This window comes from Triticum dicoccoides, chromosome 2B (genome assembly GCF_002162155.2).
Source record: "Triticum dicoccoides isolate Atlit2015 ecotype Zavitan chromosome 2B, WEW_v2.0, whole genome shotgun sequence".
Classification (NCBI taxonomy): domain Eukaryota; kingdom Viridiplantae; phylum Streptophyta; class Magnoliopsida; order Poales; family Poaceae; genus Triticum; species Triticum dicoccoides.
This window is the reverse complement of record NC_041383.1, coordinates 63,484,655-63,556,743: the sequence shown is the minus strand read 5'-3', so window position 1 is coordinate 63,556,743 and position 72,089 is coordinate 63,484,655. Positions and strand designations below refer to the sequence as shown.

General features: G+C 45.6%; 2 protein-coding genes and 1 long non-coding RNA gene across 10 annotated transcripts; 1 reads left to right on the top strand and 2 right to left on the bottom strand.

The window, feature by feature from the left end:
• Window positions 1–16,559: 16,559 nt before the first annotated feature.
• Window positions 16,560–31,960, bottom strand: LOC119362163. Of its 8 annotated transcripts, none has more exons than XR_005173146.1 (6): window positions 31,646–31,959; window positions 27,665–27,778; window positions 24,896–24,999; window positions 24,679–24,779; window positions 17,048–17,250; window positions 16,560–16,942 (listed from the first exon to the last, which is right to left on the bottom strand). It is a non-coding gene; the product is annotated as an uncharacterized LOC119362163 (long non-coding RNA). The 8 variants fall into 8 exon arrangements; XR_005173144.1 differs by lacking the exon at window positions 16,560–16,942 and adding an exon at window positions 19,027–19,227 and having other exon boundaries at window positions 16,998–17,250; window positions 31,646–31,960; XR_005173148.1 differs by lacking the exons at window positions 16,560–16,942; window positions 17,048–17,250 and adding exons at window positions 18,857–19,227; window positions 27,902–28,093 and having other exon boundaries at window positions 31,646–31,960.
• A 20,023-nt stretch (window positions 31,961–51,983) lies between these two features.
• LOC119362162 (ER membrane protein complex subunit 8/9 homolog) lies at window positions 51,984–55,652 on the top strand. Its single transcript, XM_037627361.1, has 4 exons — window positions 51,984–52,521; window positions 52,632–52,691; window positions 54,996–55,162; window positions 55,297–55,652. The coding sequence occupies exons 1-4, from the start codon at window positions 52,153–52,155 to the stop codon at window positions 55,325–55,327; spliced, it is 627 nt and encodes a 208-aa protein (XP_037483258.1). The 5' UTR covers window positions 51,984–52,152; the 3' UTR covers window positions 55,328–55,652.
• A 483-nt stretch (window positions 55,653–56,135) lies between these two features.
• On the bottom strand, window positions 56,136–59,884 carry LOC119367128. The gene is made up of 3 exons (XM_037632736.1): window positions 59,600–59,884; window positions 59,384–59,503; window positions 56,136–57,213 (listed from the first exon to the last, which is right to left on the bottom strand). Exons 1-3 carry the CDS (start codon window positions 59,714–59,716, stop codon window positions 57,013–57,015), a joined length of 438 nt encoding a protein of 145 aa, XP_037488633.1. The 5' UTR covers window positions 59,717–59,884; the 3' UTR covers window positions 56,136–57,012.
• Between the last annotated feature and the right edge of the window lie 12,205 nt (window positions 59,885–72,089).

The following is a 72,089-nucleotide window of genomic DNA, read 5'->3' as shown; positions in this document are numbered from 1 at the left end:
TTATATCTTAGGCGAGTACTTGGACTGCAGCTAAGCCTCCGAGTGGAAGTCCGGCTTACCACTCGGTAGGATTTTTACAAACTTAGGCGAGCACAGGGCTGTAGCTAAGCCCCCGAGTGGAAGTCTGGCTTACCACTCGGTAGGATTTTTACAAACTTAGGCGAGCACAGGGCTGCAGCTAAGCCCCCGAGTGGAAGTCTGGCTTACCACTCGGTAGGATTTCGATAACTTAGGCGAAACGGATTCGCAGCTAAGCCTCCGAGTGGGAGTCTGGCTCATCACTCGGTAAAAATTTTACAAACTTAGGCGAAACGGATTCGCGGCTAAGTCACCCACTGAGGGGGAATTTTATTGGACAAAAATAAAAAGTGACAAAAATTATGGAGGAACTATGACACTATTATTTTGAGGTCCATGAACTACAGAAGTACTTTATTGCAACTCATCCGAGTGATAAAACTTAAGTGTAAAATGGGCGGAGTAGTTCCGCGTTCCAAGCTCGGGGCTCGTCGATATTATGCTCGACGTTGTAAAGACGGTATGCCCCGTTGTGGAGAACCTTGGTGACGATGAAGGGACCTTCCCAAGAAGGAGCAAGCTTGTGTGGTTTGTGCTGATCCACTCGGAGAACTAAATCTCCTTCCTGGAAGGCTCGACGTCTCACATTTCTGGCGTGGAAATGACGCAAATCTTGTTGGTAGATGGTCGACCGGATCAGAGCCATCTCCCTTTCTTCCTCTAAAAGATCGACTGCGTCCTGCCGCGCTTGTTCAGCTTCTGCTTCGTTGTAGATTTCAACTCGAGGAGCATTGTGGAGAAGATCACTCGGCAAGACTGCTTCAGCTCCGTAGACCAAGAAGAATGGAGTTCTTCCGGTCGACCGATTAGGTGTGGTCCGCAGCCCCCAAAGCACTGAGGGAAGTTCGTCGACCCAAGCTCCAGCTGCATGCTTGAGATCACGCATTAGTCGGGGTTTCAATCCCTTGAGAATCAGGCCATTAGCTCGCTCTGCTTGTCCATTCGACTGCGGATGGGCGACTGAAGCGTAGTCGACCCGTGTGCCTTGGGAGTTACAGAAATCTCTGAATTCCTCCGAGTCAAAGTTCGACCCATTATCCGTAATGATGCTGTGCGGGACTCCATATCTGAATATTAGTTCCCTGATGAAGCTAACAGCAGTACCGGTGTCAAGGTTCTTGATTGGTTTAGCCTCGATCCACTTGGTGAACTTGTCGACTGCCACCAGTACATGCGTGAAGCCGCTTCGTCCTGTTCTCAAAGGACCGACCATGTCCAACCCCCATACTACGAAGGGCCAGACGAGTGGGATGGTCTTCAGAGCCGATGCAGGCTTGTGCGACATATTCGAGTAGAACTGACATCCCTCGCACTTATCCACTATCTCCTTTGCCATCTCATTCGCCTTTGGCCAGTAAAATCCAGCTCGGTATGCTTTGGCCACGATGGTCCGAGAGGACGCATGATGACCACAGGTCCCCGAGTGGATATCATTGAGGATGAGTCGACCTTCTTCTGGTGTTATGCACTTCTGACCAACTCCAGTCGCGCTTTCTCTGAATAATTGTCCTTTGATTACGGTAAAGGCCTTAGATCGACGGACGATCTGTCGAGCCTCTTCCTCATCCTCCGGAAGCTCTTTTCTCAGGATATACGCGATATATGGAACTGTCCAGGCGGGAATGACCACCAAGACCTCCATGATCAAGTCGACCACCGCTGGGACTTCAACCTCAGTCGGATCTGTGGCACTCTTGGGCTGTGGAGCTTCTTCGGTGAAAGGATCTTCTTTGACTGACGGAGTGTGTATATGCTCCAAGAACACACCACTCGGAATGGCTTCTCTCTTGGAACATATCTTTGCTAGATCATCAGCTGCTTGATTTTTCAGTCGGGGTATATGATGGAGCTCCAACCCCTCGAACTTCTTTTCCAGCTTCCTCACTGCACTGCAGTATCCAGTCATGGCTGGGCTTCTCACGTCCCACTCCTTCATCACTTGGTTGACCACTAAATCCGAGTCGCCATAGACCATCAGGCGACGGACGCCGAGTGAAATGGCCATGCGCAATCCATATAAGAGGGCCTCATATTCTGCCTCATTGTTGGAGGAATCAAAGTGGATCTGGAGCACATATCTGAGCTTATCTCCTCTGGGGGAAACCAGGACAACCCCAGCACCGGAACCATTCAACATCTTAGAGCCATCAAAGAACATGGTCCAATGCTCCGAGTGAATTTCAGTCGGCTGCTGCTGTTCAATCCACTCGGCGAGGAAATCTGCTATTGCCTGGGACTTGATGGCTTTCTTTGCCTCAAACTTGATATCAAGGGGAAGAAGTTCAATCGCCCATTTGGCCACTCGACCAGCTGCATCTCTGTTGTGCAAAATCTCTGATAGTGGAGCGTCGCTGACGACTGTGATGGAATGATCAGAGAAGTAATGAGCAACCTTCTTTGCGGTCATGTATATTCCATACACAAGCTTCTGATAATGAGGATATCTCTGCTTGGATGGAGTCAAGACTTCAGACAAATAATACACTGGGCGCTGAACTTTGAGAGCTTTTCCTTCTTCTTCCCGCTCGACCGTAAGCACAGTACTGACGACTTGTCCTGTGGCTGCGATATAGAGCAACAGAGGCTCTTTGCTGATTGGAGCAGCAAGCACCGGCTGGGTGGAGAGCAGAGCTTTTAGCTCGGAAAACGCTGCATCAGCTTCTGGAGTCCACTCGAACTTGTCTGCCTTCTTCATCAGTCGGTAAAGAGGCAATGCCTTTTCACTGAGTCGTGAGATGAATCGACTTAATGCGGCCAAGCATCCAGTAAGTTTCTGGACATCGTGCACTCACACAGGGCGTTTCATTCGGAGAATAGTGCCGATCTTCTCTGGATTAGCGTCGATTCCCCGTTCGGAAACGAGAAAACCGAGTAACTTGCCACCAGGAACTCCAAATGTGCACTTTGATGGATTGAGCTTGATATCATACCTTCTGAGGTTGGCAAATGTTTCGGCGAGATCAGCGAGCAGGTCGGAACCTTTTCGTGACTTGACAACGATATCATCCATATATGCTTCCACATTCCGACTGATTTGAGTGAGTAGACACTTCTGAATCATTCGCATAAATGTGGCTCCGGCATTCTTGAGGCCGAACGGCATGGTGATATAGCAGAAGCACCCGAATGGAGTGATGAAAGCTGTTTTTACCTCGTCGGGTCCGTACAGACGGATCTGGTGGTACCCGGAATATGCATCTAGAAAAGATAATCTCTCGCATCCCGCGGTCGAGTCAACAATTTGATCTATGCGAGGGAGAGGAAAATGATCTTTCGGGCAGGCCCGGTTGATGTGCTTGAAATCAATGCACATTCGGAGCGACTTGTCCTTCTTAGGAACCATGACGACATTAGCGAGCCACTCGGAGTGGTATATCTCTCGGATAAATCCTGCCGCCAACAGTCGAGCCACTTCCTCACCAATGGCTTTTCTCTTCTGGACGGCGGACCGCCGAAGATGCTCTTTGACTGGTTTTGCAGATGAGTCGACTCTTAGGCGATGCTCAGCCAGTCCCCTGGGAACACCTGGCATGTCAGCGGGCTTCCATGCAAAAATGTCCCAGTTCTCACGGAGGAACTGGATGAGCGCTTCTTCCTATTTTGGGTCGAGTGTTGTGGAGATGCGGGTCGGAGCTCCATCGGGGTCGGTCGGGTGAATGTGAACAGGCTTCGTCTCACCGGACGACTGAAATGCAGACTCTGTGGCGGGTTTCTTGGATCGTAGCAAGTCACTCGGATCTGCATTTTGCTTGTATTCCTCGAACTCGACCGCTGTCACCTGGGAATCGGCAATCTTTGAGCCCTTCTGAAAGCACTCTTCTGCCTTTTTCCGATCACCGGTGACAGTGATCACTCCTTTGGGGCCGGGCATCTTCAATTTGAGGTACACGTAACATGGTCGAGCCATGAACCGTGCGTACGCTGGTCTCCCCAAAATGGCATGATATGCACTCTGAAAATCCACGACCTCAAACGTCAACTTTTCTTTGCGAAAATGTTTCGAATCACCAAACACCACGTCCAAAGCTATTTGGCCGAGTGACTCGGCTTTCTTCCCTGGTATAACTCCATGAAAGCTCATGTTACTAGTGCTCAGTCGGGACATCGGAATGCCCATTCCTTTCAGTGTGTCTGCATACAACAAATTCAGCCCGCTTCCACCGTCCATCAGCACTTTTGTCAGTCGAGTGCCTTCGACAACTGGATCGACCACCAAGGCTTGCCTCCCAGGGGTGGCAATATGAGTCGGGTGATCAGATTGGTCGAATGTGATGGGTATTTGGGACCATTTCAGATAATTTGCTTTTGCTGGGGCAACCATGTTCACCTCTCGGTTAATGACTTTCAATCGACTCTTGCTTTCCACATCTGCAAAGATCATCAGAGTGGAGTTGATATGCGGATATCCTTCCTCACTGTCCTCCTTGTCTTCGGCCTTATCCGACTCCTTCTCCTTGTCCTTAGACTGTTTTCCCTGAAACTGTTGGATCAGGAGTCGACATTGGCGAGTGGTGTGCTTCGGGTAGATGATATTCCCCTCTTCGTCTTTCTTCGTGTGGATGTGACATGGCATATCCATTACGTCGTTCCCTTCTTTATCCTTTACCTTCTTAGGGTTCCAGGATCCTTTTGGTTTCCCCTTAAACTTTCCCTGAGTCACGGCCAGAGCCTCTCCAGGAGCTGCTGGTTCAGCCTTCCGCTTTTGTTTCCGACTGGTGTTTCCCTTTTCCGACTGGGTCGGCTTGTGCTTGCCGCTTCGGAGTCGGTCTTCTTCTTCGCCGTTGGCATACTTGGTAGCAATCTCCATCATCTGACTCAAGGTCATGTCACCGGTTCGACCAAATTTCAAACTTAATTCTCTGTTCTTGACGCCATCTTTGAAGGCGCAGACTGCCTGGTGAGCAGACACATTCTCCACAGTATGGTGCAAAGTGATCCATCTCTGAATATACTCTCTGAGAGTCTCATTGGTCTTCTGCACGCAGACTTGCAACTCTGTCAGTCCAGCTGGTCGCTTGCAAGTTCCTTCAAATGTTCTGATGAACACTCGGGACAGATCTTCCCAAGTGTAAATGCTGCTAGGAGGTAATTGAGTCAACCATGCCCTGGCAGAACCTTCCAGCATGAGGGGCAAATGCTTCATGGCCACCTTGTCGTTTCCACTACCAATCTGAACCGCCACTCGGTAGTCCTCGAGCCAAGTTTCAGGCTTAGACTCACCAGTGAACTTGCTGACTCCTATTGCCAACCTGAAATTGGGAGGGATAACTGCGGCTCTGATAGCTCTGCTGAAACATTCAGGACCAGAAACATGCACTCGACTGCTTGTGGGCGCATCTCTGTCGAATCCACCTCGATGGGCTCTGTTCCGGTCGACCAAACCTTGCACGATAATGGACCGCGCATCGAAGCCTGGTTTTCTGGGGTCGACTGGAACTCTTCGCCCCGCACTGAGCTGACGCCTGTCATCTTGCCGCCGAGGAGTGTAAGACCCACCCCTCGGAGGGGAATTGGGCACTCGACGCCTATCATCTCGGTCGAGTCGGTCACCATATTGGTCTCGCCGATTCTCGCGCCCTTCACGCCGCGGAGGCGATCTGGGGCTGTGAGCCGACTGAACCGTATTCGCAGCGACGGATCGACTGTGAATTCTGTTGCGCGACTGCGACACGGCCGAATTCTGATCTCCTGCTGCCCGGAGCAGATCCCTGATCTGCATCAAGCCTCTGCCAGCTTCCGACTGAGAAGGCTGGATAGACTCTGCTATACGGGTCGCAGCTGCTAAATTCTGGATTGGGGTTCGATATACCTGAGTCGGCGGGAAGAGTTGACGTCGACTGTTGTCGGGAACTCGTTGCCGCGCGCGCTCGTCGAGTGCTCGCTGAAGATTCTCCAGTCGAGTGCGTTTAGCCAAGTTGGCCAAACGTGCCTCCTCCAAGGCGCGAGCCTCGGGGGTTTCTCCTGCGATGGGCGTACGCAGGGCATCCACGTTCCTGCGGCGAAGTTCCTCTCTTTGCAGAGAGTCGAGTGGCTCGGGCTGGTACTCTTCGTGGTCTCGTGCGGGGTCGCCTCCGTCGCCTGCTCCACCATCACGGGCGAAGCCAGGGGGACTGCGGGGCCCGTCGACCATCAGGATTTCCGCCGCTGGATCACTGCTATCGCACTCGGATGCAGTCTCTACGGAGCCAGTCGACAGATCGAATAGGCCGTAGAGAGATTCGTCGGGCTCGATTGCCGCAACATGAGAGGTGCCCGTCTAGCGAGCCACCGCGTGCCTCACCCACCGCTGAAGCCTCGACCGGCCCGAGCGCTTGCGCTGGCGGGAGACCGGGAGGGTGGACGATGGAGGAGTCGACCGATACGGGGTCGACGGTTGCCGCAGCAGAATGCCGCGGACACATGCGCGAAAATGCGTCGCACCGCGGACGGGGAGCGCATCAACGTCGAGTGGAGCCTCCTGGAGCCAGGCGGAGTCGTCGGCGATGAAGGTGAGAGCACCGAGACGGATCTCTCGACCCTCGACCAAAACTCCAGCAGCCACCATCATGAAAGTACTCGGAAGAATCGCAACTTCTCCACAAAATTGCTAAAACACCTGCCCCACGGTGGGCGCCAACTGTCGTGGTTCTAAGCCCGACAGTAGAGTGGGGGTAGGTATGGAGAGGCAAGGTCCTAGCTATGGAGAGGTTGTAAACACAAGGGATGTACGAGTTCAAGCCCTTCTCGGAAGAAGTAATAGCCCTACGTCTCGGAGCCCGGAGGCGGTCGAGTGGATTATGAGTATATGAGTTACAAGGTGCCGAACCCCTTGACCTGTGGAGGGGGTGGCTTATATAGAGTGCATCAGGACCCCAGCCAGCCCACGTAGGAGAGGGTTTAAGGTGAGTTAAGTCCGGGGCGTTACTGGTAACGCCCCACATAAAGTGTCTTTACTATCATAAAGTCTACTTAATTACAGGCCGTTGCAATGCAGAGTGCCTCTTGACCTTCTGGTGGTCGAGTGAGTCTTTGTGGTCGAGTCCTTCAAGTCAGTCGAGTGACCTTCCTCGTTGGTCGACTGGAAGGTGACCTCTTCCAAGGGTGTCCTTGAGCAAGGTGCTTAGATCAGGTCTGTGACCCTACCCTAGGTACATGACCCCATCACCCACGCCGTCGTAGATGCGGGCATCGAAATTAGAAGCGCACGCCACTTGCTGCAAGAGGCCTTTTTCAGGGGCAGCGTAAGTAGTCTTGATTGTTTTGTAGTCCTTTTCCATAATGTTCGGATGCTTAGCATTAATCGTGGCATACATTGAACCTTTTTTATCCATCGCTTTCCTCACCCTATCTTTCCAGGAGCTCAAGTCATTGCTGAACTTGTTAAGGGCTTTTTGGTTTATCTTATCCATATTCTCATCTTCCCACGGATTGACTTCGTCATCCTGGTCGGGGAACTGGTATCTCATGTGTAACTTGGTTAGGAGGAGGCGCTCCAATTGTGTTTTCTCACTTATGTTTGTCTCGTTGATGTTGACAGTCTCTCGTAGGATGCATCCTACATTGTTGTCATAGCCAGAGGAGGTGCTCCAATTATGGTTACTCACTTATGTTTGTCTCGTTGATGTTGAGAGTCTCTTGTAGGATGCATCCTACATTGTTGTCATAGCCCGCTGACACGTCTCGAGGCAATACGGGGTGCACCTCGTGGACCACCAGTCTTCCGGTGTCGAGTTTATTTGGGCGTCATGTCCTCTTCTTTTCAGTGGCTTGGGTACCACCATATGTGGCCCGGTTGCCACCATCTGTGCCGGTCTTGGTGCTGGTGTCGGTGCTGGTCGCGGTGCTAGTTCCGGTATCAGTGCCACCACCATCCTCCGTGATGAGAAGGGGGCTCTGCGACCATTATTCTTCCAAACTCGCCAAAAAGTTGAGGAAATGCATTCCATGTTCGGCGGCTTGAGAATCCCAGGCTTTATCGTTGTGCGCCATGTTTCCTAGGGTTCAATCTACTCGTTTAATTCTAGAACTAATAAAATAAATAATGATATTTTTTGGATGGGTCCCACCTGTAAGTGGCATGCACGAAGAGGGCAAAATTGTCCAGAAAATGTACCGTAGACAGCCAAAGGCCTTTGACTGGATGGAAACAAAGCAGAAGGGTATTTTTATAACACCACCTAATGGTAGAGGGGTAAATTTGAGCATCCACGGAAATTAGGGCCAAATGCTAGGTGGTGGGTAAAGTTAGGGGGGAATGGAATTGTCCCTTAATGTAAAAGATATGGAGATAGCCTACAGGTTACAGTTGATGGTGGCAATTGTACATGGAGGACCCCGTCGTGGAGAAGGTGTATTAGGCGCAGGAGGAGGTGCTGAAATTTTCGTGCCACGTAAGCGTTTTCTGAAATTGGTGTCAAGTAAGCGTTTTTTGAAATTGGTGCCATGGCAACGTTTTTGAAATGGTCGTCACGGCAACGTTTTCTGAAATTGCCGACATGGCAACGTTTTTGCAACGGTTGCCACGATAATGATTTTTCTACCGCCACAATGACGTTTCAACTAAAGATTCAAGCAGACCGTGAAGACTTCCCAGCGCCTAGGGCTATACCATATCATACTATTATGAATTGCATGAGATGTTTATCCCTTTATTGCTTGCACCCTTCGATTGTGCAATAGTCAATTATTAGGGTGATCTCTCACTGTAAATATCAAGTTAAAAGGTGCTCTTCCTAGTGTTGCAACCGTCTATAAAGCTTTTCAGAGTGCGTCATGTCCAAATGAGTACAAATGGGATGTGAGGTGTAAGACAGGGATGGTGAGACCATATATGCAGATAGCACTCGGTTGTCTTTAAGTTATAGCAAAATAATTCTGAGGTCAGAGCACGAAGCATCGAAAGCTAAATAAGCATCATATGGAGATACGATCAACAAACGTTTGCCCACTAGTCGAAATTCACGTCATCAGTGATGTCCACATGAATGGTTGTGAATCAGGTCAGGGTCTTCAATCACTTAAAATCAATTATGAGAGATATTGATTTGAGTGGGAGCACAATTATGTATTTTATTAAGTTTAATCACTAGTGCAAATTAATTATGAACAATGTCTATGTACAATTTGCGTTATAGTTGTAGAATTATGGCTCACGGTTCCACCTTTGTAGTTGAAATTGATTAGCTCTTATTTAGCTGGATGAATCTTTATGATTTAGAGGATTGTCCTCTAAAAGTGCCAAGAAGGATCTTGCTGATGCTATGGATGACGAGACTCGCATCCTTATATCCAAAAGGATAGGATCACATTATGGTATGCCTGCTTTTGAGAAACCCGAACTTCAAAATGTTTGGGATAGTTATGTGATATTCTTGGAACTAAAATTTGTTTTCAGAAACTAACAAAGGTTAAAAGATATGTGATATCTAAATAAGTGTTTGTTTGCAAGTTCTAGTGAAGTGTTCAACTATGCTTAAGACTAAAAACTATAAGATCTGAAAGAATGCCAGTCATGAGTTGATGATAAGAAACTTAAAGAGAAAAGAACAAAACCAAAGGATGTAATTAGACTTAGATGCCAAGGGAAGTTCGGGGCTCACGCCACTCTTAGAGTTGTATACTTCTTCCGTGAGTAGGAGAAATATTGGAAGTAAAACTACAAGAAGTAAAAGGTAGAAAAGAAAAGAAGACTAGAATGTAGAGCTCATGTATGAACGTCATACAAGTTATAAGATGTAGAGAAAATTGGTCAAGTCAAGTGTAGTCTTGGGAATTATGATCAAATTTGTTTATCATTAATTCTTCGATCTTGTGATTAAAAGTTCATCACAAGGATATCGACTGAATTGTATGTTGATGTGAATCGTTGGAAGAAACTACAATAGCCTAAATAACCAACTGCGGGTGCAACTAATCTCTGGGTGGTTTTGGTAATTAATAACAACATATATGTCATTGAACTAATGCCTATTCAAAGACAGATTTCAGGAAAGTTCACATGAATGGTTGTGAATCAGGTCAGGGTCTTGAATCACTTAAAGTCAATTATGAGAGATATTAATTTGAGTGGGAGCACAATTATGTATTTATTAAGTTTAATCACTAGTGCAAATTAATTATGAACAATGTCTATGTACAATTTGTGTTATAGTTGTAGAATTATGGCTCACGGTTCCACCTTTGTAGTTGAAATTGATTAGCTCTTATTTAGCTGGATGAATCTTTATGATTGAGAGGATTATCCTCTAAAAGTGCCAAGAAGGATCTTGCTGATGCTATGGATGACGAGACTCGCATCCTTATATCCAAAAGGATAGGATCACATTATGGTATGCTTGCTTTTGAGAAACCCGAACTTCAAAATGTTTGGGATAGTTATGTGATATTCTGGGAACTAAAATTTGTTTTCAGAAACTAACAAAGGTTAAAAGATATGTGATATCTAAATAAGTGTTTGTTTGCAAGTTCTAGTGAAGTGTTCAACTATGCTTAAGACTAAAAACTATAAGATCTGAAAGAATGCCAGTCATGAGTTGATGATAAGAAACTTAAAGAGAAAAGAACAAAACCAAAGGATGTAATTAGACTTAGATGCCAAGGGAAGTTTGGGGCTCACGCCACTCTTAGAGTTGTATACTTCTTCCGTGAGTAGGAGAAATATTGGAAGTAAAACTACAAGAAGTAAAAGGTAGAAAAGAAAAGAAGACTAGAATGTAGAGCTCATGTATGAATGTCATACAAGTTATAAGATGTAGAGAAAATTAGTCAAGTCAAGTGTAGTCTTGGGAATTATGATCAATTTTTTTTATCATTAATTCTTCGATCTTGTGATTAAAAGTTCATCACAAGGATATCGACTGAATTGTATGTTGATGTGAATCGTTGGAAGAAACTACAATAGCCTAAATAACCAACTGCAGGTGCAACTAATCCCCGGGTGGTTTTGGTAATTAATAACAACATATATGTCATTGAACTAATGCATATTCAAAGACAGATTTCAGGAAAGTTCAATGTTAGTAGGGCAAGGACATGTGGATGTGGACCCTTCAAAATGTTATGGAAACATATTGGCAAAATGCTCCAAGACTATTCATTTTTAGATCTAAGATCACATTGAGTCCATAGGAAAGCCAATACTATTAAAAGGGGATGAGCACTACAAAAAAAAGACACATCTGTGACATTTTGGGCTGAATGAATTTTTTTCTGTCATGCTTATGACACTTCTATGACGATAATTGTGACAAAACCCGGTATCATCATAGATGTGGTGGGCTCCTACTTCTAAAAAATCATGACAGAAAATGGGCTTTTCATCCTGGGCGAGCCGGAGACGCAGTTGCATGACATTCTTTGGGTCGTCCATGATGGGAAAAATCGTGGTAGAAGCGAGGGTGAGGAAAATATCAGGGAGTTCCCGGTTACGGTGGGTGGTCGGGGCCGAGCGATGCACGGAGATTTGCGTGTTTCTCTCATAAAGTACGCGCGTGTGTGCGAGGCGTTGCGCTCTAACTGAACCCGAGCGAGGCGCTGGGCTCTAACTGAACCCGAGCGATTGCACTAGCTACGTTACTGAACCCCGATCCATCCCTTGCTGTTAATTGAACCCGAGTGATTCCTTCACTACTGCTGCTAACTGAAGCAAATCAAACCTGCTGCCTCCTTCCCTTGATGAACAGTGAGCGTTGTTGGGTGTGGATGAACAGTTCCCGGTGGGGGGTTGGATGAACAGGACCCCGTGGTAGTAGAGGCTGTTGCCGCTGGATGAACAGGACCCCGTGGAGGGCTGGATGAACAGGACCCCGTGAAGGGCTGGTTGAACAGTAGTCGGTGGAGGGTTGGATGAACAGTAGCCCGTGGAAGGGAGGTTGAACCGGACCCCGTGGAGAGGGCTGGTTGAATAGTAGCCGGTGGAGAAGCGGTGGAGGCTGGATGAACAAGACCCGTGGATGAACAGTGGCTGGTGGAGGCAGGAGGGGAGACGTCGTGGATGAACAGTCGCAGGTGGAGGCTGGAGGAGGTCGACGATGGATGAACAGTAGCCCGTGGAGGTAGTTGACGGTGGAGATGAATAGTATCACGTGGAGTCCCGTTTTGCGGTACGCCACACCCCTCCCGATGAATAGGACCTCCGTTTCGACCTTAGCACTCTAACACAAGTTTGTTTCCTCCGTTTTGCGGTATGCCACACCCCTCTCGATCAATAGGTCCCCGTTTTGATTGTAGGAGGTCCAAGAGAAGTCCGTTTCCTCTATTTTGCGGTACGCCAGACCACTCCCGATGAACAGGATCCCGTTTCGACCGTGGCTGGTCGAACACAAGGCCGTTTCCTCCGTTCTGCGGTAAGCTAGGCCTCGTTTCGATCGGCTGTTCCGTCCAAGCCGGTTGGCTCCCGATGAACACGATGGCGCAGTTTCTTTGTTTCGACCATGTACACGAGCCCTGGCCGTACGTATGCGCGAGTAGGCGTTCGAGACCCCGCCCGTATGTACGTACATGGCCGTATTTACTTTCTTGCACCCTGGCTGTACGTACGTGTACACGATATTAATGGGACTGCGTGACATGCTACGTATGCGCCTCTACTACGACACGTGCGGCGCCTATACTACGACATGTGCCCTTCCTTACACGGCCATGGTTCATCGCTGTAGCCTGCAGACAGACCGATCGTATGTACGTACACGTTCACGACTAGAATGACAAAGCTATGTACGCTTCGACCAGGTGGGTCCCGACTGTCAGGCACTTCCTTGCGTGCGAAGATGTAGTCAGGGGGGAACATTTTTTTGTGAAATACGGTGGCCCGTCTGATGGAAGTCGTTCCTTGACCACGCCGCGCCGAGAGCACCAGGGCGGTGGACGACGACGAGGCCTAGAAGGGGACGATGCGGAGCCGGGGAAGACGCGCCAGTGAATGCCGACGCAGAGAGGAGTACGAGGGTTCACTAGTCCGGCTGCGGTGTGAGGCTGTCTTCGCTGCAGAATAACAGGGGGTGTGAGTGAGTAGAGGGATGGTCTGGCCAGCGGTGGTAGTAGTAGGGGCGGTGAGGCCTCCGTGGCAGCACAGCCGGCCACGGGAGGCAGGATCAGGCGGCACGACCGGCTCTGGTTTGGGCGGCTGGAGCAAGAAGACCAGAGGTTCAAGAAGCACTACGACCGTTGGATGGACATCGTACGTTCATATTGACTAAGTTGACAAAGCCATCTTTCCGCGTCAACTTAGTAGGCCCTCCCACTATGGTGGGTCCCAGCTGCAGGGGGAGTATTCATTTTTTTTGTGTAATAAGGAGGCACTTTCTTGCGTGCGAAGATATAGTTGGTGGGTCCGAGCATTCAGCGGGAGGAATGTTTTTTTTCAGGAAATACAGAGGCCCTTCTGGTGGGTCCCAGCTGTCAGGTGGAGGAATCATTATTTTGCGCGTAATAAGGAGGCATTTCCTTGTGTGCGGCCATGGACCCAGTTGTCAGCCTCTCCACGTATAGTCCACTTCCGATGGATGTCGTTCGTTGACCATGTTGATCACCCCGCGCCTAGAGCACCAGGGTGGTGGACGACGACGAGGCCTAGGAAGGGGACGACACGGAGCCGGGGAAGACTCGGCAGTGGTTGCCCACACGATGGGGAGTACGATTGTTTACTGGTTCGGCTGCCATCGCCGAAAAATAACAGGAGGTACAGGTGAGTAGAGGAATGGTCTGGCCAGCAATGGAGTATGGAGTAGGGTGGGGCAGTGCAGCCTTTGCAGCAGCACAGCCGGCCACTGAAGGCGGTAGCAGGCAGTCCCACCGGCGCTGGTTTGGGCAGCTGGAGCAAGAAGATTAGATATTGAAGAAGCAGCACGGCCGTTGGATTAACATCCAACGGCCACTGCTACTAGAATCGTTTGTGGACTAGTTGACAAAGCCTTTCGTATACGTCAACCTAGTAGACCCACATGTCAGCCTCCAAATCTATCCCAAATAGCATACAACCCAAAATTTCTAGCCAGATTCAAATTAATTTAAAAACTAAACACACCTTAATTTAAATCCAGTGAAATTTTACCCGCACAAAAACAATGAAAGTTAAAAATATCAAAATCTGAAATAAAAAGGTATTTTAGAACTAATTGCCTGTTTGTTGTATTTTTTTCATTTTACAACTCATTTATTATTACTTATAGCCCATTTCTTATTACTTATAGCTCATTTTTTGGGCAAGCCAGAATGCATCCCTCCTTGTCTTGAAAGATTTCTGGCCCAACAGGGCGTAGAAAAGCAAGTAGGCCTACATTGGTTATTCTGCAAAAAACAAAATAGCTGGGCTAGCCATTTTCAGAAAGAAAAAAAAACAAACTGGGCTGTTCATGTGGTAAACATATGAAATAAAAGTGTAGGCTAGACGGGCCATAGCTCCTGCACAACCCAGTTGATACCCTTCTCCGTCCCGAAAAAACAAAATTAATGTGCGCGCTGCTGGGTCCCTACTGTCATCGTCATCATGTACAGTCATCTCCTTATTCCTCTTGGTTGTTGATCATGTTGACAACACCGGAGGGCGGCGCCGCGGCGAGCGAACCAAGGCAGAGGACGAGGGTGAGGCCTCGGACGGGAACGAACAAGAGCTGGGAAAGATGCGTAGAGTTTTAGGGTGCGATGTGGCCATGATGCGTGTGTGGCAGCACAACCAGCCATTGGAGGCGAAGCAGGCGGTCCCGCCGGCGCTGGTTTGGCTTTGGTGGCTGGAGAAAGTATAGACTGAAAGAAACACGACAAACGTTGAATGACAATCCAACGGTCAAGGTTGGCACAATCGTTCGTTGACTAAGCCGACACCAAGTAGCATATTTTTTTATATATAGGAAGAAAAGAAAAACTAGGCTCATTCGCCTGATAACATTCCTGAAACTGCGACCATTCGATCTTGCATCGCAACTAAAACTGCAAGGAAAATGTGTTTGTCTGCCGTCCTCCTTTCAGGGAACGTTCGCCACATAAGTGACTAGCACCCTTGGTTTTCAACCGAGAGGTCTTGGGTTCGAGTCCCAGGAACTCTCAATTTTGTCCTCCTTCCTTCCTCACAAAAAAAGAAAGAAAATCAAAGACTTGAGAAGGTGTACAGAACAAGCTAGCTTACTAGTAAAGAGACGTTGCTGGGTTTTAGAAAAAAGAGAGATGTGCTCCTGTAGCTGGTTCGAATCCAAACCTAGACTATGATTATATATGGTGCTATGCTACTCTGCAAATAATGAAACTGGCATATCCAACACTCGCTTCTCCTCTTCTCTACTTACTCTGCCTAACATCAGAAGCTCTGGCTGCAGCAACCATGTCCGCTGGCTGCTCATCCACCTACTCTTCAGCAGGCAACAACCAGATATGCGCCAAGTCGCCACCCGTACCATCACCTGTGGGTCTCATCACACCCCTGCCGGCACACGCACTGTAGTCGGTTGCTCATCGCAACCTGCTACCGTTGGTGTGGTGCCACTGCTGCAAATCATGCAGAGTCATCCATCGCGTCTCAACCACAATCCTCAACCCTGGCCGAGTCTTCTACAAATGCACAAATCATGGGTAATAATATGTTTAAGTGTTGTTTCATTGTTTTCAGTTGCTGATTTTTTTAATAGTTTGATTGATGATCTTCCAAATTGATTCGTGCAGAAAAGGGAAGATTCATGTGATTTGTACATCTGGAAAGTTGCTGATGTGGGGGAATGCAACTACGCTTATTAGTTGGTTAGCCGAGGAATCCCAATACCAGCAGGTTGGGTGTTGGACAAGTAACTGAAGGAATGACAGAAGAGGAAGATACAAAGCAGAAGGTTAAAGATGCAGTTCCTCTGATCATGGCCAAGCAACAACTGCTGAACGGTCTTGACAGCAATGAGGAGATGAAAGAGCTTGTGAAGATAATGGGCAATCGATGTGCTCTGTAGGATGATTATCTCTTTATTTGCAGTGAACGTAGCACTCGTGATGTATTCAGTGGCTATGTCATGAGCACTTTGCTGAAACTAGTAATGTATGAAACATGTGTAGCAAGCTGGGCGTAGTGTTGTGAACATCTAATGATTTCTATTAACGAAAATCAGGGGTATTCCCTTTTGCTCATAAATAAATAGCAGAGGCCCTTTTGATAATAAATAAATAAATTAGCAGAGGCCCTGTCGGGTCAGCTTTGTTCCCATTCGAAGACGCCGAGCAAATTGCAGTCCAACAGGAAACTATGTCATCAAATTCAAGTTTCACAACCAAATATGAGTACAACTAAACGACAATGTCATCATGTTTTAGTCATCATACAATCACCAAACACAAATCAACATACATAAGAAGTGATGTTCTCACAGCAAAATACTAAACAACACGTTCATCAGGTTTCAGTTGTCATAAAAAACACAATTTACATAGCAGATAAAAAACGTCTTCTGACAGGCAAATACGACAAAAGCAATCTAATCATCATCCACAGCAGCAGCGTCAACATCTTTGCCATGTGTATCAGTCTGAATCGTAATTCCCATAGTGTCATCTTCTTCTTCATCCTCAATGTCCTCGAACGTTGGCTTCTTTTTGATCAACTCTTGTATGTCCACAGCACAACAGACAATCTTTTTGCCAGCGTCATTAACATGATAATTCTCAAAGATATTAGGAACATCTGTGGAATATTGTAGGTCAGCAGTAGTATAAGCATCATCTTGTTGTGCAACTTCATTAAATGAATTCCTTTGCTCAAACCATTGCAATACTCTCCGGTCATCGCTACGTGCAAATGTGTCTTCCAAGAAAAATATCTGTGTTGCTTGATTTGCCAAAATAAAAGGCTCGTTGGTCTGATACGCTGCCTTGACATTGATGGATTTGAAATAATCACCAGCTCTGGTTTGCGATCCTGGAAAACAGGTTATACCAACGACGGCACAACAGAACCACACACTGATGATCCTCGAAACTGGAGATATACTGCAACTAAACAATGTCTGTTATGCTAGCATACATTTCAGTTGTCTCTTTGCCGTACGTATCAGTGCTCATGATGGCACTGTTTTGTGTCTTCCTGCCTTCATCGTGTGCAAGGGTGTTGTGGCGCACATCTCCGACAACGCAAGGTTCATAATGTCTTACCCGAGTATCAGGACCCGTCGCTAGTGCGTAAAGGGCATCATCAACTGCATGCCCATTCTCCCGCATCTTCTTAACCTATGGTTAAAAAATAGACAAGCTGATCATCTTATGTACTCAATATATTAAAAAAACTGACAGTGCAATTCAAAAGCATGCATGGCTCTTGAACCATTTCGCAAATCCTGTCATAACCAGTTTGTCAATGTTTCTTGGATTTTGCGGTAGTAACTCCTTTTTGTAGATGCTGCACAACATAGTGGCCGCGTCAAACATCTAAATATATAATAATGTGCTGCAAGTTTAGTAGATTACGATGTATAAGCTACAGTAAGCACTTACTTGATATAAGGTAGTATCTTAGAATAGTTATTCAACAGATACCAAACCATTTTGTCCAAATCTTTAGGTTTTGTCCTCTTGTCGACTCTTCCCTGTGACTCAAACAGAATAATCGAAAACATTGAGCCCGGGATTGTCTTCACCCACCTCTTTGCTAAGCTGATCGGCTGTTTCAATGTATTTTGAGCAAAATGACAAAGCTTCTGTAGCAATGTAGGCATCTGCAATGAAACCCTCGGGTCTAGCTCTGTTCCTAACATAGCCCTTGAAAGTGCATAGCCACCTTTTAATAGGGTACATCCAGCCGTACTGTACTAGACCTCTAAGTAGTGCCTCATCAGGTAGATGAATAGTCAAATGCAGCATCACATCAAATAAGGCTGGACGATATATCTTCTCAAGGTCACATAGGATAGTTCGTATCTTGTCTCGGTGTCGTCTGAACGCGGAGCAGTCGCCTGCACCGGGAAGTAGCGTGGGCAACGGTCTCTCGACATATATGCCGCTTCAATGCCGGCGACAATGAGAAATTACGTACACTCTAGCCGAGCATGAATGCGGCACTGGCGCTCTGAAGCGGCGCTAACCGTTACAGGTGGGAAGCGATCGCGGACGAGGGGACGATTTGGGTGGGCCAAAGCGGTCAGACGTGGACTTGGGAGTGGTCCGGAGGCTTGCAAATCCCCACGTTTGTCTTTGGTTTCGTTTGTGAAAGAAAACACGTCTGAGTCACTCGATGGATCGATACAGGCCCATATTGAATGGCACAACAGGCCTTTTGAGGGCCGGCCTTGGAGATATCCTAAAACATCCTCTCTTGAGAAGCATTAGTCGGGCAGGCAGTAGAAAGGTGTCGACTTTACAGTCACCGCAAGTGCTCCTCCGCTTCTACTCTCTCCACAGATTCGTCGCTTGCACTAAGAGGAAGGGGCGGTGGGAGGCGCGGCGCGGCGCTACACATGGCCGGGGGGAAGGGGGGAAGAAAGGAGGAGCGTCGGTCAACGAATCCAGCAGCCGCGGAGGGACGAGGGCAACTATCAGTAGCAGCAGTCGGCCATCTGATAGCAGCCAGAGTAGTGGGGCGGGGGATGCGGTGCAGAAGAAAAAGGATTTGGCTTTTCAGGAGGCCTCGAGGCGGTCGATTGCTTGCAAGCAGACCAGCATTTCGGTATGCATCTACCAATCCATCCCCCCTGCCATCTTCGGCTTCCAAATATTCTTTCGTATCTCTAGATCTGGTGAAATGATAGGATATTTTCTACATCCGGCTAGGATATTTACTTGAAAAGTAGATCTGGGCGAATATCTACTTGCTTGTGCTGCGTCTAGCTTAAAAAGCAGGTTTTGATGAATTTGACCGGTCTGGTATTTAGGGACAGTCAATAAAGTAACTGAATTTATGAACTTGCAAGGGATTGCCAGTTGTTGCAACGCCAATATAATTGACTTTGAAAGTAAATTTTATCTTTGGTAAGACTTCAGGTGTCTGGTTACTACCAATACTAGCCATACCAATTTTGTGACTTGTCTGTGAGATTTGCCTTCCGCTTGCATATAGATGCCAAAATTTTGGTTCGCCAAAGCAAGTCCTCATGCTCCCATGTAATTTTCGCCAACGCCTGGGCATGCCGTTTGCGCTAAAGCACTCGCCAAATATTTGGCAGACCAGCTTGCCCGCTTCACATATGTGGGGCCTCATTCTGTACTGCAACACTGAAGCAATTAGTGAGGTAGATTAACTACATGAGTTCACGTTGACGGTTGACGGAAGCAATAAGCGGTGACATCTCATCCAGCAATAGTTTGAATAGATCATTAAGCGCGTGTCCAGTTTCCATGTATGAAGCCATGTAAGTGTAACTAGTCCTGTTTAGCCATGTCAATATAGTTGTTTCAGTCTCCGTATAATCAGCTGTGACTTTTCCTATAATCAACTATGTCTTCAGAGATAGGTAGAATTAGGTGCATGGTGACATCTGTGTTAAAGATCCACACTTTTTACAGGTCCATTCAGTTTCTTTTGCCACACTGTAGTTAATTAAGTTCTGTTTAACATTCTTTTTACAGGTCCATTCAGTTTCTTTTGCCACACTGTAGTTAATTAAGTTCTGTTTAACATTTGTTTCTGCTTTTGTTAACGCAACATGATAGCTGAATAGGAATCAAACTAAGCAAAAATTAATACATGTTGCCAAAAAAAATAGTAGGTGCAATTGCTATAATCCAAACAACAAGTAGTTGCCGAATTTTCAGCCATGCCCTTGTCTTAGTCATGCCAAAATTTTGGTGGGCTAGTTGGGGCTCAAACTAAACACATCCCTAGATCATTCACTTGTTGCTATTGAAATTGTATGGTGTTTTGCAATTTCATTGCTTAATTATTCAGACTATGCCAGCAGTGAATAGAATCTTTCAGCATACAGGTACTGCACACGGGACTTGTTTGAAAGGGTGAAATTTGGGTTCGAACGCTCAGTTATGTTTGTTTGAATTTGAACTAATTCCTAAAGAAATCTGTCTTGCCAAATATCACTTAATCAGTGTGTTGGACGACCACAAGCATTCTTCTCTCTCACTTGTTTTTTTTTCAATTTGACATGCTGCTAACTAATTGTGGTTGTGGATTTCAAAAGAGAAAGTTAATTTACAGCTGCTCGTTAGATGACCACTGCCTCTCACAGCTTTCTGACATCATTAGAATTATATATGTAAACTAATATACACAGCCTCTCACAGGTCTGTAAGTTAACTAAGAATTAACAGGAATACTACATATTCCTTGAACTTAACCACTATGAGCAACACATTCGTATATTTTAATATTTGCATAACTTAATGTGAGAACAAACATGCAAAATATCATTTGCCCCTTTTCATTGTCATGAAATGCAAGCTCCAATATTCTTCATGAAAGAGTTCTTTGTGCAATCTGTTACCTTTCGGTGCATAAGTAGAGTAGAAGCAGTATGCTTTGGTTTATGAATCATATGTGCAATCTGTTCACCTAATCTGTTCACCTTAAGTGCAAAAGCAGGAGTAGAAGCGGTGTGTTTGGGCATATGTGTTATACCTACCAGCAGATAACAGTGCAACACTTTAATTCATTATCTTGTGACTTGACAAGCAGTTTCGGAGTTGTCATATTAACTGTAGGTTCAGAATTTTGGATATATATAGAGGCAAATGCTAGATTGCAATATATTTATGACCTTGAGTTCTGTCCGCAAGTTGATAAAGCATAGCAAATGATTTTTAGAAACTAATGCTCGTTGCTTCCTCTTTGCTGCAGGATGTAAAGAGCGTAATATGGAGACTGAAGACTGACCAGGATGGCAATATTCAAAGCATTGACGAGCGTGGCGCCATTCAGAGTAACTATGATGGTTTGAAGGAAGTTCTGGATGCTAGACGCAAGCTCTTTAAGAAAGTGAGATCAATGAGCATTCAAGGAGTTCCAGTCACGCAGCCTTCCGAAAATGTAATATTCGCTGATTCTTTTTCTTCTTTTTCTTATCCTTTTCCTACATATGGCTAGGAGTTGAAATGATGTGCAAATGTGAATTGCAGGAAACATACAACATGGTCGAGATTGAGCTGGACGGCAAGGTTGTGCTGTGGCTTCTATTTCGCCAAAGTAACGGTTATCTGATCGCATTCTATGTTGTTCCAACCAAGGAAAATCCGGGTGGATGGTTTCACTTTAAGGATGTAAACCTTCCCTTTGATCTGAAAGGGAATAAGCTAAGTTGGGACAGTGGATACACGAAGCAAGTGGGGATAACTCTTGGTCAAGGGATAACTCTGAACTTACTGGAATGCCTCCTTGCTTTCACCCCCACCAATTGTCACTTGAAAATATTCACTCCAGAGAACAGCATTAGTATTGGAGATTGGATATATGATAGAGTTAGATTGCTGCAGACATTTATGATATTATTTGGGGAGTGTCAACGTTCAGGGGTGTTCTTGCAGTTTGCGGAGCAGAACTTTGAGAATGGGGATGCAGTCCCGCTTCATGAAGAGTTGAACGATCACTTACATGATTGGTCTAGCATGGGCAGATCATTCCTTGCTTTATATGTTGCCCTGCTGCACAAGTACTATGAGGTGCACGGATGGAATGACAAATTGATTAAAGCAGTGCAACAGATGAATGGTTCAGTCAATGCCTTGTCAGCAAAGGAAGGACATAATCGCATCAAAAACTACATTGTTTATGAGCAAAATGAGGATGGCAACCTAGTTCCCAACTACCCAGCCTCCATGACAAGGCTCGCGGGAACTGGTACTGATCAATTGCTTCACTTGATCAACTATGACTCAGACCATGTCATTGATGCACTCATGACAATGATGAAACATGGTGGTTCTCGCTCGTATCCCGAGGTCGATGTCAGGGAAGTTTGAGTGGGTTCTGCAGCAAGACTGGAGTGGTAGTACTATCTGTTCGCGTGGACAAGAGCAATGCGAATAGTGCTTTCTTGGAGATTGCGACTGGTGCCTTCAACATTTGTGGTGTCCCACTTGTACTCATTAATGAGCCACTGTGTTTGTGAGACTCACTGTGTGTGTGTGTGTGTGGTAGTAGACGAAGTGTGCTACTGCTAGCTGATCAAATTTATTTTACTACTTACATGTGTTAACAGACATTGAATGATGAGTGCCGACATCTTAAGAGCTTATCACTTGCATGGTTTTTTACTTTCTGCAACTTCTGTCACAGCAAATAAAAGTCCATTACTACAGCTACTTCCTACTCGGACTTTCGAGCACCAAAGCTAGATTTCTACCTATGCCGCTACGCTAGATTTCAGGGTGCACATTAAATATCCAAGTACTTAAACTAACTACGACCTAATTACCAAGTACTTAAACTAACTACAACCTAATTAACATAGATTTAGAGCTAAAAACAAGATAAACTTGCTTGTCCTTATCGGACGAGAGGTAGATCAAATACGCCTTCCCTGAGCCGGACTCATCGGCATCATGGATGCTCCACGATGGTACCTTCGAGTCATCGGCGCTAAAAGAGCAGCTCTTGTTCTTGCTGTCATGGGAGTGAATAGCAAATAACTACCACATTACGGGTCATCGTTCTAAAAAAACTACCGCTGTTTTAATCTTTTCAAAAAGCTACCACAAAATTGTTCTGCTGTTCCAAAAAACCCAAATGACCACCCGACTTAGAATTAATCCCGTTTATGACAGGTCAGGCCCGCTACTAAACAGACCGTTTGTTGACTGTTTGTTTACCGTTAACTTACAACTGGGTCCCACATGTAAGTGCTCTCTCTCCCTTATCTCTCTTCTCCCCTCTCTCCCTCCCTTATCACTCGAAATCCCGAGCGCCATGGCCGACGGAGCCACGGCCGCCGCCGCCGCCTGGTCCGGCCACCACCACGCCATGGGGAGCGTCTCCGGGCCGGCCACCACCACGGCCGCCGCCGCGAGGGCCGACCACCACCACGTCATGGACGCGCCGCTGCCTGCTTAGGTCTGCCCCGCCGCTGGCCACGAGCAGCCGCCCCGCCGCTGGCCGCGAGCTCGAGCACGGGCGGGGAGCAGCCAGGGAACTCGGGCGGTTCCAGCCCGCCGCGGCTGCTGCTTCCCGCCGGCCACGGCCAGAGCTGGACGGCCCTGACGAGCTCGCCGGTGTGGTACTGGCCGGCTCCGGCGACGAGCTCCCCGGGAGGACGGGATTGCTTTTTAAAAAAAAAATCAAGGACCTGATTGCTTTTATATTTTGTTTCAGGGACCTATTTGCTAAAAAAATACTTAGACCCCACCTGTCATAACCTGTCAATGGTCAAACTAACGGTCAAATCAAACAATCAACCTGACAAGTGGACCCGACCTGTCATAATAACGTTTAAAGTTAACCAAAGTAGTCATCAGTGCGACATGGTAGTTTTTTGTAACAGCAGAACAATTTTGTGGTAGCTTTTTGAAAAGATTAAAAAAGCGGTAGTTTTTTTGAACGATGACCCGTAATGTGGTAGTTTTTTGCTATTGACTCCTGTCATGGTGATTCTCGACTATCTCACGCTCGTCGCTGATGGACCTTTCCAACACGACGTGCGCGATGAGCCCGACATCCCACCCGGTGCTCCTCCTTGGGTAGAGCCCACTCATACTCCCTCTCCGCCTCCTCCCACGAGGGGATGCATACCTCGTCGGTACCATCGGCCTCCTCCTGATCTTCCTTCCCCGACACATCCTCTTCCTCTGAATCTCCCATTGCCGCCATGATCCTCGCGCTATTTGTCGTCGTCGGAGCTCCACAAGTCGACCGACACAACATCCGCCCCGGGCACACCACTCGCCACCACCAGCGGCCTCCTCTGCATCTTCCTTCGCTGGCGCATCCTCTTCCTCCGAATCTTCCATTGCCGCCGCGATCCTTGCGCTTTTTGTCGTCGTCGGAGCTTAACAAGTAGACCGACACGTCCGCCGCGGGCACACCACTTGCCACCACCGTGCATCTAGTCCACCAACGCCACCCCTATGACTGGCCAATCGCCACCACCCACCACCATCGTGCCCTGGTGCGCCCCACCGTCCACCCTATGCATCTCACCGCCACCGCCATGTGCTGATATCACCATCGCATGCCACCCAGGTGACTCTAGCACCGCCTACCGCCACTGTGCCCCTGGCACCCCACCGCCCAACCATGCGCACTTTGGCACCTACACCATTGTCATCACCACCACATAGCGCCAACCGCCACCCACGTGTCTCCGGCATCGCCTGTCTCCACTGTTCCCATGGTGCGCCTCGCCGTCGTCACCATTGTCGCACGCCACCATCACCACATGTGACATGCCTCGCCCTGTTCACCTCTAGCCAATGGAGACAAAACAAGACTCAAGCGCAAGAGGGGGAGGGGGGTGAACTAGGATTTCAGTCCTGGAGCCGCCATAGGATGGGTTGCGCGGGAGAATGGGAAAAAGGACTTGGCAAGTTTTCTTCGGCTTCTCTCGGTCTCACTACGACATCAATGTTGATGCAGATGGGATGATTTTCTTTTCATGGAAATGCATGTCCTGATGAAATGAATTTTAGATAATCGAAAATACCCATGTTTATAGCCGATGCACTTCAGACTAACCGGTGTCAATGAGCCCCAAGTAAATGCACGAGACTTGAAAAGAAGCGTACCAGTTATATGTGACGCTATAAAGAGATCGCTTCCAGACTTGTTGGATGTCAAACGAAACAAAATATGCAGAACAGAGGAAACTTGGTGGCTGACCCAGAACCTGCACAGGTGACCAAAGAAGGAAATGCTGAGAACATAATCCTAGGCAACTCTGCAACTGTAGAATAGATAAGATGTGCTGTGCAACACGTACAGCTCGCTGTAAAAGGAACGTACCATCTATACGTGACGGTATATAGGAGAGTAATTCAACAGAGTTACGGGATGTCAGAGTAAGCAAAATATCCCGAGCAGATGATGCTTGGTAGCTGGCCTAGAACCTGCAAGAGTGACCAAACAACGAAATGATGAGAAGCCTAGAATGAGTTAAAATGTGAGGCATGTGTGCCCGGGCTAAGTTCTAAAATATCCCGAAGATTGGGTGCACTGTAAGACATACGCAACTCGTTAATCACAAGAGATTGTGGACCATGTGTAACTTTCGCTGGCTGAATCTCCTATATACAGATACAAATGAATTCACCCACAGAGCTCCATGGTGTTAACATGATTCTTCCTTTTCAGAATAAATTCTACTATTTCTCCTAATTTGTGCCGAAGTGTCCAAGATACTCCGACTTGCTTTTTCTTCCTCTTTGCCCTCTACTTTGACATATTTCATGTGTTTACCATATTCAAGTATTGGAACAATAAATGTATGTATTCTTATCATTAATCTCAAAAGACATCACACTTCAACTCCAAGCATAATGATACTGCCTAATACCCCCTCCCGTCCAGCTTGTTAGACCCATCTCAAAATATCTGAATTTTTAGTTTGTAAGCCCCCATGCCTTGGGTTTACGCAATCATTGATTAGAGCCGCATTGGTATTTGTCAAATTTTGGTTCTTAATTTAGAACCAACAAATGCAGGAAAAGAGCCATGACGAAGCATACTGCATTAATACGTGGTCCAGCACTTGATTAGGTCTTTCTTGGTTACAGTGATTTTTTAGATGGACCTAGTAAACTAAAACGGCGAGAGTACAGTATATAGTAGAATTACAATCTAAATTGTAATTTACCCTTATAAATTCCTTATAATTATTTGTAACAAAATTTAATTGAAGGTGGCTTACAATATTTTAGTAAATAAAAATTTAATAGCAATTTCAAAAATCAAGTCGAGGTATAGCAGGAGCTGGGGTGATTGCTCGAGAACATGATGGGTCTTATCCAGGCGATGTATGTTAAATATAATGCAATCTCTGAACCGCTCATCATTGGGACACTGGCATGCCATGAAGGAGTGATTATGGCTATGGAGAAAGACTTTCAGTACATTGTGCTCTAGACGGATTGTCAAGTCTTGTACTCTATGTGGATGAAAGGTGAGGATCGCTCTGCATGCGGTCAGGTTTTCAAAAAGATGAGGGGATATCTCTCAAACTTCCAGGGTTTTACTTTTTGTTTTGCTAGAAGGAGTGCCAATTGTATGCACGTGTGTGCACCAAGACAACACTTATGCTGGATATTGATTCAAGTATTGATGATGTAATCCCATGCAATGAGATGTTAACCTGCCTATGAATTAATGAAGTGCCTTGATGGCGGTTTTAAAAAGATAGTGTCGTCAAGGGCAGGAGGAGGCAGTGGCGTATTCCCAGAGAGTTGAAGCCCGACTTGTGGAGGGATGCCAAATGTGTCGCTAGATTATTGCTTAAAGAGAGTGAAGTCTTGTTATTATTTAGATTTTGTGATGTGGCTTCAATTAGTTGACGTATGGGTTTGACAAGTGGCAAAGTCATAGGGACAGGGAGATTTTGATAAATGGGAAGAAAGACATAATATTTTAGAGCTAGTGGGCAAAAAAAGGAAGCAATTTTTAGATATGGTAGTATTTTTAACAGGTTGTTTTCTAAAAATAACAAGTTTGTCAGAACCACACGACCTCAGCCATCCATCAATATATAATCCAATCCCTTAGGAATTAAGTTGATTGCCGAGAGTCGCTCAGTTGGCAACCAAGGGCTAGTCCTCGCTCTTTTTTCTTAAAAAATGGGCCTCTGCAAATCTATACTGATAGCGTAATTATTCCTCTAATCACTTTAATTTATCTCCCTCTCTCTCCCCTTCCTCCGCCGTATGGTCAGTTCCCATCCTCCCCTTTGAGGGCTGGCGCAACCAGCTCCATCTTCATTCCTTTCATCCCTTCCTGTCTCGTTCGTTCTGTCGACCTATCGCCGTGAAGTAACTGGTGGCGGTGCTTCTGTTTGCGTCCAATTAAACATGGCAATGCCTCGTGTCAGATAATTTTTGCGTAGTCATGTGGAGGAGGGAAGGGCGTCAATATTATGAATTTGATAATCTTCACACAATGAACAGCTCACTGTAACAACTTTTTTTTCCTTTTCCTTTTCATTTCCTATGCCAATTGAAATGTAATTCGTGTGATATGGGCTCCCAAATGAATGTGTTTTCTTTCAAGTTCTTGCTATGTTATTGTTGCCTAAATAAGTCAGGGGATTAGAATGGTTTGTTTCTTTGTTTCTTCAAGGCTTTCACAGATCAATTTGCAGAAGATCCATCACTCCAGAAACGATGATCGACATGTAAATCCTGAATCGGTCTACAAATACGGAAAGAACGGGCAGTCAGACATCAGGAATTCTCACTAGAGAGCCTGAGATGTTAGGAGGAAGGTGGTTTCATACTTCCCGTTCCATTCCCAAATGAATTGTAGTCGCATACGTTCGATGGACCGCTAACGAAACGTCCTTTCAGTATGGAAAAACATTCAGAACCAATCCAACGTCAGAAGAACAGGAATAAAAAGACAGTAGAGACTGAACTGAAAAATAATTCCCGACTCTCGCCTGACAAAACCATGAGGAAATCACCTTCATAATGCATACGCAATTCGTTCTAATTAGGTGAAAAAAGGAGCAGAAAATTTGCAACTTGGTGGTAAGGTTGAAACTTCATCAGGAGTGCAAGACTTTACCTGGCATAGGAAGAAGTTGACCATCTGCTCAGATCGAACCGTGTTTGGTTTAACATCTGGACAAAGAGGAAGGATCAGACACGGTGTATACGGCCGGCCGGCTGCGAGGAGATCCTGCAGGGCATGCATGAGCAAATCAAATTTGAGAATAGGGACCAAACTTGGAGGCGACTCTACCCTTGTTGAATAAATTTGATTTGAAGGAACGAGGGGATTGAGATCTGATTAATCCCATACCACAGAAACAAGGATCGAAATCAGGAGTTAAAAGCTGAATTCGTATCGGGCGGCCGGCCGGCAGTTGATCCAAACCATGGAACAGGAAATCCAATTACGAAGAAAGGTTTGGTCGCCGCCTTCATCATCGACATAGAGCGCGCGCGCGGCTGCCCGAGCTTCGATGGGCCTTGAAACCACGCCAGCAAAGATCTGGTTTGGGAGAAAGGAAGAGCTAGGGAAGATGTGATGGATCGGAGGGGGAAGAAGATAATAGCCGCACGGGATGCACGAGGAAAGATAACTCTTTTTTTTTAGGAAAGAAAACTTATCAACCTCGTACTACCGTACTAGTAGATGGGAATTGGCCCGTGCGCTCCAACGGAAGAAAAATAAATCATAATCTAATTGCCATGATCATATTTTGCCGCGTCACCGAGATACACTATCATTCTCAATTTCGTGAAATCTTGAACATTTTTTAAAACTCATGAACATATTTGAAATTGCGAACTACAAATTCATGAACACTTTTACAAAGTTTTGAACATTTTTTGAATTCATGAACATTTTATACTATTTGCAAGCATTTTCTAAAAATTGTGAACATCCTCTTAACAATTTTCTTGAATCGGTGCATTTTTAGAATGGACGAACATTGTTTTAGAAACTGGTGGAACAATTTTTGAAATTCAAGAACATTTTATTGATTTAATGAACACTTTTTTTGTTTGAATGAACATTTTTTGCAATGCATGATCATTTTATGAATGAATAAACTATTTTGTAAGTCACTCATAGTTTTTGAATTTTTAGGATCTTTTTCTATTCATGAATATTTTTTAATTGGAAAATTTTTGTTTAATTTCATTATATTTTTTTAATACACAAACTTTTTGAAAAATCATGTACATTTTTATTTCGCGAACATTTTTTAAATTTCGAACTTTTTTAATAAGAGACAAAATTATAAAATTGGGAACATTTTTGAATCCACAAACATTTTATGATTTATTAAACATTTTATTTCAAAGTTCTTATTTTTTTATTTTTGGAACTTTTTTAGCTCCCAAATTTTCTAAAGTAGAAATAATTAAACAGGAAAATAAAATAAAATAAAAAACTAAATTAAAAAAAAAGCCACCCGGACGCCGACCCAAACGGGCGTCTTCTCCCAGCATGCAATACATGAAGTCCCTACTGCCTGAGCCGGCCCAGACGGAAAATTCTCGTGTGTGAAACATTTTTTATCACTTACTTACAAGTGGCATGCTGGGTAATATTTTGCAACTTTGGGTGCAATTTCCATGACATGCTGCAAGAAGCAATAGACCTTTATTATTATGTATATAAATTATTATTATTATTATTATTATTATTATTATTATTATTATTATTATTATTATTGTTTTACTATTATTATTATTGCCGCGTATAAACTCCCTTGGTACATGCGGAACCGTTTCCCTCTATATTCGGCGAACCAAAAATAATGAAAGGTACTTGAGTTTTTGTTTTCAACTTTAATTGCCAGCGGTGCTCGTTCTTTTCTTCAAAATCAAAAGAGATACAAGAATACTTATACTGCTCACAACTTCCTCTTGTCTCATCTTTTTAAGAAAACTTTTGATATATTTATCATTGCCACGACAGTAAATAAACACATAAACAATGAAAATTACACCCATATCCATAGACCATTTAGCGAAGACTATAAGCACTGGAGTGAGTCGAAGGTGCACCTTCGTCATCACCTCTTCCTCACCGAATCTAGGTCAAACTTATTGTAGTAGATATTCTGGAAATCGTCGTGCTAAGACTCCACAGGATCAGCACACCAGAACAGCAGCCGTCGTCGATGAAAAGAAGTATAAAAAAAAGATCCAACATGTAGACAAACAAACGAAGACGAATAAAGATTGGATCCAAACGGATCCACTGAAGACCACCAATGACCGAATCTCGCGAGATCCACCGGACATACACCTCCACGCCCTCCGACAACGCTAGACGCATCACTGGAACGGGAGGCGGGCGGGGAGAATTTTATTCCATCTTCAGGGAGCCGTCACTATCTCGTCTTCCTAAGTAGCACGCAAACCCTAAACAAACTCATAAAGCACCAAAAACAAAGGAAGATCCCACTTGCCGGTGAGGGGCTAGGGTCCAATACGCCTCCATGGCCCTAGGGCCACCCGAGACGAGGCGTGTCGGCGGCGGCGCCCATGTGAGGTAGAGGAACCCTAAGTTCTTTCTTGGGAGAGGAGGTGGAGGTGGCAGCTGTGTAGAGGATTTTGGTCTTCTCTCCTTTCCTTCCCTAACCCTCGGCTAGGGCAAACTTTTTTCTGCAGACTTCACCGGCGAGCCCGTGGATTTCCCTCCCCTCTACCTGCTACTTTGGCGCCCGGTGGCAGGGAGGGGAATCTCGGTGCATCTGCTTTGGTTGGTAGTTTAGGTTAAGTTTGTTTCCCTCCTCGCACATGTCGCGCTCGGCGGATGCCGGTGTTTCTTCTTCGAGTCTGCCTTTCGGGCTTCAACCCTCCCTTGAGTTCGCCTGTTTGGACGTAGTCGACGGAGCTCCAGTGTAGATTCCTACCATCTCTTTGGGATGGTGAGGTTAGTTTTCTTGTCGTGTGGCGAGATTAGGTGCTTCAGATCTATGTAAGAGTTCAACAAAGACGGCAACGATTGCGGCTACAGGGAACTATTCTTTAGGGGCACGTTCACAAAGACTTCCATGCTTTCATCAACAAGGTCAAACCGGGCTGAAAGAGGAGCGGCGACTCGGTAGTGGTTGTTCCGTGCTCTCGGAATCTCAGACGTAATTTTTTTTTTATTATGTTTAAGATGCTTTCTATTTCTGATGAGCTCTGTATAATAGGTTTGATTCTTCTGGTAGTATACTTTTAAAAGTGAAGAATTAGGCTAGACTAGAGTGGCAAGGTCCGGGACAAATGATCGACCCAATCGGAAATAAATAAAATAAAATAAAATAATACTCCAACGTGCACCTAGTACACGGTTGTATCGCAGGGTCGTTGGTGGTACTAAAATGGAAAGAGGTAACTAGTACAACTCCAGTAGTGTGCCCCTGAAATAGGCCTGCCTTGAGCATGGACAGCTAGCTTAGGCCTAGGCCTAGGCGGCGGGGGTGCACGCCGCCCGTTCTTTCCAAATTGGAAAAGGGGAAAATGCAAGAACGCGGTGACTCATGCGTGGGGCCCACCCACTTGGTCGGCGTCTAGATCTGGGAGGCCACAGCGCGGCCGGTGCCATCTCCCTTTCTCCCACACCGGGTGCTCTGCTCTGTCGTCACAGAAACAGTCTAAACCCAACTCAGAGTGGCATCTACTATATATTAGTGGTTTCTAATCACTACTGGTAGTTGAAAAAAGTTTCTTGGGAGTTCTTGGCTGGGCGGTCGCTTACTAATCACTCGGTTCTACTAGCCAAATACTCCTCCTGTGCTCAGTTCATCAGTTGGCCTGGCCGGTCCCGGCGCCACCATCCTAACTAGTAGCAGGATTCTTCAAGCCCCTCGCAAGCTATTCATCACGCTAGCTAGCTAGCTAGCCGATGATGGGTAGGCTTCCGATAGCGGCAAGCAAGCTAGCACTCAACAAAGTTACAGAGAATTACTGGCAGCCGCGGTGACTGACTCCAACTTACGCACTTATATTAGCAGATCTATATATCCATCCATGGACGTCTGAAATGAAAAATGAAATTTCATACTGGAGCGACTGGAGTTTTCCATGGACTCACCGGCCGGCCATCAACGAGCGGGGGATCTGGAGCCGAGAGGAAGCAGCAGCAGCAGCAAGGCCAAGCCCTCCCGTCCTGCGCCGCGCGCCCGGCCGGAAGTAGATCGATCCGCGCAAGGGGAACAGGACAGAGAAGCTGAAATACTGGGGCGTGGAGTAGCTCGAAGCAGGAAGGCTTCGGTGGAGTGCGAGGCATGGTTGGCTAGCTAGGTCACCAGATCCAGAGCCACGGCGGGGCGGAGCAGGAAGAAGATAAAATACTGTAGGTATGAGGGGCGAAGAGTGAGAGAGAGAGAGGGGGGCCCATCAGATTGATTTGACGACGTGCGTACGCATTTTGTTTTCTTTTTCTATTGATTTTGTTTTTGTTTTGATGAGGGTGCCTCGTGGGCGTGGGCCCAGGCAGGCAGTGAGCGGGGAGGGAGTGAGGACAAAGGCTCGTGGAGAGTCAGAGATTCTCTCTACGAGCATGTATAATAGAGCTTAGTCAGCGGGCTATAAGAAATAAACTAGTATATTTCTGCTTAGTTGGAAGAAAGAGAAGAGGAAAGAAAAGGTAAGCGGGCTCTTCGTGAAGAGCCAGCTCTAGCACGTGCTCCTAGGCACTTTATGAGAATGAAAGGTGGGCCACATAATAAAAAAGTAGTACACTTTTTTAATCTATTATTATACATGTTAGCTATAAGATGGGTTGTAGATGACATGGCACTGGCTTATAGCCGGCTATACTATTAACCATGCTCTACGGCGCCATGGATATTTTTTACACGGAAAACTAGGCACCTCGCACGCGGCACCTCCAGCTGCTACTCTACTACTTTCGGTCTACTGCAAGACGTTTTTTTACCGAAGCGAAGGAAGTTTGCCTTTGCCTCAGCACAATCTAATCCTAGCACGCCTGCGTCATGTTGTTGCGGCTCGTGCGTGTGTGCGCGCGACGCGCGCTGCAGCCTGCCCCAAAGGCCTCCGCACCCCCTGGACGGCGGGAGATGTGGCCTCGTCTATCCTGCTTACATAGTATGACCTATCCCTATATGTTTTGCCCCAAGTGCTACAAATATACAACACTCCACCCGGCTACCGAAAATAATGACGCCGCGCGTCAGTAGTGGAGCCGGAACCGAGACCCCGAGCCAACTTTGAAGCTACAATAGCTACAATGTATACCTATATATGAACGAAGGAATCGCTAGTAGAAAAAGGGCTTTTTGTTCCGGTTCGTAAGGTCCTTTAGTCTCGATTCTAGAACCAGGACAAAAAGGTTGTTAGTAATGCCCTTGGCCTTTAGTCCCGGTTCTTACACGAACCGGGACCAATGGGCCTCCACGTGGCCGCTGCGCCCAGCCCAAGCACGGGGGCTTTTGGTCCCAGACACCAACCGGAACCCACAGGCATCCACACGTCAGCAGCTGGCTGGAGCTGAGGTTTTTTTTAAAGGGCTGGTTTACGGGTTTTGGGGGTTAATTTAGGTTGTTATTAGCTAGGTAATAGAGAGAAGTGTCCTTTCTTATATATCTCCATGATTGGTTTACCAACGCTACTGCTATGCCTAACATTAACATGGCTTAGATTGAAGTGAAGGCAACATGTGATGCATGTGAAAGTAATACTAATCCTAACTTGATCAAATTTGGATTGTACTACTTTCGACATGCACCACATGCATGTTGCCTTCACTTCAATCCAATCCATGTTCATTTCACCCGCTCGCATCATGCATCATCATATATAATAACAAGTCCTACCAATTAATCATCATCATACAACTTCTACTCGTTATTAATAACAAGTCATACGATCATCATCCTCATATAGTCATTGAACCAACCCTACTTAATTGTTATTAGCACATGATCATCATTATGAGGTATAAATACCCTCTTTAAGGTAAAATAGCATAAAACAATATAGACCCTGACTCTCCATTATGAAGAATGGAGATCATCCTATCTCCAATTCTTGCGCTTCGCTTCTTTTTGCTTCCAAGAACCTCCTTACGACTATCCATACATTTTTTCGATTCTTTGATTGTCATATCTCCAGTTCTTTTAGAAATTCGGTATGGACAGTTGAGATTCGTAGGACGACCTGGTTGTATGTTCAAAACATCAAGGCGACCGTGCGTATACATCAGATGAGGCACACAATCATTCGGGATTATTTGTTGAAAAACATAGTAATAACTTCGTAGTTAACAATGATGTACTAGTTTTAGAAGTATGCAAAAGATGCACGGATATCGTAATAGTAAAAACTCTTACCAGGGTATCTCCATGGTAGTTACCGTAGTTCAACACGTGCACTAGTGGCACGTATTGACCATAATGTTGAGGAGTTCGATTGTATATATTGTAATTCTCAAGATCATTACAAAATGCAATCAGATGATTTTTCTCCTTATAAGTTAATTCGGAGCCATCGGTGTAGTGGGTTTTGTCTACCATCTTCCGCATATTCTTTGAAGAATGAAAATAAGCTATCAATGGAAATAAGCTGTCAACTATTTTGAAATAAATAATATAAATTACTTAATAACTATGCTTGAGAAGCTCACATAGGGGAAGTATTGGAAGCGTATCAACAAGGACCCAAATGTCCATATTGTCTTGCTCGATTTCAGGATCACCAAGATCCATGGTGACAAGCATACCCTCATCAAAATCATACATCTTGCAAACTGCTTCCCAATTTTTGCAACTAAAATGGGTTACACTCTCAGAATTGTACAATTTTACTTCAAAATCCTCACCATGATGGGTACTTAGGTGAATTTTCTTTGTTTCCATACTTTCATGGTCTTCAAAACCCATACTCTCCAAGACATAGCGTCTTGCATAGTATGGGATAAGCTAGTCGAATTGGAAAAGATGAAAAATACACGCTAAAATAGTTGAAGTCGTGCTTAATTACGAAAAAAAAACTATTGTCGTCGTTGCGTACCGTTTCAACATCGAAGGTCTCCTCGAGCTTAATGCTGAAGCGCCGATCTTCGTCCAGCTCAAGGAACCTGTCGCACATACCTCGGTCGTCGTGGCACCAGTCGCACTCCCTCGGGCGGTTTTCGTCGTCCGAGTACGGCATTTCCTATGTTCATAATTAAAATATTAAACTTATACAATTAAATATATGTACTAAAAAACTCTTAGCTCTCATGTGCTGTACATATTCGACCGTCGGTGATGGTAGCTTCTCCTTTTATTCCCGAGTGCATTACACCAAATTGTCTAGCACACGGGAATGAAGGAGAAGCTACCCCCACGGAAACAGTCGGGATTCTTCGTCCTCTCATATATATATATATGGTTGGAGACTCTCCCTCACTGATTCCTCTATGACATTTGCGACCGTCGGTGATGGTAGCTCCTCCTTTCGTTCCCGAGTGCATTACACATTGTGTCTAGCACACGGGAACGAAGTTGAAGCTACCCCCACGATAACAGTCGGGGTTCTTTGTCCTCTCATATAGGTGGAGACTCGACAGACTTAAAGTCAACCCGAGGAATCATATTATAGGACTCATATTAACATGGAGATTTGGCTGGTCTCACCTCGAGGTCGGAGGGGGGTCGATGACGGGGACGACGACGCGGATGAAGGAGGGGGCTCCTAGATTTCTGCATAGTGCTCTCCAATTTTAGCATTCAAAGTAGGAGTACTTTTCCAATTTGAGCATTCAATAAGCAAAACCAAATCATAAAATAAAATAGTAGCCAAATTAGCATGCATTCAATTATAAGCAAAAGTACATCATCTCTTGTGTCCGTACATCGTCGAATATTATCACTAGTAATACTCCTCGAATACTATCATACATAGCATCGCTAATACAGCTAGAACCGTAGCGCCCGACGGGTATCGTCGCGGGCGGTGGACACCCAAAGAGAAGGAACCATCACAGGATCATAACTCCAGTGAGATCCCTGAAGAACCTGCCAGGTATTGTCGAACCTACCCTCCAACGCAACCATGTAGCGACGGACGTGCTCGTCCTCCTCGCTGACACGATGACGTACCATATGAATAGGGCACCGTCTAAATCCGTTGAGACGACACCGTATGAATTATGGTTTGGGAAGAAACCTAAGCTGTCGTTTCTAAAAGTTTGGGGATGCGATGCTTATGTCAAGAAACTTCAACCTGAAAAGCTCGAACCCAAGTCGGAAAAATGCGTCTTCATAGGATACCCTAAGGAAACCATTGGGTATACCTTCTACTTAAGATCCGAGGGCAAGATCTTTGTTGCCAAGAACGGGTCCTTTCTGGAGAAAGAGTTTCTCTCGAAAGAATTAAGTGGGAGGAAGGTGGAACTTGATGAAGTACTACCTCTTGAACCGGTGAGTAGCGCAGCTCAGGAAAATGTTCTTGTGGTGCCAGCACCAACTGAAGAGGAAGTTAATGATGATGATCAAGGTACTTCGGATCAAGTTACTACTGAACTTCGTAGGTCCACACGGACACGTTCCACACCAGAGTGGTATGGCAACCCTGTCTTGGAAATCATGTTGTTAGACAACGGTGAACCTTCGAACTATGAAGAAGCGATGGCAGGCCCAGATTCCAACAAATGGCTTGAAGCCATGCAATCCGAGATAGGATCCATGTATGAAAACGAAGTATGGACTTTGACAGACTTGCCTGATGATCGACGAGCGATAGAAAACAAATGGATCTTTAAGAAGAAGACGGACGTGGATGGTAATGTTACCATCTATAAAGCTCGACTTGTCGCTAAGGGTTATCGACAAGTTCAAGGGGTTGACTACGATGAGACATTCTCTCCCATAGCGAAGCTAAAGTCCGTCCGAATCATGTTAGCAATTGCCGCATACTATGATTATGAGATATGGCAAATGGACGTCAAAAACGGCATTCCTTAACGGCCATCTTAAGGAAGAACTGTATATGATGCAGCCGGAAGGTTTTGTCGACCTTGAGAATGCTAACAAGGTATGCAAGCTCCAGTGATCCATTTATGGACTGGTGCAAGCATCTCGGAGTTCGAACATTCGCTTTGATGAGATTATCAAAGCGTTTGGGTTTATGCAGACTTATGGAGAAGCATGCGTTTACAAGAAAGTGAGTGGGAGCTCTGTAGCATTTCTCATATTATATGTAGATGACATACTTTTGATGGGAAATGATATAGAACTTTTGGACAGCATTAAGGCCTACTTGAATAAGTGTTTTTCAATGAAGGACCTTGGAGAAGCTGCTTACATATTAGGCATCAAGATCTATAGGGATAGATCGAGACGCCTAATAGGTCTTTCACAAAGCACATACCTTGATAAGATATTGAAGAATTTTAATATGGATCAGTCCAAGAAAGGGTTCTTGCCTGTATTGCAAGGTGTGAGATTGAGCTCGGCTCAATGCCCGACCACGGCAAAAGATAAAGAAGAGATGAGTGTCATCCTCTATGCCTCAGCCATAGGGTCTATTATGTATGCCATGTTGTGTACCAGACCTGATGTAAACCTTACCGTAAGTTTCGTAGGAAGGCACCAAAGTAATCCCAGCAAGGAACACTGGACAGCGGTCAAGAACATCCTGAAGTACCTGAAAAGGACTAAGGATATGTTTCTCATTTATGGAGGTGACGAAGAGCTCGTCGTAAAGGGTTACGTCGACGCTAGCTTTGACACAGATCTGGATGACTCTAAGTCACAGACCAGATACGTGTATATTTTGAATGGTGGGGCAGTAAGCTGGTGCAGTTGCAAGCAAAGCATCGTGGCGGGATATACATGTGAAGCAGAGTACATGGCAGCCTCGGAGGCAGCGCATGAAGCAATCTGGGCGAAAGAGTTCATCACCGACCTAGGAGTCATACCCAATGTGTTGGGGCCGATCGCACTCTTCTGTGACAACACTGGAGCTATTGCACTTGCCAAGGAGCCCAGGTTTCACAAGAAGACCAGGCACATCAAGCGTCACTTCAACTCCATACGTGAAAATGTTCAAGATGGAGACATAGATATTTGTAAAGTACATACGGATCTAAATGTAGCAGATCTGTTGACTAAACCTCTCCCTAGAGCAAAACATGATCAACACCAGAAAGCTATGGGTGTTCGATTCATCACAATGTAACTAGAATATTGACTCTAGTGCAAGTGGGAGACTGTTGGAAATATGCCCTAGAGGCAATAATAAAATGGTTATTATTATATTTCTTTGTTCGTGATAATTGTCTATTATTCATGCTATAACGGTGTTATCCGGAAATCGTAATACACGTGTGAATACATAGACCACAACATGTCCCTAGTAAGCCTCTAGTTGACTAGCTCGTTGATCAACAGATAGTCATGGTTTCCTGACTATGGGCATTGGATGTCATTGATAACGGGATCACATCATTAGGAGAATGATGTGATGGACAAGACCCAATCCAAAGCATAGCTCAAAGATCGTGTAGTTCGTTTAGCTAGAGCTTTTCCAAATGTCAAGTATCATCTCCATAGACCATGAGATTGTGCAACTCCCGGATACCGTAGGAGTGCTTTGGGTGTGCCAAACGTCACAACGTAACTGGGTGACTATAAAGGTGCACTACGGGTATCTCCGAAAGTTTCTGTTGGGTTGGCACGAATCGAGACTTGGATTTGTCACTCCGTATGACGGAGAGGTATCTCTGGGCCCACTTGGTAATGCATCATCATAATGAGCTCAATGTGACCAAGTGTCTGGTCACGGGATCATGCATTACGGTACGAGTAAAGTGACTTGCCGGTAACGAGATTAAACGAGGTATTGGGATACCGACGATCGAGTCTCGGGCAAGTAACGTACCGATTGACAAAGGGAATTGTATACGGGGTTGATTGAATCCTCGACATCGTGGTTCATCTGATGAGATCATCGAGGAGTATGTGGGAGCCAACATGGGTATCCAGATCCCGCTGTTGGTTATTGACCGGAGAGGCGTCTCGGTCATGTTTGCATGTCTCCCGAACCCGTAGGGTCTACACACTTAAGGTTTGGTGACGCTAGGGTTGTAGAGATATAAGTATGCAATAATCCGAAAGTTGTTCGGAGTCCCGGATGAGATCCCGGACGTCACGAGGAGTTCCGGAATGGTCCGGAGGTGAAGAATTATATATAGGAAGTGCAGTTTCGGCCATCGGGAAAGTTTTGGGGGTCACCGTTATTGTACCGGGACCACCGGGATAGGAGGGCCCCGTGGGCTGAAGTGGCGAGGGGAACCAGCCCCTGGTGGGCTGGTGCGCCCCCCCCCCTTGGGCCCCCCTGTGCCTAGGGTTGGAAACCCTAGGGTGGGGGCGCCTCCACTTGCCTTGGGGGCAAGCCACCCCCTTGGCCGCCGCCCCCCTTGGAGATGGCATCTCCTAGGGCCGGCGCCCCCCTAGGGGCCTATATAAACAGGGGGGAGGGAGGACAGCTGCACCCATGCTCTTGGCGCCTCCCTCTCCCATGGCTACACCTCTCCCTCTCGTAGAAGCTCAGCGAAGCCCTGCCGAGATCACTGTTGCATCCACCACCACGCCGTCGTGTTGTTGGATCTCCGTCAACCTCTCCTTCCCCCTTGCTGGATCAAGAAGGAGGAGACGTCTTCCTCAACCGTACGTGTGTTGAACGCGGAGGTGTTGTCCGTTCAGCACTAGGATCATCGGTGATTTGGATCACGACGAGTACGACTCCCTCAACCCCGTTCTCTTGAACGCTTCCGCTCGCGATCTACAAGGGTATGTAGATGCACTCCTTTCTCTCGTTGCTAGATGAATGAAGGAAATATGCCCTAGAGGCAATAATAAAGTTATTATTTATTTCCTCATTCATGATAAATATTTATTATTCATGCTAGAATTGTATTAATCGGAAACATGATACATGTGTGAATACATAGACAAACATATAGTCACTAGTATGCCTCTACTTGACTAGCTCATTAATCAAAGATGGTTATGTTTCCTAACCATAGACATGTGTTGTCATTTGATTAATGGGATCACATCATTAGAAGAATGATGTGATTGACATGACCCATTCCGTTAGCCTAGCACTTGATCGTTTAGTATGTTGCTGTTGCTTTCTTCATGACTTATACATGTTCCTGTAACTATGAGATTATGCAACTCCCGTTTACCAGAGGAACACTTTGGGTGCTACCAAATGTCACAACGTAACTGGGTGATTATAAAGGAGTACTACAGGTGTCTCCAAAGGTACATGTTGGGTTGGCGTATTTCGAGATTAGGTTTTGTCACTCCGATTGTCGGAGAGGTATCTCTGGGCCCTCTCGGTAATGCACATCACTATAAGCTTTGCAAGCAATGTAGCTAATGAGTTAGTTACGGAATGATGCATTACATAACGAGTAAAGAGACTTGCCAGTAACGAGATTGAACTAGGTATTGGATACCGACGATCGAATCCCGGGCAAGTAACATACCGATGACAAAGGGAACAACGTATGTTGTTATGCGGTTTGACCGATAAAGATCTTCGCAGAATATGTAGGAGCCAATATGAGCATCCAGGTTCCGCTATTGGTTATTGACCGAGAATAGTTCTAGGTCATGTCTACATAGTTCTCGAACCCGTAGGGTCCGCACGCTTAACGTTACGATGACAGTTTTATTATGAGTTTATAAGTTTTGATGTACCGAAGGTTGTTCGGAGTCCCGGATGTGATCACGGACATGACTAGGAGTCTCGAAATGGTCGAGACATAAAGATTGATATATTCGAAGCCTATATTTGGATATCGGAATGGTTCCGGGTAAAATCAGGATTTTACCGGAACACCAGGGGGTTACCGGAACCCTCCCGGGGGTTAATGGGCCTTAGTGGGCCATGAGGGAGAAGAGGAGGGCCGGCCAGGGCAGGCCGCGCCCCCTCCCCCCTAGTCCGAATAGTACAAGGAAGGGGGGGCGGTGCTCCCCTTTCCTCGTTCCCCTCCCCCTTTCCTTCTTTACCAAGGCAAGAGGGGGGAGTCCTACTCCCGGTGGGAGTAGGACTCCTCCAGGCGCACCCCTAGGGGACGGCCGCACCTCCCCCCTCCCTCCTTTATATACAGGGGCAAGGGGGCACCCTAGAACACACAAGTTGATCTTCAAGATCGTTCCTTAGCCGTGTGCGGTGCCCCCCTCCACCACATTCCACCTCGGTCATATCGTCGCGGAGTTTAGGCGAAGCCCTGCGCTGGTAGAACATCATCATCATCACCAGCCGTCGTGCTGACGGAACTCATCCCCGACACTTTGCTGGACTGGAGTCCGGGGATCGTCATCGAGCTGAACGTGTGCTGAACTCGGAGGTGCCGTACGTTCGGTACTTGGATCGGTCGGATTGTGAAGACGTACGACTACATCAACCGCGTTGTCATAATGCTTCCGCTTATGGTCTACGAGGGTACATGGACAATACTCTCCCCTCTTGTTGCTATGCATCACCATGATCTTGCGTGTGCGTAGGAATTTTTTTGAAATTACTACGTTCCCCAACAGTGGCATCCGAGCCAGGTTTTATGCGTAGATGTCATATACACAAGTAGAACACAAGTGAGTTGTGGGCGATACAAGTCATACTGCTTACCAGCATGTCATACTTTGGCTCAGCGGTATTGTGAGATGAAGCGGCCCGGACCGACATTACGCGTACGCTTACGCGAGACTGGTTTCACCGTTACGAGCACTCGTGCTTAAAGGTGGCTGGCGGGTGTCTGTCTCTCTGACTTTAGCTGAATCGAGTGTGGCTACGCCCGGTCCTTGCGAAGGTTAAAACAGCATTAACTTGACGAACTATCGTTGTGGTTTTGATGCGTAGGTAAGAACGGTTCTTGCTCAGCCCGTAGCAGCCACGTAAAATTTGCAACAACAAAGTAGAGGACGTCTAACTTGTTTTTGCAGGGCATGTTGTGATGTGATATGGTCAAGACGTGATGCTATATTTTATTGTATGAGGTGATCATGTTTTGTAACCGAAGTTATCGGCAACTGGTAGGAGCCATATGGTTGTTGCTTTATTGTATGAAATGCAAACGCCCTGTAATTGCTTTACTTTATCACTAAGCGGTAGCGATAGTCGTATAAGCAATAGATGGCATAACGACAATGATGCTATGATGGAGATCAAGGTGTCGCACCGGTGACAATGGTGATCACGACGGTGCTTCGAAGATGGAGATCACAAGCACAAGATGATGATGGCCATATCATATCACTTATATTGATTGCATGTGATGTTTATCCTTTATGCATCTTATCTTGCTTTGATTGACGGTAGCATTTTAAGATGATCTCTCACTAAAATTATCAAGAAGTGTTCTCCCTGAGTATGCACCGTTGCGAAAGTTCTTCGTGCTGAGACACCACGTGATGATCGGGTGTGATAGGCTCTACGTTCAAATACAACGGGTGCAAAACAGTTGCACACGCGGAATACTCAGGTTAAACTTGACGAGCCTAGCATATAACAGATATGGCCTCGGAACACGGAGACCTAAAGGTCGAGTGTGAATCATATAGTAGATATGATCAACATATTGATGTTCACCGTTGAAACTACTCCATCTCACGTGACGATCGGACATGGTGTAGTTGATATGGATCACGTAATCACTTAGAAGATTAGAGGGATGTCTATCTAAGTGGGAGTTCTTAAGTAATATGATTAATTGAACTTAAATTTATCATGAACTTAGTACCTGATAGTATTTTGCTTGTCTATGTTTGTTGTAGATAGATGGCTCGTGTTGTTGTTCCGTTGAATTTTAATGCGTTCCTTGAGAAAGCAAAGTTGAAAGATGATGGTAGCAACTACACGGACTGGGTCCGTAACCTGAGGATTATCCTCATTGCTGCACAGAAGAATTACGTCCTGGAAGCACCGCTGGGTGCCAGGCCTGCTGCTGATGCAACTGACGATGTTAAGAACGTCTGGCAGAGCAAAGCTGATGACTACTCGATAGTTCAGTGTGCCATGCTTTACGGCTTAGAACCGGGTCTTCAACGACGTTTTGAACGTCATGGAGCATATGAGATGTTTCAGGAGTTGAAGTTAATATTTCAAGCAAATGCCCGGATTAAGAGATATGAAGTCTCCAATAAGTTCTATAGCTGCAAGATGGAGGAGAATAGTTCTGTCAGTGAACATACTCAAAATGTCTGGGTATAATAATCACTTGATTCAACTGGGAGTTAATCTTCCTGATGATAGTGTCATTGACAGAATTCTTCAATCACTGCCACCAAGCTACAAGAGCTTCGTGATGAACTATAACATGCAAGGGATGGACAAGACTATTCCCGAGCTCTTCGCAATGCTAAAAGCCGCGGAGGTAGAAATCAAGAAGGAGCATCAAGTGTTGATGGTCAACAAGACCACCAGTTTCAAGAAAAAGGGCAAAGGGAAGAAGAAGGGGAACTTCAAGAAGAACAGCAAACAAGTTGCTGCTCAAGAGAAGAAACCCAAGTCTGGACCTAAGCCTGAGACTGAGTGCTTCTATTGCAAGCAGACTGGACACTCAAAGCGGAACTGCCCCAAGTATTTGGCGGATAGGAAGGATGGCAAAGTGAACAAAGGTATATGTGATATACATGTTATTGATGTGTACCTTACTAATGCTCGCAGTAGTACCTGGGTATTTGATGCTGGTTTTGTTGCTAATATTTGCAACTCGAAACAGGGACTACAGATTAAGCTAAGATTGGCTAAGGACGAGGTGACGATGCGCGTGGGAAATGGTTCCAAAGTCGATGTGATCGCGGTCGGCACGCTACCTCTACATCTACCATCGGGATTAGTTTTAGACCTAAATAATTGTTATTTGGTGCCAGCGTTAAGCATGAACATTATATCTGGATCATGTTTGATGCAAGACGGTTATTCATTTAAGTCAGAGAATAATGGTTGTTCTATTTATATGAGTAATATCTTTTATGGTCATGCACCCTTGAAGAGTGGTCTATTTTTTATTGAATCTCGATAGTAGTGATACACATATTCATAGTGTTGAAACCAAAAGATGCAGAGTTGATAATGATAGTGCAACTTATTTGTGGCACTGCCATTTAGGTCATATCGGTGTAAAGCGCATGAAGAAACTCCATAATGATGGGCTTTTGGAATTACTTGATTATGAATCACTTGGTACTTGCGAACCGTGCCTCATGGGCAAGATGACTAAAACGCCGTTCTCCGGAACTATGGAGCGAGTAACTGATTTGTTGGAAATCATACATACTGATGTTTGTGGTCCAATGAATGTTGAGGCTCGCGACGGGTATCGTTATTTTCTCACCTTCACAGATGATTTGAGCAGATATGTGTATATCTACTTAATGAAACACAAGTCTGAAACATTTGAAAAGTTCAAAGAATTTCAGAGTGAAGTGGAAAATCATCGTAACAAGAAAATAAAATTTCTACGATCTGATCGTGGAGGAGAATATTTGAGTTACGAGTTTGGTTTACATTTGAAACAATGCGGAATAGTTTCGCAACTCACGCCACCCGGAACACCAAAACGAAATGGTGTGTCCGAACGTCGTAATCGTACTTTACTAGATATGGTACGATCTATGATGTGTCTTACTGATTTACCACTATTGTTTTGGGGTTATGCTTTAGAGATGGCCGCATTCACATTAAATACGGCACCATCAAAATCCGTTGAAACGACGCCTTATGAACTGTGGTTTGGCAAGAAACCAAAGTTGTCGTTTCTTAAAGTTTGGGGCTGCGATGCTTATGTGAAGAAACGTCAACCAGATAAGCTCGAACCCAAATCGGAGAAATGTGTTTTCATAGGATACCCAAAAGAAACTGTTGGGTACACCTTCTATCATAGATCTGAGGGCAAGATTTTCGTTGCTAAATTCGGATCCTTTCTAGAGAAGGAATTTCTCTCGAAAGAAGTGAGTGGGAGGAAAGTAGAACTTGATGAGGTAACTGTACCTGCTCCCTTATTGGAAAGTAGTTCATCACAAGAACCGGTTCCTATGACAACTACACCAATTAGTGAGGAAGCTAATGATATTAATCATGAAACTTCAGATCAAGTTTCTACTGAACCTCGTAGGTCTACTAGAGTAAGATCCGCACCAGAGTGGTACGGTAATCCTATTCTGGAAGTCATGTTACTTGACCATGATGAACCTACGAACTATGAGGAAGCGATGATGAGCCCAGATTCCGCAAAATGGCTAGAGGCCATGAAATCTAAGATGGGATCCATGTATGAGAACAAAGTATGGACTTTGGTTGACTTGCCCGATGATCGGCAAGCCATTGAGAATAAATGGATTTTTAAGAAGAAGACTGACGCTGATGGTAATGTAACTGTCTATAAAGCTCGACTTGTTACGAAAGGTTTTCGACAAGTTCAAGGGGTTGACTAAGATGAGACTTTCTCACCCGTAGCGATGCTTAAGTCTGTTCGAATCATGTTAGCAATTGCTGCATTTTATGATTATGAAATTTGGCAAATGGATGTCAAAACGGCATTCTTGAATGGATTTCTGGAAGAAGAGTTGTATATGATGCAGCCAGAAGGTTTTGTTGATCCAAAAGGTGCTAACAAAGTGTGCAAGCTCCAGCGATCCATTTTATGGACTGGTGCAAGCATCTCGGAGTTGGAATAAACGCTTTGATAGTGTGATCAAAGCATATGGTTTTATACAGACTTTTGGAGAAGCCTGTATTTACAAGAAAGTGAGTGGGAGCTCTGTAGCATTTCTGATATTATATGTAGATGACATATTATTAATTGGAAATGATATAGAATTTCTGGATAGCATAAAGGGATACTTGAATAAAAGTTTTTCTATGAAAGACCTCGGTGAAGCTGCTTATATATTGGGCATCAAGATTTATAGAGATAGATCAAGACGCTTAATAGGACTTTCACAAAGCACATACCTTGATAAAGTTTTGAAAAAATTCAAAATGGATCGGGCAAAGAAAGGGTTCTTGCCCGTACTACAAGGTGTGAAGTTGAGTCAGACTCAATGCCCAACCACAGCAGAAGATAGAGAGAAAATAAAAGATGTTCCCAATGCTTCAGCCATAGGCTCTATCATGTATGCAATGCTGTGTACCAGACCTGACGTGTGCTTAGCAATAAGCTTGACAGGAAGGTACCAAAGTAATGCAGGAGTGGATCACTGGACAGCGGTCAAGAACATCCTGAAATACCTGAAAAGGACTAAGGATATGTTTCTCGTATATGGAGGTGACAAAGAGCTAGTCGTAAATGGTTACGTCGATGCAAGCTTTGACACTGATCTGGACGATTCTAAATCGCAAACCAGATACGTGCTTTTATTAAATGGTGGAGCTGTTAGTTGGTGCAGTTCTAAACAAAGCGTCGTGGCGGGATCTACACGTGAAGCGGAGTACATAGCTGCTTCGGAAGCAGCAAATGAAGGAGTCTGGATGAAGGAGTTCATTTCTGATCTAGGTGTCATACCTAGTGCATCGGGACCAATGAAGATCTTCTGTGACAATACTGGTGCAATTGCCTTGGCAAAGGAATCCAGATTTCATAAGAGGACCAAGCACATCAAGAGACGCTTCAATTCCATCCGGGACCAAGTCCAGGTGGGAGACATAGAGATTTGCAAGATACATACGGATCTGAATGTTGCAGACCCATTGACTAAGCCTTTTCCATGAGCAAAACATGATCAGCACCAAGACTCCATGGGTATTAGAATCATTACTGTGTAATCTAGATTATTGACTCTAGTGCAAGTGGGAGACTGAAGGAAATATGCCCTAGAGGCAATAATAAAGTTATTATTTATTTCCTCATATCATGATAAATGTTTATTATTCATGCTAGAATTGTATTAACCGGAAACATGATACATGTGTGAATACATAGACAAACATATAGTCACTAGTATGCCTCTACTTGACTAGCTCATTAATCAAAGATGGTTATGTTTCCTAACCATAGACATGTGTTGTCATTTGATTAATGGGATCACATCATTAGAAGAATGATGTGATTGACATGACCCATTCCGTTAGCCTAGCACTTGATCGTTTAGTATGTTGCTATTGCTTTCTTCATGACTTATACATGTTCCTGTAACTATGAGATTATGCAACTCCCGTTTACCGGAGGAACACTTTGGGTGCTACCAAACGTCACAACGTAACTGGGTGATTATAAAGGAGTACTACAGGTGTCTCCAAAGGTACATGTTGGGTTGGCGTATTTCGAGATTAGGTTTTGTCACTCCGATTATCGGAGAGGTATCTCTGGGCCCTCTCGGTAATGCACATCACTATAAGCCTTGCAAGCAATGTAGCTAATGAGTTAGTTACGGAGTGATGCATTACGTAACGAGTAAAGAGACTTGCCAGTAACGAGATTGAACTAGGTATTGGATACCAACGATCGAATCTCGGGCAAGTAACATACCGATGACAAAGGGAACAACGTATGTTGTTATGCGGTTTGACCGATAAAGATCTTCACAGAATATGTAGGAGCCAATATCAGCATCCAGGTTCCGCTATTGGTTATTGACTGAGAATAGTTCTAGGTCATGTCTACACAGTTCTCGAACCCGTAGGGTCCGCATGCTTAATGTTACGATGACAGTTTTATTATGAGTTTATAAGTTTTGATGTACCGAAGGTTGTTCGGAGTCCCGGATGCGATCACGGACATGACGAGGGGTCTCGAAATGGTCGAGACATAAAGATTGATATATTGGAAGCCTATATTTGGATATCGGAATGGTTCCGGGTAAAATTGGGATTTTACCGGAACACCGGGGGGTTACCGGAACCCTCCCGGGGGTTAATGGGCCTTACTGGCCCATGAGGGAGAAGAGGAGGGCCGGCCAGGGCAGGCCGCGCGCCCCCTCCCCCCTAGTCCGAATAGGACAAGGAAGGGGGGGGGGCGCCCCCCTTTCCTCTTTCCCCTCCCCCCTTTCCTTCTCCACCAAGGCAAGAGGGGGGAGTCCTACTCCCGGTGGGAGTAGGACTCCTCCAGGCGCGCCCCTAGGGGCCGGCCGCACCTCCCCTCTCCCTCCTTTATATACGGAGGCAAGGGGGCACCCTAGAACACACAAGTTGATCTTCAAGATCGTTCCTTAGCCGTGTGCGGTGCCCCCCTCCACCATATTCCACCTCGGTCATATCGTCGCGGAGTTTAGGCGAAGCCCTGCGCCGGTAGAACATCATCATCGTCACCACGCCGTCGTGCTGACGGAACTAATCCCCGACACTTTGCTGGATCGGAGTCCGGGGATCGTCATCGAGCTGAACGTGTGCTGAACTCGGAGGTGCCGTACGTTCGGTACTTGGATCGGTCGGATCGTGAAGACGTACGACTACATCAACCGCGTTGTCATAATGCTTCCGCTTACGGTCTACGAGGGTACGTGGACAATACTCTCCCCTCTCGTTGCTATGCATCACCATGATCTTGCGTGTGCGTAGGAAATTTTTTGAAATTACTACGTTCCCCAACAATGAACTCATAGATTGATCTTGGTGAAAGCGTAGAATTTTTTTATTTTCTGCAACATTCCCCAACAGTAAAATGTATTCCCATTTATCTCTTATCCTTTGTAAGTCAATACAGTTGAAGATGGCCCCCTGGACAACGAGTACAGCTCAGCACAAACAGTGTTCTCACCTCTGAGACGTGTTTCCAACCAACTGTTGAAAGTCCTGATGTGTTCACTTGTAATCCAGTCGCCGCACCGCTCCGGGTGTTTGGAGTGCAGACTGTTCTTGTGTTCATCGACATACGGGGTCACCAAGGTAGAGTTCATTAGTACTGTGTAGTGTGCTTGAGACCAAGAATATCTGTCCCTGCATGTTATTGAGTCCCCTCCAAGCGTGCCTTTTCCAGTCAGTCTCCCCTCATACCGTGATTCAGGGAGACCTATCTTCTTAAGGCCAGGAATGAAGTCAACACAAAACCCAATGACATCCTCTGTTTGATGGCCCATGGAGATGCTTCCTTCTGGCTTAGCGCGGTTACGGACATATTTCTTTAGGACTCCCATGAACCTCTCAAAGGGGTACATATTGTGTAGAAATACGGGGCCCAGAATGACAATCTCGTCAACTAGATGAACTAGGACGTGCGTCATGATATTAAAGAAGGATGGTGGGAACACCAGCTCGAAACTGACAAGACATTGCACCACATCACTCCTTAGCATTGGTATGATTTCTGGATCGATCACCTTCTGAGAGATTGCATTGAGGAATGCACATAGCTTCACAATGGCTAATCGGACGTTTTCCGATAGAAGCCCCCTCAATGCAACCGGAAGCAGTTGCGTCATAATCACGTGGCAGTCATGAGACTTTAGGTTTTGGAATTTTTTCTCTGCCATATTTATTCTTCCCTTTATATTCGACGAGAAGCCAGTCGAGACCTTCATACTAAGTAGGCATTCAAAGAAGATTTCCTTCTCTTCTTTGGTAAGAGCGTAGCTGGCAGGACCTTCATACTACTTTGGAGGCATGTTTTCTTTTTCGTGCAAACGTTGCAGGTCCTCCCGTGCCTCAGCTATATCTTTTGTTTTCCCATACACGCCCAAGAAGTCTAGCAGGTTCACACAAAGGTTCTTCGTCACGTGCATCACGTCGATCGAAGAGCAGATCTCTAGGTCTTTCCAGTAGGGTAGGTCCCCTAACCATGGGTTCAGGAGATAAAGTCATATGTTCAGAATACATCCAACTGCGAAAGACTGGTTACACTTCAAATATATGTTGAAAAGCACACATATATCCAACATAAGATGTTTGTAGTACACGCTGAGATATCTATTCATGTGTATGCCACTGCAAAGCTAATAGATGACTAAGCAATTGGATTTCATTAGTACCACTATAACTGAAGAATGACCAATCAGATTTCTGGCTGCAATTGTATTTCGTTGGTAATATATGAGTAAGGCTACCACAGAATCCATCAAGCACTATAACTGAGGAATAACCAGTTCAAACAGTGACAAGCAAGCAAATTTTTTCAGGACAAGACGATCTTTCAAGCATTCAGTTCAGAAGTTTCAGAACACACGTGTTAGGTTCACAGCTTCAGAGTGATTCGGCTAGCCAGAGAGGGCAGCAGCAGGGACGCGCACGAGCGCGCGAGCAGCAACAGTCGCCGCGCACGTTGCACGAGCGAGCAGTGGCAGCAGCAGGGAGTCACCACGCACGGGGCATAAGCAAGCAGCGGCAGCAGCAGGGACGCGCACGAGCTCGCGAGCAGCAACAGTCGCCGCGCACGGGCTCGCGAGCGAGACAGGGGACAGAAAAATTAATCAAACAGGGCACAAACATACCTCTGGTGTAGCCGCCGCAGGCGACATTGGAGTGCTCGACGGATGTTGTTGTTCCTCCGGCGAACTCGACGCTTCTTCCTCCGGCGAACTTGGCGAAGACATTGGATGTTTCGTCCAAAATTGATCTGATGGAGATTCTGGCCGACTACCCTTCCTCTTATAGCAGAAAGCAACAATCCGGATTGGACACTCCATTGAATTTTGTTCGACAAGGACACGGTCTGCAATCTTTCCAAATTAGGCACGGTCTCACGCGCGAGCACAGCGCGACGCACGTACGTCCATCGTCGTCGGCATGGCTTGACATGGAATGAGGAGTACTTGGTGCCGCGCACACGGGGCAGGTCGCCACGGCGGGTTCGCACGCACCGCACAGGGACAGCTACCGGCAACGGAGCACCAAAATGGCAGAACACAGGCGTCCCAGAGCAACTTCACAGGTGGGCTGCAGCAGCTGGTCCAGTGTGGCGCGGAGGCCGGCGGCGACGACCTCGTGGCTCTTCGCGATGCCTAGCCATGCCTGGCTCACTGCCGGAGCCTCTCCTCTAGTTCGCCATTGCGGTAGCGCCCACAGTCCAGTTCAGCCAATACGACCTGAAGCCGCCCCGCCGCAGCGCGCTCCACAACGCCCTCGCGTGCTGCTGCCACGCCGCGACGCCTCGCCCCAAGAAAGCATGCCGGCCGCCTTATCATCCTCCGCCTCAACGCCTCGGTCCGCCGCGCCCTTCAACGGCCGCCGCGACGCCTCGGTACGCCGCACTCTACAACGGCAGCCGCGACGCCTCGCCCCATTCCTGGGCTCGGGCGGCGCATACGCCCGCCGCGACGCATCTCCTGCCTTGGCTTCTGCGGAGTCAGCGCCGGCGGCAAGCGGAGGGGCGTGCACGGCGGTTTAGTGGAGGCAGGGTGTTTTTTGCAAAAAACCAAACCTTATCCAGATTTAAGTAGGACCACGGGTTAATTTCTAAGAAATAGGGGGACTTTTTTTGCAAAACGACCAACGACGGACATCCAGAAGCGACCGCTGATTTATTAGTAGGAAAAGATTTGATTTTGCGAGTCGTGCAACCTTTGTCACTTCGTTAATATCCTTCTCCATGCGCCTTTTGATATCTGCAATTCGGAAAAAATAAACATATTGCAAAATAAAAAATCTTGCTCTTGCAGCATTGTATAAAAATTCTTCCTCGGGCTTTAGAAATGTCTACGGGAGATCTAAACTATAAACCCGTCTGACGTGCCATGTTTGAATCACATTCCAAGCTCAAAGTACAATGCAAAATTACTTAACAACATGCCTACATATTTTCGTATCAATGACTAACAATCAATTACACCAAAAAACGGGCGCAGCAACGCGCGCCAGCATGATCTAGTAAATTTTGCGATCGCTCACGGATCCACCAACCTGACGAGCCCCGTCATCAGTTTCACGTGTCAAAACGTGAATGGCTACGAGGTAGAACATGGAGGAGTTTGACTACCTAGATCAGATCGCAATCGTTGGGGATCTGAACCATGGATGTCGTACAACACTGGAGATTAGTCCTCAGGAGACTACGGGAAGAATCACTGGTTGGATCGAGAAGAAGGGGACTTTTGGAGGGCCAATCATCGGATTATGGATATAGGGCGAGATCACCGACAACTGATACAACTTGTGAGGGAAACCCTTGTGCAACAATATTCATGTTTTATCCTTATTGAACATGTCCACGACGGTGTAAGATATGTAGCAAGCTCAAGAATAAGACAAACCCGCAGACTAACTGTAGGTTCCTTGTGGTGAAACTTGTCCATCGGGTTCACATTTTGTTCTAAACTCTCCAGCGGTGCTCTTTTAGTGGGTCTCGACAATGACTTCGTTAATTTCGAGATTCGTCGGTGTAGCCTCTCAAAGGTGCTCATGGATGCAGGGTATGTGTGTGGGTTCATATGGTTTGAGTGTACGGGTGTGTACTGCATTTGTCTCATCTCAAAAAGTAAAACAAGATAAGCCCTTGGGCCTGATTTTCCAGGTCCCAACTCACTTGTGATCGTCCATAACCAATCGGGCGGCCAGCAACGGGAGCCTCTCCTCTCCCCTTCCAAAGCTCCAAAGCCGATCTGATTGATACTCACTCCGATCCCATCCCCTCCACCCAGATCTGACGACGGCCGCCGCGCACGAGAGAGGCAGCGAAAACCCGACCGGAAGCGGCCTCCCCGGCGGATCGCGATGGGCGTGGAGTGCCGGTACGAGGTCGCGCAGGCGGCGTACGTGAAGCTCGCGCTGCACGCGCTCAAGCACCCGGCGGCGGCCGTCAACGGGCTCCTCGTCGGCCGCCTGGCGGACCCGGCCGCCTCCCCGGCCGTCGTCTCGGTCGCCGACGCCGTGCCGCTCTCCCACCAGCCGCACCACCTCCCGCTGCTCCCCACGCTCGAGCTCGCGCTCACCCTCGTCGAGGACCACTTCCAGGCGCAGGGCCTCGCCGTCGTCGGATACTACCACGCCAACGCGCGCCGCGACGACGCCGACCTCCCCGCCGTCGCCAAGCGCGTCGGGGACCACATCTTCCGCTACTTCCCCCGCGCCGCCGTGCTGCTGGTGGGTGCTCTCCTCTGTTCCCCCCTGTCTTGAGCGGTTATGGGGTGCGGAGATCTCGCTTGGGTGCTGATTGGGGTTCTCCTTTGCTGATTTTGTGTTGGTTTGATCAGCTGGACAACGTGAAGCTCGAGGAGGTGGTCAAGGGGAACAGCCGCGACGAAGTTGTTCAGGTACTCGCGCCATGATCTATGGAAATCAGTATCCCTTCATTGCTTTTAAATTGATAGCAACAGATTAGTATGTTTCCTTAGATACTGTATCTTCTAGTAAGTTTTTACTGGTAACTACGAAAATTATACTTCCTCCGTCCGGGTGTATAAGTCATTCGCGTAGTTCTAGGTCATCGATTTGAGGAATTAAATATGTGTTATATGTCATGAAAAGTATATCACTAGATTTCCACGCGGATGTAGTTTCTAAATATATATTTTTTGTCACATATAATACATATTTAGATAGTTAAATTATCGACCTAGAACTACGCGAATGACTTATACACCGGGATGGAGGTAGTACCATGTATTGACTTTCTACCTAGTGATGGAATAGATCTTGCAGCAATATTATTGACTTGTCAAACTCCCACTAGATAATTCACTTCTTGCTAGAGATAGTATGTTGTCTTGCAAGTTAATTGCTTAATTTGTTCGAATGCGCGGTTTTTTTGGGTCAAATTTGAACTAATTCTTAAGAGATCCTCTCATGCACCCCCTGCCCCCTAATCAATATGTTTGAATGATGAATGGTCGAACATGAGCATTCTTTTCTCTCTTGAGTCCTTGTATTCTTTCATTTTTCATGCATTGAACTAGTTGTGGTGGTGGCTTCGGGAAGAGAAAGTTTGCTTTACAGCTGCTTAAGTGCATACTTTCTGAATCATTGTAGAATAGTTTCAACTAATATGGCACTGCTTCCATGAGGCAACCATGTTTCTTCTCACAAATCAGTAAATTACCTAACATTACCTGAACACTAACATATTCGTTGAACTTAACCACTGTGAGCAATGCATACATTTTAATTTATCACAACTTAATTTGAAAAGTTGCTGAACAAACAAGTAAACTATCATATGCCCCTCTAAATACCATGAAATGCAAGCAGCCATCTTCTGCATGAAATAATTATTATGCAATTGGTCTGCTTTCAGTGCAAAAGTGAGAGTAGAAGCATTATGCTTGGGTTTATGAACCACTGGTGCAATCTGTTCACCTTAAGTCTAAAAGCAGGAGTAGCAGCAATATGTTTGGGCATATGTGTTCTATACCTACCAACAGAGATAGCAGTGTTACACTGTTACTTCATTACCTTATGACTTAAGAATCAGTTTTGGAGTTGTCATATTAACTTGTTAGGTTAAGATTTTCGGATATATAGAAGCAAATGCTGGACTACAATGACCTCGAAATCTTTCTGCAAGCTGATATATCTGGTGATTAGTAGAGCATCAGATTAAGCATCTCAAAGTGTTACTTTTCAGCGGAGGGCTATGCTAGTAGCTTATATCTCCCAATGCTCATCAATTGCTGACTTGTAAATTGTAATTCTTGTAGTCATATCTCCTATTTATAAGTAGCAACTGACTGAGATTTGTTTCAATCTGCATGTTTTGAATGGATTTTGCTCAGTCTGCGTATTCTGACTAATACGCTGTGGATGAATTTTAGATAACTCCCCTGGAGAGTACTCTATCTAAACAGTCTTATATTTCTTTACAGAGGGATTACAATTTTTTCAGAAATTCCAATGGAAGTATTTTGATCGTTGTGCATTTGTAGCATAAATATCAACTAGGACCCATGAGGCAGGGTTACAATCCTTGACTACACTAGTAAAGCTTACTCAATATATGGTTACATTTTGCATCCTGCATTATGGGGGAAAAACACTAACCAAGCCCTGAATTACTTGTAGAAATAATCAAAAAAATTTCCACTTAGACTCAGTTGTGAGAAAAAAACAGAGAAAACGTGAGGGACTAAGGGCCCGTTCGGAAGCTCTCCAGCTTCCCAAACGAGCCAGCTTCTCGCGGGAGCTGGGCGAGCTGGCTTCTCGCGGGAGCTGGGCGAGCGTTCGGCTGCCGACTTGGTCGGCTGTAGCGATAGGAAAACTGTTCGCTGAGAGAAAACGGTTCATGCAGGGCTTTAGCGATAGGAAAACGATTCGCTCGGTGGGCTGTAGCACTTCAGGATGGCATTACCACGTAATTTGGAGCAACTCCCGCTTCTCGTTTTCGCGAAGCTGGGCGATAGCTGCTCCACAAATTTGCACGCAGGTTCGCCCGTTCTTCAGAAGCTGGATTCCGGGAGTTGAACTGTTCGGCTGGCTTCTCGCGAGATTCTCTGGAATCTGGAAGCCAGACGAGATCCGAACGGGCCCTAAATTGCCTGGCTAAGAATCATGATAAAACGCCAACACCATTCTGTTTCTTTAGCTTGTATGATTCATGACACATTGTTTCCTGGCACGTGCAGCTATACACCAGGGATTCATCAAAAAGCTGGCGTCAGGCTGGATCTGATGGAAGTAGTCAGCTCAAACTGAAAGAGCCATCTACCAATGTGGTCTTAGCTGATCATGTTACCACGAAGAAATGGCAGCAAGTTGTTGATTTCGACGACCACCTCGATGATATCAGCAAGTAAGTGGAAGAGTCTACAAGTGTCATGAAGCTATAGTTTGTAATACCCCACAAAGAAGTTGTACTTCTTTTTAATAACCATATTGAGTGCTTCCTTTCCTCTGTTTACATTATTTCCCCTTGCATATTTGCAGGGACTGGTTGAACGCAAGCCTGCTTGGTTGACACGGTTTTGAGATCAACTTTGTCACATATTTATTTGAACTGGCTAGAAACCAAGGCATCAAGGCTTGTCCCACCAGATCACTGCGCTTCACTTGATGGCCAGACGAGCTATTTGGCATGATTTTGTAATTTAATATGATATAATAAGTAGATGTTACCCCATGTGTTCTTGCGACGATTTGTAGCCAAAATTGATGAAAAATGAAGAAAAACTGTGATTGTAAAAGGGAGCAAAGCTTACGTCAATGGTGTTGTCGTCACCACAGGAAATGTCCTTGTGCCCTGTTATAGCAGCCTCCATCATGTTTTTTTTTTTTTGAACACATATTTTGCTGCCTTCTTCATCATTTGACTGAGCGTTTATCATTTTCTTTGTCCTAAGTTAATATCTTAGCAGCAATTACATTGGCAGTGATCAGGTATCTGATCAATTGTACATTGGCACTGTTTCAGTACCTGTTGTCAAGGATTTGATTTGAAACATCAAGAGCCAGTTTGTATAAGCAGTATCTGTAGAAGAATTACAGAAATGGAAGCCAGTGTTTCAACCAGCATATTCCTGATTATACATTAGAAAAGGGTAAAAACTTCGGAGCCAGTAATCAGTTTTGTGACGATTGGCTATTTTAAAATAGGGCTGAATCATAAGCACTTTAAATGATACTATAATTCACAATGCAAAATGTTTTGCTCTTTGTTTATAATCTGTCTTCGTGCTCGGGCTTTGTCTCAATGAGGGATTCAATAGTACTAGATCACATATGTGTATGTTTCAATAACAACAATAACAACTGCTTGCATTGGCTTCTCCGTGTCATGGTCGCCCTCTCGGACTCGGTTGGATGTTTTTCTTGGCACGGGTGTCACTCTTCGCAACAACAGCCTCATCATGTTGCAAGTCCACAAGCCCGCCGTCAGAGTCATCGGCATTAAATAGAAGGGACTTAAATTTCCATCTCACCGGTCTACTTGTGGAGATAGAAAGAAACAAACCTTCGTCGTTCCCGATCTCCGTAATTTGTTAGCCTGTATATAATCCCATGCAAATTCCCTTAGCTGGTTTGATTTTCTGTTACCTGAATACGCCTTGGCCAAGGGATTCGGTGCCCAGGCTCATATGCACGCGGTTAGAAAAAAATTCAAAACAAATACTAGAAAAATTCATAAAAATCCAATTTTTTCCCATGGTAGACAATTTTCTGCCAAGTTGATAATTTGACGAGACGACGCAATGCCATGGTGTCTCCGCCGTAGTCTCGCTCCTGCAGGTAGATTCATCCCTTGCTTGTTTTTGCTACTCACCGCATCCCTGTGTGCGTGTTCATAAGATACGACGCCGGCATTGACATGCCATTCTCTGCAAATACTGGCATGAGGCCAGTTCTCATCATTAACCATCCTTTTCCTTCAATATGAACTGAAACACTTCAAAATTATTATTGCATATAACATGACTGAATCAATTAAAACACACATGCGATTAACCAGTTCATACCGTAAAGTATGGAATACATGCAATTCCTGCAATCAAATAATACGAACTCCGCGCAGGTAACTCTCAAGGTCCAGCCGAACAGTAGGTATGTCGCTCCTCCATGCAAAGCCAAGCTGAGCTTCCGGCGAGGCTTTGCCGCCTTTCAGTATTAAACTTTTCATGGTGTTGATACGCTCATCCCTCAATTTTACTACCGTGCAGTATTTGCATGCATGGCCCTCAGAGCTTTTGCTCCGGCCATGAGGAAACCTGCAAATTGCACCTCCCCTGTAGTGCCATAATACCCATGAAGCTCCACGTATTTGAGACGCTCATTTAGGCAGGTAATTGTATCGGCTGCTGGTTGCCACTGTCCAAACGCATGTTTATCCGTCCATTCAAAGGCGAGGCACTGTGACCATCAAGACAAATGATCAATTAAGCTGTTCTAAAATCTATGAAAAAAATGAGGTAAGAATTTATATGCTACAGTGAACCAACTAACAGTAATAAGTAGCAAACATTCATATTGTAAATGACAATTTAACTTAGGTAACCAGATAAATTTGGAACGGCATGACATTACAGCTGTTAAGCCTTAGAACCATATATTTTTTTGTATTTCTCAAAAAAAAAATGTCCTATAAACAAGGTAACTCCAAAATCAACAATTACCCAGCCAAAAATCAGTCAGTGGAACAATACTTGTAACAGATTTTCTGGAAAAGCTTAGGCTCGATCACTAATCATGGGTTCCAGTTAGAAGCGCTAGATGGACCTGGCCATCTACTGTTTTCATGGATCAATCAACCACGACTGGTAGGATATCATGGAGGAATCGTTAATAACCATGCGCCTCAGTAACAACCAGCCATGCTCTAATTTCCATGCGAAAATCTTACACGCCTTAGATAATGGGAAGGAGGGAGTAATATTTCAGGAAAATGGCACATTTGTTTCGAACAATCCTGAAAGAATCAACCTGCTGGTAAAAAAACAATTTGTAATCTCTACCTTAATTTTAATAATAAAGCGGTTATTGCTTCTGGTCGTACGTCATCGAAATTGACCCAAAAGTTGCAAAACATTACCCACCAATGTTACCTATAAGTGATAAAAAATGTTTCACACAGGGAATCCCTGCATGGGCCGGCGCATGTCTAAGCGGCCTGTTATTTAATTTTGTTATTGTTTTCCTTTTTCGTCTTTCTTTTTTGTACTTCAAATAACTGGGACTTAAAAAAATTCCAAAAAATAAAAGAAATGCGAATTTTGAATAAAATGTTTGTCGATTCAGAAAAATATTCGGGAATTTTTTTAAAAAAATTCATATTCAAAAAATGTTCGCAATTTTGAAAACAAATGTTTGGGATATCAAAAAAATGTTCATGATTTTTTTAAAAGTTCACGTATTAAAAAATATTAATGAAATTGACAAATTTTTGCAATTTCAAAAAATGTTCACGAATTGAAAAATATCCTAAAATTAAAAAACTGTTCGTGACTTGAAAAATAGTTTATTCATTCCTAAAATGTTTGCTGATTCAAAAAATGATCATGCATTTCAAAAAATGTTTGGTAAATCAAAAAAACGTTTGTGAATTACAAAAATTGTTTCACTAATTTCCAAAATAATGTTTGTCGATTCTAGAAATGTTCGCCCCTTCAAGAAAAATGTTCATGATTTTTTCCTATTTTGCAGATAGTATAAAATGTTCATGACAAAGAAAGTTCATGATTTTAGAAAATGTTCACAATCTGTAAAAATGTTCAAAAATTTGAAAAATGTTCACGATTTCAGATATGTTCACAAGTTTAAAAAAATGTTTATGATTTTCAAAAATTGTTCGCAATTTCGCAAAAATGAGAGTGATAGTGTATCTCGGTGATGTAGCGAAATGTGGTCATGGCCATTGGAGATTATATCTTTTTTTTTCTCCCCTTGCAAAGCACGCTAAGAAAATACGAATTTGTAAAAAAAATAAACGTTTTTGTTTGTGCCTTTATGGTCATACCAAAACTGATAAGGTTAAGTAGTTTCAACAGACTACTTGTGCACTGAATTTTCTTTCCAAAAATATCAGAAAAATGGATTTTTAAAAAAGAAAGTAAGTGAACACAGGAATGTAATGCGTGTGAAAGATAAAGGAAGGAAAAATCCTATCCCGAGCTTGTGCACCATGCATATTAAGTTTACCTAGCATTTTAAGACATATTTGAGCTAAACTCTGATGACGTACTTGCCAACTTAGATTAGTAAGGGGTGCCTCTAAAACTTGCCTAAAGCAATCGAATGATCAGATCTACAGTTAGTTCTCCAAACTTAGAATGAACACTAAATATCTAGTGGTGATTTCAGTAAAACTAGATACCGATTAAGGAGTAGTATACTTTGCCTAGATAGAAAATAAATTTTCGAGACAAACATGCAAATAAATGAAAACAAAATATCTAGTGGTGATTTAAGGAAAACTTAATTTGTTGGTAAATACACAGAGAGAATTTGGCAAATGGTTTAATTTAAGCCAGGCTCCTTTAGTCTAGAAAAATAAACGACGAAACTTGAGAAGGGCATTGCATACCCAAATCTGAAGAACTTGCAAACAGGGGAACAAGCCTAACATGTTGGCAGCCTTCCTCAGTTCTTCACCATCACTAAATTTCATGTTGAGGATAAGTGTTGTAATGATGGATACTGGCCTCTGCATCACAAAAAATAAAAATAAAAACACTTGCATGAATTTTATATGCACATGGGACCCCACAAATCAAAGCTAATCATGTAGGCATATATATACCTTAGGCGTAATCACAAAGTTGGGCGAGTGCAGCATTGGAAGCGTGAGAGCAACCTTTCGGACCTTAGGAGGAAGGGCATCTTTTACAAAGATGTCGGGACATTTTTTAGCCGCCATATGTCGGCATATAAGAGCACAATGTTCTCAAGGTTAGGTGTTCCACGGAAAGATACCTCTTCAAGCGGGACGTGTGGCCTGATGTACACCTCGACGAGGGTACGTGAGCAAGGGACGAGGCGGCGAAGGTTATGGACCCTGAAGAGCTCTAGCTTCCGCAGGGCTAGACAGCCGGCGATCATGGAGTGCAACGACGCCTCGGGGATCACCACGTTGGACAAGTGAAGGTAATGCAGGCTCTGCAAAGGCGGAGCTACTCCAGGCTGATGGTCGAGGCAGCAGCAGTGCAGCTCCAGATGGCGGAGGACGCCGGCGCTGGGCCGTAGGAGGTCGCGGGGGAGCGGCGGGTGCGCGGCGTGCGGCACGAACTTGAGCACGAGGCTGTCGTCGATGCGCTGGTTGGATAGGATTTGTAGCCAGCTAGAGGTCGCCTTGTGCGCGGAGATGGTGGCGTGGAAGCGACGGATGGGCCCATCGCCGTGGGAGGAAAGGATGCGCAGGATTGACGGGCCGTGGGAGCCAAGATTCCTGTTGCTGCCGTCAAGGCCGGTATAGGTCGAGCGGCACCGACGGCCAGATGTGCCGCCAGCGGCGGGAGAGAAGCATGGTGCAGGCTGCGTTCTTGACGGGGAGGAGGGAGACGATGTTGCCCAGCAGGCAGTCGGGGAGATGGCTGATGCGGTCGTCATCCTCCTCTCCCTCCATCGTCGAAGTCCAAGAAATCGAACAAACAAAGGCTAGCTGCCTTTTCATTACTGCTATATATAAATCCTGGAATACTTCGGATTAGAAACCTTATTCGCTCCGTCCACCGCTACATACTATTCTTGGAAGTGATGGCTCATATACCGATTAAAAGACACGGATCCAGCTCCAGGGAGGACTTCCGCAGCAGCAGCCACCTCAACTCGAGGGAGGACATATTATTCTGGTTGTGACGCGGCTTGGTAGCTCTGTGATTATTTGCCTCATGGCTATCAGCTTGGGCTTGATCGTTCGCGTTGGGTGTGTGTGGTTGCTAATCCTCATAATTAGCATTGTAATGACCGAAAAGCGTTGTACTCGGCTTCTTTGCCGTTCCTTTTCTAATGTGATGATACGTGTGCTTATGCGTATTCGAGAAAACTACACACTGCACGAGTTTTGAACAATTTTTTTTCTCAATTCCGGTTTTCTTCCAAAGGGACCGGAAAATCTTGAAGTTTTCAGCATTTTTTTCTTTCAAAAGTTTCAAACAAATTCTGAATTCAAAAACTAAAAAAAAATATGATTAATGCAAAGTTGCAAACCCCATACCAATTTTGAATTACAAAACCAAAACTATACGTTGATGCAAACCGAAAAAAAAATTGATGCTCCATCATACATAAACTTATAAAAAAAATTAATTAAGATTCTTTTTTAAAAATTTGAACGGAAAATAACGAAATTTTCAAAAATTTCCTGAAACTAGGTTTGTCGGTCCTTCCTGCAAAAAATCAAAATCAAGAAAAAAAACATCTACAATTTCCCGTGCAGTGTCTAGTGGCTTCAAATCAATTATTTTGCTCACTCGTAAAAAAATAATTATTTTGCTCAACACTATAAATATAGTCTATCTCATGCATTATCACAAGGCTTCATGTGGAGCAGTGATTAGCGTTTCCTGTGTAGGCTGTGACGTTGAGAGTTCGAATCCAGCTGGGCGTGTTTATTTCTATCACGTTTCTATTTCCTTCTTTGCAATTGACAAGTGGGACTCACATGTAGGTATGGAGCGTAGGCCTCCTGGGGTGTAGTGTTTAACGAAGAGGAAGAGTTAACGGAAATGTAATCAAACATATCCTATCCAAAACACAAGTTGTAAGATTGATTTTTGTCATTTTTCAAGTTTATGTATGAATTCATACATCGGGAGTAATTCTATGTATCAAAAGTGTCATTAACTCTATTCTTATTCAATAATTCTTGTGTGATCCCCTACGCTGGCGGCTAGGGTTTTCTTCTCTGTGGCGATCTGATCGCCCCAGAGTCCGGCACCTCCGCTCGTCTCCGGCCTCTGCCCTCCCCAGCCGTGGACCGATGGCGTCCCCCTCGGAAGCACACTCTGCAACCAGCGGCGGCGACGCGGCGGCCGCAAAACCTAACCTGGAGCAGTTCTTCGACAAACTCGATCTTAATGAGGAAGATTTCCAAGATGTTGAGATTGATGAGGATGATCCCGAGATCAATAAAAGTGTCCGTTGGCTAGCCCTTGCTAGGGTTCATACGGACAAGAATTTCAGCCCCCTTCGGCTTTCTACAAGCATATGAGGGCGGCTTGGAACCCAGCGCAGAGCGTGAGATTCCGGCCGGTCGGCCCCAACAGATTTGTTGTCCAAGCCTCGTGTTTGGGTGATTGGGAACGCATCATGCATCAGGGACCCTGGTTGTTTCGCAACTGGGCGGTTCTCTTGTGCAAGTATGACGGATTCAGCCGTGCAGAGGACGTGGTATTCGACCATATGCCTATCTGGCTTCAAATCCACGAGCTGTCGGATCCATACTGCAAGAGGCATATTGTGGAGAAATTACTCAAGGGTGCAGGTGAGATCATGGAGATGAGGTTGAACGGCAACACTCGTGGTGACTATGTCAGGGTAAGAGTTAACCATGATATCCAGCAGCCCCTCACAAAATTTGTGAGTATTGTTCGTGCTAAGGAGCGGCAAGTATATTTGGTGCGTTATGAAAAGATGGCTAGGTTCTGTAAAGTTTGTGGCCTAGTTGGCCATGAACACAAGGAGTGCGGCTTGGGAATTCATGATGAGAAGAAGCTAAAGTTCGGGGACTGGCTGTATGCGGATACCCCCAACCAAACTCGGCCTGATGCGACTCCGGCCAAGGCTGCCCCCCGGCCTTTGGGCGGTGCTGCACCAGTCGTCCCGGTCGAGCCGGGGCATGAGAAGTTAGACCCTGAGGTTCTGGACACGGCGACTAGTCCGGTGAAGAACCCAGGGGTTGTGATGGAGGTGGACAAGGATGGGAGGAAAAGATTAAACATGGATCATGTTGTGTCTAAGCAGGTCATCACCATAGGAACACCGACACAGCTACTTGCTATCACTGATGGTAATGGGGATGATCTAGGGGCGGGTGTATCGCCCTCGAGCAGCACTTCAAGCAGTAAACGTCTGAAACTTGCAAGTGATACGGAGAAGAATGAGATATCGGCGGCCTCCCTCGAGGAGGACCGCCTGATGCAATGAATATTATAGCCTGGAACTGCCGGGGGGGGGACCGCCGGATAGTTCGTGAGGTGTTGGCCCTCTCTAAAGCCAATTCCCCCAAACTAGTCTTTCTTTCCGAGACTAGACAAGATGCAAGGAAAGTGGAAAAACTGAAGTGGAGACTTGGCTTGAAAGGTTTCCACGGGGTGAGTAGCGATGGCAGAAGTGGTGGATTGGCATTGTTCTAGGACGAATCACTTTCTGTAACAATACTGGAAGCCTGCAATCGTTTCATTGATGTCAGAATTGTGGAGGTGGGTTCAACTTCTGTATGGAGGGGGACCTTTGTTTATAGAGAGCCTAGAGTTGAGAATAGGCAACGCATGTGGGATCACTTATGTCGCCTTCGAGCTGTATCACGCGATCCATGGCTGGTTTGTGGTGATTTCAACGAGGCACTATGGCAGCATGAACATCTATCTCTGAACCAGCGGTCCGAGAGCCAAATGGAGGCCTTCAGAGATTGTCTTATTACTTGTGAACTTGAGGATCTTGGCTTCTGTGGGCTACCCTACACCTTCAATAATGGTCAAGATGGTGGTCGCAATGTCCAGGTCCGCCTTGATCGGGTGTGTGCTGATGAAGCTTGGCGGGATATCTTTCCTGCGGCAAAGGTGGTGCATCTAGCCACTTCATGTTCGGACCATAGTCCGTTGTTAGTCCATCTTGAGGGAATACAGGAGCAGCGGCACCGGGCCCCTGTATCTCGCTACGAAATCATGTGGGAACGCGACCACGCTTTACCCGGTGTCATTGCTGCGGCCTGGGCCAAACATAGACCAGCGGGCAAACTGGGTGCGGTGGCCACGTCCCTGGGTTAGGTCATGAAAGAGCTCAAACAGTGGAGCAAGGCAAATTTTGGGAATGTGTCAAAGGAAATTGAGACTCTGCGTCAACAGCTCGCTGACCTCCAGTTAGCTGGTTCGGATAGAGCACAGATTCGCTACAAGATGCATCAGCTAGATGAATTTCTTTACCGAGAAGAGATGCTATGGCTCCAACGCTCGCGCGTATCTTGGTTGAAGGAGGGGGAGCGAAATACCAAGTACCTGCACCGGCGGGCAGTTTGGCGGGCGCGAAGGAATCTTATCCAGCGCCTTATGAAGGAGGATGGCTCGTGGTGTAATGTGATAACCCACAAGTGTAGGGGATAATTGTAGCCTCTTTCGATAAGTACGAGTGTCAAACCCAACGAGGAGCTAAAGGTAGAACAAATACTCTCTCAAGTTCTATCGACCACCGATACAACTCTACGCACGCTTAGCGTTTGCTTTACCTAAAACAAGTATGAAACTAGAAGGACTTTGTAGGTGTTGTTGGATAGGTTTGCAAGATAATAAAGAACACGTAAATAAAAAGTAGGGGCTGTTTAGATAAAGAAACAATAAAGTAAATATAACGAGTGTGGAAAAGTGGTGGTAGGAGTTGTGAAATTGTCCCTAAGCAATTGACTACCTTACTAGACCGATAATCACTATTGCAATTCTATTTGAGGGAGAGGCATAAGCTAACATACTTTCTCTTCTTGGATCATATGCACTTATGATTGGAACTCTAGCAAGCATCAGCAACTACTAAAGATCATTAAGGTAAAACCCAACCATAGCATTAAAGTATGAAGTCCCCTTTATCCCATACGCAAACAACCTACTTACTCGGGTCTGTGCTTCTGTCACTCACGCCACCCACCATAAGCAAATCATGAACATATTGCAAACCCTACAACGGGAATCCCTCACGCTTGCGCGACACGGAGGGCACAATAGGACAGCACCAATAATAAAACATGCAATTCAAACCAATCATAGCAATTCATCAATCACCGGTAGGACAACGAAAATCTACTCAAACATCATAGGATGGCAACACATCCTTGGATAATAATATGAAGCATAAAGCACCATGTTCAAGTAGAGGGTACAGAGGGTTGCGGGAGAGTGGACCGCTGAATATAGATGGGGGAAGGTGATGGAGATGTTGGTGAAGATGGCGGAGGTGTTGGTGAAGATCGCGGTGATGATGATGGCCCCCGGTAGCGCTCCGGCGCCACCGGAAGCAAGGGGGAGAGAGCCCCCCTTCTTCTTATTCTTCCTTGACCTCCTCCCTAGATGGGAGAAGGGTTTCCCCTCTGGTACTTGGCTCCCATGGCATGGGAGGGCGAGAGCCCCTCCGAGATTGGATCTATCTCTCTGTCTCTCTCTGTTTCTGCGTTTTGGGATTCTGCCCTGGCACCGTTTCTTTTATATCTGGAGATCCGTAACTCCGATTGGATTGAAACCTTCACCCAGATATTTTTTTTAAAAATAGCTTTCTTGCGGCCAAAGTAAAGCATCAACCGCCTTACGAGGGGCCCACGAGGGTGGGGGCGCGCCCACCTAGAGTGGTGGCGTGGGCCACCCTTGTGGCCCCCTCTGGCACCGTCTCGCGTTGATTCTTCCTCTAAAAAATCACAAATATTCCAAAATAATTCTCTGTCCGTTTTTATCCCGTTTGGTCTCCGTTTGATATTGGGTTTCTGCGAAACATAAAACATGCAACAAACAGGAACTGGCACTGGGCACTGGATCAATATGTTAGTCCCAAAAATAGTATAAAAAATGGCAAAAGTATATGAAAGTTGAATAATATTGGCATGGAACAATCAAAAATTATAGATACGACGGAGACTGAAAGCACAAGTGCTCCCTAGGTGGTTTTGGTAATTAATGTCAACATATCTCTTGTTGGATTAACACTTTTATCTAGTATGTTTCGGATAAGTTCAACAATGGAGTGGCATGGACTAAAGGATATGGGAACTCCTTCAAGATGCTAAGGACACATGATTGGCTCAAGCTTCAAGCTCAAGACTCTTCATTTTACATTTTAGTGATCCAAGATCACACTGAGTCTATAGGAAAAGCCAATACTATCAAGGAGGGATGAGGTGTTGCTTAATGAGCCTCTTGCTTCAAGTGCTTAGTGATATGCTCCAAATACCCTCAACTACTTTCCCACTTCCATGCATATGTCCTAAACCTAAAGTCAAACTCGGCCCCACTGATTCTTCCTATCCGGCGCCACCGAGTTTTGATGTCTTAGCCACTGCCACAAACCCTAGGCAAATCGGTCTCACCGATAGGGATCTCGGTCTCACCGAGATGGGATTGTAATCTCTATGTATATGTCCATTATCAAAATCGGTCTTACCGAGTTTGAGCAATCGGTATACCGAGATTACAATGCAAACTTTCTGGTTGACTCATTACCAAAATCGGTCCCACCGAGTTTGATAATCGGTCCAACCGAGTTTGCCTGACCAACTCTCTGGTTAGCTAATTACCAAAATCGGTCTCACCGAGTTTGTGTAATTGGTCTTACCGAGATTACGTTATGCCCTAACCCTAACCGAATCGGTCCTACCGAGTTGCATTTCGGTCCCACCGAAAATCCTAACGGTCAGTAGATTTGCTAAATCGGTCCGACCGAGTTTCTCAATTCGGTCTTACCGAGTTTGGCAAGTTGTGTGTAATGGTTAGATTTTGTGTGGAGGCTATACATACCCCTCCACCTCCTCTCCATTCGTGGAGAGAGCCATCAGACTGAACCTACACTTCCAGCATCCTATTTCTGAGAGAGAACTACCTACTCATGTATTGAGGTCAAGATATTCCATTCCTACCATATGAATCTTGATCTCTAGCCTTTCCCAAGTTGCTTTCCACTCAAACCCTCTTTCCACTAGATCCAAATCCTATGAGAGAGAGTTGAGTGTTAGGGATACTATCATTTGAAGCACAAGAGAAAGGAGTTCATCATCAACGCACCATTTGTTACTTCTTGGAGAGTGGTGTCTCCTAGATTGGCTAGGTGTCACTTGGGAGCCTCCGACAAGATTGTGGAGTTGAACCAAGGAGTTTTTAAGGGCAAGGAGATCGCCTACTTCGTGAAGATCTACCGCTAGTGAGGCAAGTCCTTCGTGGGCGACGGCCATGGTGGGATAGACAAGGTTGCTTCTTCGTGGACCCTTCGTGGGTGGAGCCCTCCGTGGACTCACGCAACCGTTACCCTTCGTGGGTTGAAGTCTCCATCAACGTGGATGTACGATAGCACCACCTATCGGAACCACGCCAAAAACATCTATGTCTCCAATTGCGTTTGAATCCTCCAAACCCTTCCCTTTACATTCTTGCAAGTTGCATGCTTTACTTTCCGCTGCTCATATACTCTTTGCATGCTTGCTTGTTATGTATTGTGAATGTTAAACTTGTGCCTAAACTCCACTCAAACTTTAAAAGGGTTAAAAACTGCAACTTTGACACTTCATGTCTAATCACCCCCCTCTAGACACCTCTTCTCAAGGTCCTACAGAGATGTATCATAATGTCCCGAGCGATATGGAAAGAATGGCGTCCTCATATTTTCAGGAAATTTTTACTAAGGATCCAACACTCAGCTCGAGTGAGGTCCTGGACTGTATCGAGCCGCGAGTTACAGCAGCGATGAATGATTCTCTGTGTAAGGAGTACACAGAGGAGGAGATTTCTAATGCCCTCTTTTAGATTGGCCCCTTGAAGGCCCCGGGCTGCGATGGTTTTCCGGCTCGGTTTTATCAGCGGAACTGGTCATTGGTCAAAGAAGAAATTTGTGCAACAGTTTAGGACTTCTTCATCACCGGACTCATGTCGGAGAATGTTAACGACGCAGCTATTATGCTCATCCCGAAAGTTCCACATCCAAAAGAGCTTAGGGATTTTCGGCCCATTAGTTTGTGTAACATTGTGTACAATGTGGTCTCTAAATATATGGTGAATAGGTTAAGGCCTCTTCTCACTGAGCTTATTTCTGATAATCAAAGCGCCTTCATTCCAGGAAGGCTTATTTCTGATAACTCGATCATTGCGTTTGAATGCATAAATCATATTCAGTCAACCAAGGGTAATGCTCCAGCCTTATGTGCTTACAAGTTGGATCTATCGAAGGCCTATGATCGTGTTGACTGGGTTTTCTGGAGAGGGCGCTGGCCAAGTGGGGTTTTTCACCCCATTGGATTTCTCGCGTGATGGCGTGTGTGACCTCGGTGAAATATTCTGTTAAGTTTAATGTGAATTTGTTGGAGTCCTTCAGCCCCTCCAGGGGGCTTCGTCAAGGTGATCCATTATCACCCTTTCTTTTCCTTTTCATTGCTGATTCACTCTCTTCCTTGATCAATAAGGCAACGAGGGAGGAAGGACTTAGAGGTGTGAAGATATGTAGAAGTGCTCCGGAAATTTCTCACCTTCTTTTTGCGGATGATTCACTCCTTTTCTTCCATGCATTTGCACAGCAAGCTGGCTTGGTTAGAGGTTTGTTGAACACTTATGCGACGGTGACAGGCCAATTGATTAACCCATCGAAGTGATCCATCCTCTTCTCTGACAACTGCTTGCAAAGTGTGCTCATGAGGTAAATGGTATTCTGGAAATTTCTCAAGAGGTGTTCGAGCCCAAATATTTGGGCCTACCAGTTCCTGAAGGGAGAATGCATAAAGGGAAATTTGAAACAATACAAGAACGTTTGAGGAAAAGACTTATTGATTGGAGTGAGCAATACTTCTCTTTGGGTGTGAAGGAAATCCTAATCAAATCCGTGGCTCAGGCCATCCCAGCTTATGTCATGAGTGTGTTTAAACTCCCTGCATCAATTTGTGATGAATTGACTCGGATGATCCGCCAGTATTGGTGGGGGTGGAGAATGGGAAGAAGAAAATGGCTTGGATGAGCTGGGACAAGTTGAGACTACCCAAATCCATGGGGGCATGGGTTTTAGAGACATGAGGGCATTCAATCAGGCCTTGCTGGCCAAACAGGCCTAGAGGTTACTTGAGACACCAGACAGCTTATGTGCTCGGTTAATGAAGGCAAAATACTATCCCTCTGGTCACCTCTTAGACAGTGTCTTCCCTACCAATGGTTCTACTGTTTGGAAAGGAATTCTGCATGGTCTCGAGCTGTTGAAACAAGGTGTCATTTGGCGCATGGGAAACGGTACATCTATTCGTACATGGCGGGATCCCTGGATCCCAAGGCCCTATTCACTCCGGCCTGTCTCTCTGAAAGGATCATGCCGCTTCAACTATGTTTCGGATTTCTTAGACGACCATGGGGCGTGGCGTGTGGACCGTTTGGTTGCGGCCTTTTGGCCAATGGATGTCGCCCAAATCCTGAAGATTAGAACCTCACCGCGCCAATGCTCTGACTTTCTCTCTTGGCTTCCTGAGAAAAGCGGTTCGTTTACGGTGAGGAGCGCTTATAAGCTGGCTACACAAGATCACAACTGCACCTTTGCTGCTGGTGCCTCCAGCATGAACCCTGATGGTTATCGATCTTTGTGGAATTGTGTGTGGCAATCAGCTGTTTCGCAGAAGATGAAAATTACAGCGTGGAAGGCGGCTACTGGCACCTTAGCCACGCAGCAATACAATAACTTCAGACATATCGCAACAAGATCAACCTACCCACTGTGTGGTGTGGAGGAGGAGAATACGCTTCATGCGTTGATCACCTGCACACATGCGCAGATTATGTGGGTTAATATGTGCCAGAGATGGCCACTTCCAGTGGATGAGCTTCTTGTCCACAATGGTAAGGAGTGGCTCTTACATCTGCTGAACAACTGCCAGGGCGATATCCATGATATGATCATCATGTTGACGTGGAGAATTTGGCAGTTGGCAATGACTTGGCCCATGGTAAGGACATCCCTCCGGTCCTGGCTTCGGTCGAGTTTCTAGACAGCTGCTACAAGTCTATAAAGCTTGTTGGTATGTATTCAGAGGAAGAAATAGTTAAGGGAAAGATGCAGCCGAACTTTTTTGGCAAGTCCCCAGAGAAGGAGCAAATCCCGGCTGTTCCTTGGCCGGCTCCGGCCATGGGCACGGTGGCCCTTTCGGTTGACGGTTCGTTCCTCGAATCTGACAGGTATGCTTCAGCGGGCATGGTCCTTCGAGATAGTGACGGAGCTATTATCTTTGCTGCATATCGATTCATTTTGCATTGCAACGACTCATTGGAAGCAGAACATCATGCAATCATGCAGGGCATGGCGTTGGCGATTCAACATACCACTCTACCTGACATACTTCAGTCGGACTCGTCTGTGGCCTTGTCAAGCCTGACGAACACTTCTTTGGTTAGTTCAGCCTATGGCCAGTTAGTCCTTGAGATTAAGGATATCTTTGGTAGTAGGGAGTTTGTGCCTCAGAAAATTAGTCGGTTTCAAAATAGAGTTGCCGACCGGTTGGCCAATTACAGCCGGTCTGAGCGGGCTACAGCTGTGTGGCTTCGCTCAGTTCCACCTTGTATTGAGGATTTATGGCCTCTTGACTATAACTCTCTGATTTTGCAATAAACTCCCTTTACCCCCGCAAAAAAAACTCTATTCTTATTCTTCACCTTGGTTGTTTAATAGACTTTCTAGATATAATATTTACGACGTAGTTGGGCATTTAACCAATTTTAATGGGATTTAATTTCCTACTCAAACAAAGAAAACCAGACAACATAAAGCACATAGTATCATATTCTAAACCACAGTACCCTAAAAAAAATATAAACCACAAATGAACATGATGGTGCATAAGGAAACTAAATTGTGATGTGTATGTAGATTTCCATAATCACAAGGCTTTTTTTTGCTTTATAAGCTAATTAAAACCAAATGCAACTTGCATCGCAGACGAATAGAAATCAAACCCTAGCCGCAGGGACCGCAGAACCCAGTGATCATCGAATCAACCCTACAAGTCTAAGGATAGGAGGCGTTGTCTACCTCGGCTACGGCGGCTAGGCTGGCAGTGCCTTTGCTATTTACCAGTGCGTTCTCTGCCATGCACTGGTCGATATCAAGACAACATAGTCTCCGGCTACATCAGGGCCAACGCCTTCTTCTCGTCGACCATCCCCGCCGCCGGCACCTCCCGCTCCGGCTACGGGGCTGAGACATGTGTCGTCCGCACCAGATCCCCTCCACGTGATGTCCTTCTTGCGGCTCAGGTGCAGTGACGGGCCTATTCTCTTTGACCATAAGAGAGAAACAAGAAAGGAGGAGAGGAAGACGCAAGGCTAGAGCTCGGCTAGGAGGAGAAGTGGCAGAGGCGGAGACGGCGAGAGAAAGAGATGTGGACACTGAGGGAGCGGAGGTTGCATTCTAGAGAGGCGGAAGAGGAGGGATATGGGGTTTGCTTCATGAGGAAGGGATGACGCGCAAAACATGCATAGGTAACACGTCCCTCAGCGAGCGCCCTTTTCTTCTCTCTCCTTTTCTCTCCCATTGACACAGTACCCTTGATGACGTGGCTATCGCGAGAGAACACCCCTTCAGTGCACCTTATTGTGGATGATGGCAATGACCACGAGAACTGGCTTAGAATAGTCAGACGCACTTCCTACAATACCATTCCGTGCCACAGGACCTGAACTGGAAGTGCATGATGTAAGGTGTTCCCTCTGTAACGATGCATATCAAATGAGACAAACTGAGCAAGAGTCTGGTAGACATATAAGGTGTTGTATGCCAGTCATAGGGAACACCTCCAATGATGACATCAGACTTGACTGCCATGATAATGATCCATTCTGCCTATTTTCTGCTAGGTCTAAGCTTTCAATCTCATAATGCGTGTTAAAGTTGTAGGAATAGAGTCGGTAAATAAATCGTTTGACAAATTGAGAATCTTGATATGGCTCAAATTCCCTAACTCATGGAATCTCACCTGACAGTATGTTAGCAGATAAGTCAATGCCAGACATCGACATGAAGTAGTTTTCTCCGTATGTGAAAAGATCAAGATGACGACTAGAGGCGGGTGAGTAGGCGTTTTTTTTACGGATTTGGCTTTATCCTGATGCAGAATTAAACTAACGGATACTTTTCAAGCACAAATCCTAAATATGCTAGGCTCAACTAAGTGCACCAACAACCTATGCTAAACAAGATAGGCACTTAAGGAAACTAGCAAGCACAAACTATATCACAAGATTTGTTAATGTAGGAACAACTAAGCAATTCAACTAGCACAAGATATATTAATAATAACAAGTACGAATTGCGGAAAGTAAAGGGTGTGGGTATGAGATAACCACAAGCGAGTCGGGGACACGGATTTA

Bases quoted from the DNA above. Each gene is read 5' to 3' on its own strand.
- LOC119362162 (XM_037627361.1), top strand. From the start codon at position 52,153: ATGGGCGTGGAGTGCCGGTACGAGGTCGCGCAGGCGGCGTACGTGAAG. The intron at 52,692-54,995 runs GTACTCGCGCCA...TGGCACGTGCAG, and splicing joins GCCGCGACGAAGTTGTTCAG to CTATACACCAGGGATTCATC. The intron at 55,163-55,296 runs GTAAGTGGAAGA...GCATATTTGCAG, and splicing joins CACCTCGATGATATCAGCAA to GGACTGGTTGAACGCAAGCC.
- LOC119367128 (XM_037632736.1), bottom strand. From the start codon at position 59,716: ATGGCGGCTAAAAAATGTCCCGACATCTTTGTAAAAGATGCCCTTCCT. The intron at 59,504-59,599 runs GTATATATATGC...TTTGTGATGCAG, and splicing joins ACTTTGTGATTACGCCTAAG to AGGCCAGTATCCATCATTAC. The intron at 57,214-59,383 runs GTATGCAATGCC...TGATGGTCACAG, and splicing joins TGCAAGTTCTTCAGATTTGG to TGCCTCGCCTTTGAATGGAC.